The following is a 72,089-nucleotide window of genomic DNA, read 5'->3' as shown; positions in this document are numbered from 1 at the left end:
TATATAAGAAAATGAAAATTGAATAAGGAAATAGAAACCGAAAAAGGAATGAAAATCGAAAACGGAAAGAGAAACCGAATAAGGAAATGAAAATCGAATAAGGAAATGAAAATCGAATAAGGAAATAGAAACCGAATAAAGAAAAAGAAACAAAATAAGGAAATGAAAATCGAATAAGGAAAAAGAAACCGAATAAGGAAATGCAAATTGAATAAGGAAAAAGAAACCGAATAAGGAAATGAAAATCGAATAAGGAAAAAGAAACCGAATAAGGAAATGAAAATTGATTAAGGAAATAGAAAACAAATTAGGAAACGAAAAAAAATGAGGAAAAAAAAAATTTGAGGAAAAAAAATTTTTAAGGAAAAACAAATTTGTGAAAAAAAGAGAAATTTTTTTTTGAGGAAATTTTTTTTTGAGAAATTTTTTTTTGTTGAGGAAAACAAGTGTTGAGAAAAAACAAATTTTGTATATATACAAAAATTTGATGAACAAAAAAAATCAGTTTTGACTTTGAATATCGAAAAAGTAAAAAAGAAACAACTTGTGTCTGGTCATAAATGCATAATTCTTTATGTCCTTATAATGGTCTGTAGAGTCCCGGGTTTAATAGGATATTTTGTTGTCTGCTGTTTATGCATATAAAACTAAATTGAGATATATCAACTCAAATGTGCTCTAAACATTAAGCTGACACTCATTTAATTTATAGTTTCTGCATTAATACATTGAAGTGCAGTCCTTAATTCGACTTTTGATAATAGACATTTTTATCTATATCTATTTAATGGCATAATCAAGAGAGACTTAATTTATTGATGAGTGAGCGCATACTGCCTATATCACGAGAAATATTTTAAAAAGGACAATTTATAAGTAAATAAGGTATACCATTGTTCCAAAACAAATATTGATCTACATAAACATGACTGTAAAGCAAATTTACAGATCTAACATTGTTGGGTTGATGTTTAGACGAGTATATGTATTTATACTGCACTCGTTCTATTTGAGCAGTCAAAATGCGTTGACTGTATATTTCTATGCCATATACAGTCACTGACCTGATATCACTTTTCCTCATGAATATTTAAATAGAAATTGTCGAAATTATATTTAATTATTCATACGACCTCTTCAACCTGTTCTTGTTTCCAATGTAAACAACGATGCGTTTAACGACTCAAACTTGTTTCTTTTGCAATTTTTGGGAAAACATATTTCACTTATAATTACACCTCATGTAAGAATCTTAGGTTTTGATTGGTTGATAGCCGGTTTATTTTTCACCAATTTTCTGTTATCAAATGAATATCGTTCATTTTTAACGCCGCCGGGGTATTTGCCAAAAGGATATGCCTTTTTTACCCTCTCTACCGTGGTATTTGCCAAAAAATACTCTATCCGACTGGACGCTTGTAACGTCACGATCATCTATGCGTTTTTCAACGTTAACATTCGGTGTAATTAAACAGATATAGCATGTTCTTCAGGGGTATTTGCGAAAAATACCAGTCTTGAGAATGAATTTCCCTCGCCTTACGGCTCGTGAAATTTTACATTCTCTCGACTGGTATTTTGCGCAAATACCCCTCCTTAACATGATATATCTGTTTATTAATATTTTTTTGTTTGCAACCTATAAATCATTATGTTTTATGTTTATTGTTGATATTTTAGTCTGCAACGAATTCGTTCATCATTGATTGCGGTAATGATGTACATTTCATCGTGTTTTATATTTCTCCATCTGTGTGATATGAGGCCTTTTTAAAGGGGGATTTTCCCCAATATTTAAATCAAATAAATAACATTAACACAATAAACAACAATTGAAAATGTTTTTTTAGATTGCAGTATAAAGACAATAATAGTGCATTGACTTGACATATCAACGATATAAGGATTCGGCCCGAAACGGGGAAAATGCTCGGCACAGCCTCGCATTTCTCCGTTTCTAAGCCTCATCCTTATATCGTTGATATGTCAAGTCAATGCACTATTATTGTCTATATATATTTTACAGATCTAACATTGCTGGGTTGATGTTTATATATATACAACTCGTCTAAACATCAACCCATCTAACATTAGACGAGTTGTATATATATATATACAACTCGTCTAAACATCAACCCAACAATGTTAGATCTGTAAATTTGCTTTCGCAAATTTTTGGTTCTATACTCGTCTAAACATCAACCCAAAAATGTTAGATCTGTAAATTTGCTTTCGCAAATTTTTGGTTCTTCCCTCGCCGGGATTCGAACCCATGCGTACTTGAAGAATGAAGAAGGCCGAAACGTATGGGAATTTGTGTTATAGTTTTTATTATACAATCATTCAGAGACTTTACATATATATATATATATATATATATATATATATATATATATAACTACCCAACCATCACCAATAAAAGAATTAAAATATTGTTAACAAACATAAATGAAGCAAGCTTGAATTCTTTTAAACAAAGTTAAATATTATTTGCCCCGAGCCTTTAGAAAAAATTACCCAACATGTTATTCTCTTTTCCTGTATCGTCAATGCAAAGTCTAGACATTCTGATAAAATATTTCTAACTGTAGACTGTAAGGTATGAAATCAGGCTAAACATTTTATCAGTTGATTACGTCTTTGTCATTTTAGTATGACCTATGACACATCACGATATGGCACACTATCATTTGGACACTTTAATCCAATTTTAATAATGTAGCCGTGTCTGGTTGAATTAGATTATAAGTGTGTTTTTTTTTTTATCAAAGTCTGTTTGCCGTAAATTAAAAACATATCGTCTAATAAAGAACTGCTTTTACAAATTGTGACTTGGATAGATGTTGTCTCATTGGCACTCTTTTATCCAAAGCGAGCGTTGTCCTTAAAGAATTATCAGTAACACACAATTGGAAGTTCAAACCAAAAACGAACGTGAAGCCCATAGTAAGCCATAATTCGAAAAGTTGTCCTTTATACAATCTATGCCTTTATGGCAATGGGATAGAAACCCCTATTTGAGTCGAGTAGTACAAAATTCTATAAACCGACAAATAAATGGAAACATAACCATATCAATGAAATTTTATGTCGCACCTTATTGTTGACTGTTCGGCCGGTGATATCATCGCTGTCGAAACATGCACAATGTGACTTATCAATGGCGCTACAGTCAAATAGTCTTGAAGACTAAATAAAACACAAAGTTGGCGATTATTGCGAGACAAAATGTCAGAACGTTGTGTCAAATATGACCAAAGTATAAAATTAGGATAAGGTATATCAGATATTGTTATTTAGTCTCCGATAGCATTTGTCGCTTCCTTTTCAGTTGCTGTGTTCAAATAAATTCCCAAGCTATAAACCATACAGACAGAAATTATTTTTCTTATTTTTTATTTGTTTTAAGATGAATAATAAGTTAATATTTTAATTACAGGGTTAAAAGAATTTCTAATTTTAACACGTTCAGTTGGCGTTAAACAAGAAAATGAATCAGTACAATTCATAAATCTAGTTGTGATTGAATTTGAATTGAAATTGAAGTGCCATTACTATTGCCCTGCAGTAAATATTGAAGCTGAATAAAGCTAATTTAAGAGTTGATACGCTGTCTGCTAATACAGTAGCTAAGGCAACACAATTCTTATCATTAAACTTATCAACCTATCAATTGAAATCCGGTAAAAAGCTTTTATTTAAGAATTGAATGCTTCTTTTTGTAACTTCATTGGGGTGTAGAAGCGTTGAACGAAGTACATTTTGTATAAAGCGCGGTCAACGCTTTTACAACCCTATGAAGTTACAAAAAGAAGCATTCAATACTTATAATGATATTTTTTAGCTTTGATCATGAAAACACGAATTTCTTAAAAAAAATTATTTAATTCACCTGTGCACTTTATTGTGGGACCACGTGTTATCATGAATGATAAGTTTTATTGAGTGATGCAATTGTTTAAGGAATAACACGTGATATGCAGTTCGCCAATCAGAATTAAGTATTATAATGAAACATACACCTAATGTAATTATTGATGTTTACAATTCTTGATGAATAACCAATATGCGTGCCATAATTCAACACTGGTTATTGCTCTTCTAAATATTAGTCGTACTGACCATGAAAGTAATTTTATCTGGACCCTCCGAATCCGTATCCTACAAAGTATGTTTAACAAAAATAAACATGCAAATTCTTAAACCAAGTCAACCTTTTTTTCTACTTCAAACCATTGATTGATTATCCGTGTAATGTAACAGACTATGATATAAGTGTATTCACCAATAATAGTATGTGAATGATTCTCTACACCCTGTTAACAAATCATCACACGCGCCTGATACATATAACTTATATCCTTATCTGTTGAACATATTTCAACATGTATGACTGTATTGGTTTCAATGTCTTAAATAAAGTTACATGGGCGCAGCCATTTGTGAAGGGAACATGACATAGAGATGGGGGAAAAAAATGGCTATCTGTGATTGGTTGTTAAATTATTTATATATTTTTCTCCTGGAAAACGTTATGAATTAAATTTAATGCAAGCACTTTGTCCCCAAATGTATATGTTATTGGCCAGAATCTTTTTTTATTTTGTTCATAATTGCGGAAATTTTTCTGCTAAATCGTATGATATGGGAAAAAAACATGCATCAAGAAAAGCGATGGGACCATATATATTTAAGTGCGGTAAAATCATAAATAGATCTCACGCTCAAATTAGACAATTGCAGTTTTTCCATACATAGTTTATTAAAAACGTCATTTAAGGAGATAATTGAAAACAATAGCATTGCCGGCAAAGGCGCAAACATTAAGTCATTTATATTTTAAATGAATCATGCAAGGACCAAACCTCCATCAGCATGTACTTAGTTATCTTGAATAGTGTGGCCCAATGAGTCATGGTCCGTTAATCTTCAAATTCAGCTTACAGACTTTAAACGAATCGGACATCGTAAATCTCATAATTCTTCAAATTCAGGCCTTGTTTTGATATACTAGAATAACAAATAAACAAATGTTCTTGCAATCACAAGGTAGAATAAACACGAGGAGAATCATTTTTTAAGACTTATGTTCAATGTGATGTGTGTTGCAAACGTTTTCGGAAAACAATTTGGTAATGCATACACAACCCATTCACAGCGACACTAAATTGTCTAATGAAGGAAGTGCAAGATAACCTAACAGAAAAGAGTTCAACAGGGTGTACATCCAGATAAGAAGTTTGTTCTGAACTGCTGTTATGTTTTTTCTGGTCGTACTCGAATTAATGGTGTCACTGAATAGTTTAAAAAGATGGAACAACATTAATTTTGTCGCTCAGAATAATGGAAAAAATAATAAACAAACAACACTGGTTTTCGTATAAAAGTATGTGCATGAAATCTAACTGAACTCAGCAGTACTTTTGATACGTTATTCATTTTTTAAAATTGTCCGACTATCGTTAAGAAAAATTCATTCAATTGCATAATAACATCACACATTGATTTTGAAAGGCTTACTAACATCCCAAGTTGAAATATACATGTATCATGTTTACTCATATTCCGATGTGATTTTCTTTGCTAGTCGGATAAAATAACGGGGGTGGGGGGTACGGTACTTGTACATCTACTGTATCGTTCTAAATACTGCTAGGTTGAAATCCTGTGGCAGTAATAACAACAAAAAATTAAGTCTATCTATTTTTTTCAAATTATTTAGGAATATTTGAATAATGCATAAAAACATAACATTCTGTGAAATTTAGAGACTTGTCTGGAATAAGTAGGTATTTTGCCACATTGTGTGTCTTACTAGAGAATTTTATGTTTCAAACGAAACTTACGTACGTTAACGCAAGTAACTTAGGCTTACAATTATCTCGGGGGGGCCACTTGCTATATAATTAGTGGTAGGGATGAGCCGCTGGAATAGGTCACTTTTTCATGCTCTACGATATATGAAAAGGGTGAGAAATTCAGATGAAATATATCAATAGGTTGATATTATCACTTGCTTGATTATATCATAAGTATCTGAAACTAATCAGATGTCCGTATTTATTTTTGATGCGGTTAAACCACAGTCGTAAATGCATCAGTTATTTGTCAAACCAATTAAACTCTATTTATTCTGATGTGGTATTTCCACTGATGCCAGTGATAGATGCAATAAATCCAACTATTTTGACATTTGCACCTAATTAACATTCAAGGGTTTGTATACATAAAACATGATAACAATTATTTAAAGAAATTCCATTGTGACAGCGTCCTTTAAGAGGGAACGGCAATGAAACTTTTTATCAGTTTTAAATTAATATTTTAACATGTTAAAATCAGTGAAGGTGTTACACTCTGCATGCTCTGGGGTGATATTACATTTATCTGACCACAGATGTAATACCATCTATGATCTGACCAAACGTCTTTTATATGTATTGTAATTTGGAATTGAATATCTTTATCATGAAAGATGTAAAACGGCAATAAGAAAAAAGTGTTTAAGATGACACGATTGTGACGAATTTATTGGAAAAGAAGGTGATATTATTGCGACTATTTACAAGATGATGAGCGGGGAAAATATTGGAAAATATTGAAATATATCTATAGGTCTGTTTTTTGTTAATTAATATATGACAAGGTATATATTTTTGATTAACAAAATATATGAAAAGGGTGGGGTACTTGATGTCTCAGCTGCTCACCCCTACCAAAAAAAGTTTGAAGTGGCCCCCCCGAGACAATTATACGGCCTTATAAAATATAATATGAATTGTGGTTGTCTCCCTTCGCCGGTTTCAACACTTCAGATTTTAGCCGGATAGTTATAATAGAATTGTTTTAATTTTTTTTTTAAATTTCATCTATTAGATTTTCGGGGGTGGGAGAGGGGCTGTGAATTTTAAATGTAGATATTTCTGGCCTTGGTTGTGACTGAATGAAATTGATTTCACAGTTGTCCAGCAACTTCAGTTAAAAAAAAGATCTACATTACACCCACTTGAAAATTTTCAAAAGCAAAAATTCCGCATCAAAATCTCCCACTCCCCCCTCCCGAAAAGTAAATGATCGATGACTTATAGACAAATTAGACAAATGTGTGCGTTAAACATAATTCTTTATACAATCATAACTATTTAGTAGGGGCCTAGATAAAAATTTTGAATAAACAGGCAGACAGGTGAAACAAATTTTTTTACAAAATCAAAAAGGCAGAATGAAAAAATAACCGCAATACAAGATGATTGGAATATAGAAAAATCATGTTGGCAAGCTAGGACAAATTAGGCTCAATTAAATTTAGCCAAAAAAATTAGAAATAAAACAAATTTATCCATGCAACCCTCCCCTAAAAATAAAAGGGTTGCTTCCTTGTCAAAAACATACACTTCTTAGCTGAACGAAGGTAAAATGTGTAAAACAATTAGAAAATAACACATTTACAGATTATCATATTTACCACAAACGTTTTGGGTATAATTTGAAAGTTAATATTTTCCGCTCCTTTTTATCTGTCTTCCGTCTTCTTGACACTGAGGGAATTTATCGACCTCACTATACCAGAATACATGCAAATAGGTCTGCATGGTCGGCGTTCTATCGAACTGACAGAAAGGAGTTTAAATACCTGACTATACCTCATAAGGTGGGGTCAAGTAAGATAAACGGTACAGTAGTTCCATGGGAAAACGGAGGAGTAAATCGATTTAACGTAAGAAGTAAATCGGTTTATATGTATATAAGTTGGCAAAGTAACAGGTCGACAGTTTGACACTAGAAAGGTTGACAGGTTGACTTTAAAAAGGTCTACAAGTGTTAAGACCGACAGGTTGACAGGTCGACATGTTAAAAAGTCGATAAATGCATAGGTCGACAAGTGTAAAGGTTAACAGGTTGACAAGTCTACATGTTGAAAATTCGATTAAAGTAGGTCGACAGGTCGACAAGTGTAAAGGTTAACTCTCAAGTATAGTTGAGTTATATGCTGGACTTTCAAAGAGAAGGCTTGAATTTATAACTGATCTTGATTAAGAACAAGATGTTCCTCCGATTGCAGAATAAGGCCATGCAAGATTCGTTTTTTTTCTCTCGGTCTTATAAGATGAAATTGTCAAGATTTAAAAACCTTTTCAGTCCATTTTTCAAATTACAGTCCTTGCGGTAAATTAAAATTGGAGGAGTCCTTTTCATTTTCCCATACCAAGTCGTGTAGGTGAGTGAGATTTGAACAGATTCAACTGTGATCTAAAAATTGGACTGTAAAAACTGAAAAATCTAAACATTTTTTTTTCTCATTCATTTAACATGTTTAAAACTTTTCGGTTCGATTTGGCCATTTCAGTCTGAATATTGGTAATTAGTGACAAGTTTTACGTCGTCACTACGAAAAAATGTTTGTGCTTCAAGTTTAATTAAGAATAAACAAGTTTAAACTTAAACGTTTGTCTGATGATTATATGACTTGAAACACAATATTCAGAGGCGGATTTAGGGGAGCAGGGGGCCCGGGACCACATTTTCTGGGAAAACTTTGGTAGCTTATATAGGGAATTACTGAAGTATGACCGGAGCGGGCCCCCTCTTAGGCAGTCAATGGGCCCCCACTTATGAAAATTTCTAGATCCGGCACTGATTATTGTAACTTAAATACAACGAGGAAAAGAGATATACTGAAAAATAATGATATATTATCGATAATAAATTCAAAGAAAAAGTATGACTCAGAAAATAAAATAAATTAAATGTCAAATGTCAGGTTTATCACTTATGAAATTATGCGCATCAATTTCAGTTGATACCCAGAAATTCAAGTATCGTTGGTAATACTCGGTAGTTTCCTTGTAGACCATGCACACTTACAATGTAATACAGATAAAAAGTTACAAATAATTTACTTAGTTGCTGTACCAGGGATGGGGGTCTGTGATTGGATACTACCTTTTTTCGGTAAATTAGAAAATTACGTGAATATTACAGAAAAGAAGACAACAATGGTTTTTTTTCTTTCATTCTGGAACCCCCCTTTTTGAAACATCTGGATCCGCCCATGTTACTAATCTACTACTTTAGAACCACGGTTTTGCTATATATTCAAGTTTGTTGTAGTCTGGATTATCATGAATCAGATAAAGTCTGGATTTCTTTTGGTCGGCATGCCAACATTTTCTCTTCCAGCGACAGCATTTTTTCCAGAGTAATTATACCCCCCCCCCAAAAAAAAAAGCGATGCTGCGAAAGGTAATAATAACCTGGGAACAGTATGTTAATATATATGTTCCTGTAATAACACAATGGAACGGTCAACCCCTCTGCCTGTCCGTCGGTCCGTCCGTTCGTAACACCCCTGTTAACACTCTTGAATCTGCATCCTTCAAGAGATTATAAGCATGGCAAATTTATCACACCGCGATATGTTTTTTTTTTCAATTTGCCATTATGAACTTTCTAGGTAAAAATTCTCAAACTGCTTTTCTTAATAGATCATGGAACACACGACACAGATCATTCATTTAAAAAAAGCTGAGCTATCAATAAGACAACAAATTTTTTTTTTAATATTTTCACATATATTTACAAAAGTTCTTATTCATTTTAATGGCAATCAAATAAAATACCCCCAAATAATCCAGGTATTTTAATATGTTTAAATATTAGAAGAACATTACACTCTTCGTGTATATATTTACCTAAATTACTGAACTAGTATAAGTTCCTTAATTTTTTATCAATTTTATCCTTTTTAGAATAAATATATTCAAAAACTCATTATCCCGTATACTCTTTGAAGAACCTCTTTTGTATGAAAATAGGAAAAATGATAACTGTATATCATTCAAAATATGTCTGTGTCCCCTGGGAACAAAATTTGCCTTTTCGTATGTTCAGATATAAGACAAGTGTAAACTCTCGGTCGTGGAATACGCTATTTTAAAAAGATTTGAACTAAATGGAGAAAGGGAGACAAACACAATTTTACAACGACCAAGTTAAGGTGTAATTACGTACGTCAAAATATTTTTTTGTTTAATTTACAAGATAAATGGTCAAAGGGAGAGAACAATGAACATTTTTTTGTAATGTTAAGGTGTGTTACGTTTAAGTACGTCCAAAACCTAAAATTCTCTACTGATACTTGTCTATAACTTTAAAAATATAACCATGCTCGAGTACAATATAACTCTAATAAAACTAGTACCGTCCATCAGACCATCGCTGATATGTTATTTGGTTATTTTGAAGATGTGGACGTCCTTAAAGGAAATTCGTTCAGTACGGTCTCAACAATTAGTAAATCCACTATGACTTAGGTACTCTATATTGTAGTCTATAAAAAAACCCGAAATTACATGATGCAAAATAATTCAATTAAGATAAACCAGCTGCCGAATTTCTCAAAAACAAGTAAAATAAAAACAAGCATTCGGGACATTAACGACTTCTACTGAAAAAACATCCATTCGAATCAACAATCGGTCAAAATCAGGAGTGGAACACAATTGGTAAAATAACAGATAGGACGACTATTCATGAATCTAAAGATTTACGAATAAGTGATTTGAGACACATACATGTCTGTCACTATTCTAATACAACTTTTATGGTACAAATAATTCGACTGTATCTAATGCAACCTTTGCAATGGGATATTACATCCTTATTTTCAAGGTGCTATTAATTATAACGTACGTCAACTTTTGTACGATACATGCACACTAAATGATCATTTAAACAAATTGAATCTGAAATACTATTAAAATTGTCTTTACTGTTTCTAACGTCAATGGTACCAATGCTAGTGAATCAAACGCACAACAACACTTTGTACCCCTTGAAATCACATATGTGTTTCTTGTTGATATTTATGTTGTATTTCGTTTATTGAAGCAGATAAAAATAAGCACCTCAGGTATACAAAAAAAAAAGGTCAATGACTTGCTAAGTAAAGCCACAACAAATTAAAACACATATAAAACAAAATAAATTTGCATTATATATTGTATTTTCAGCAAATTTCAATGAATGCTTATCAAGTGTTGATCAGGAATTGTTGACATAAAATGTATACTTTCAAGGGAATGCAAATGTAAAAACCCTAATTAACTAACGAAATAGCTTTTTACATTGGGAAAAAAATAGAGAAAGTTTCATTAAATCTGATATCTAACTAGAGAGAAGCTAATTCATATTCATATTGTAGGTTCTGAATATGACATATTTCAGAGTTCATGCCAGGCTAAATTAAATCCAAAAAAAAAAATGATAAACTAGTGTAAAGTGTTAAAGTAGGTCCTGTGAAAATTTCATAAAAATCAATTCAGCTCAAACAAATAATACCTTAAATGATTGAATACAAAAATATATACCACCATGCTTAAGCAAATATAGGTAACTAAACAGCACATACCAGAATTTGAGTAATGCATCTTAACTTTGATTGCAAAACAGAAAGTGGGCGTTACCTCACAGAAAATTATCAATAATCAATGTAAACCACATCTGTTCGTTAATCTGTACTGAAAAAAGATTAACCTGACTTAACGTTTTTTTACCAGTCACAAAGTAGGGTTAGGAAAGTCTCCTACCGAAAATTGGGATTCATAAATTTTCCCCTGTCAAATTCTATATATATGAATAATACCTTCGGAAAGTCCATTAATTTCCAGCTAATCAGATTACTATTATATTATTTGGATAACCTTTTGTCTAGTGATATAATAATACAATGTAATTTCTTATCAAGGAGGGGGCGATCTTAATTCATTTGTTCCCTTGTTCCCACAACCTTTAGAAAGCTCTGCTGGAATATTTAGAATCTGACATATTGTTTAGAAAAGGGTAAAAATAACAAAACTACTGAATTCTGAGGAAACTTCATAACGAAAAATCCCTTATAAAAGTGAATAATCAAAAGTTCAGACACATTGAACGAAAGGATAACAACTGTCCTATTCCTGACTGGATAAAGGCATTTTAATGTAAAAAATGGTGGATTGAACTTGTCTGTATTGCTATCTAAACTATCACTTGTATGACAGTAGCATAAAATTCTTTTATGTTGACAACAATGTGTGAACATAACAAACATACACAAGAGACATGTATATCGAGAAAAATAGAGGACCGTGTGTTATAACCTGTATATTTCATTTGTGTCGTTAAGTTCTTATCTTATTCTAACAGTTTTTAGTTAATTTGTTAACTAATCTTTTTCGTGTTCAAACTACAATGCATACATGCATTGTTGCAAGACATAAGTGAATGCAATATATGACATTGTTATCATGCTAATGAACAATAGTAAGAATTTACAAGTCTTGGATATGAATAAAAAGTGTACTATCTTAAAATACTTTGGAGCTAATCAATTATATTATAACATTAAAAAATAATTGAAAAAAAAAATCAATTAGTTCGCGTCATCTGAAGACTAGTGTTTAATTTTTTCAAAGATATATCTTTTCAAAATCTTAAGGAAAGCTAGCACAAATATAAACAGTCTGTTTAAATAAGTGATCTTAACATAGTTAATGTAATACTAGTGTACAAGAATTAAAAATTTAGTTTACTATTAGAATTCAAAACGTGAAAAATTACACTGTCTTTATACAAATATATTCTTACTCAAAACATAACTTTACATTAAAACAAAATAGATTGACTTTGTATATTGTAAATTCTATGAGTTTCAATGAATGCTTACCAGGGTTTTATGAGAACTTATGGTCACAAAATGAATATTTCCAAAATAAAACAAAGGCAAACACATTGAGTAATTAACGAAATCACAAAATAATTCAGATAAAACGATTAGGAGCTGTACACTAGCTTTTCCTTGTAAACAAATATGAGCTAGTTATCAAAGGTACCAGGATTCTAGTTTAGTACGTCAGACGCACGGTTCGTCTTCATAAGACTCATCAGTGAGGGTGACACTTTCATTAATTTAAGTAAAAAAAGTAAAATCACAAAAATAATGAGCTCTGAATTGGATTTGAATGGATAACAACTGTCATCTTCCTGACTGAATAAATTCAATAATTTCGCGCAATTATCAAAATTAAATGAGGACTTATGTACACAAAATGTGTAGACAACTGTACAGTACTTTCAAGAATTTGAATTATAACATCAAGACTTTGATTGAAAACAAGAATGTGGGCGTTATCTTAAACTGATTATACATCTTTACAGACGATTATCAATTATCAATATAAACATATATGTATCTGTTAATCAATAATACAAAATACTAACCTGTCTTGACGTTATTTTACCAGTCACAAAGTAGGGTTAGGACAGTCTCCTACCGAAAATTGGGATTCTGAATTTCTGCGGTCAAATTCTCTCTCTCTCTATGTATATATATAAATTATCATCGGAAAGTCCAGTTTTACCCAGATAATCAGAAAATGTTTACTTACATGGATAACCTATTTGTCTACTGATAAAACAATACACTGTAATTTTTGATCCAGGAGTTGCCGATCTTAATTCATATTTTTTCTTCGCAACATCTTAAAAAGAAGTCTATGGGATACTTTGAGTATAATATATTGTTAAGAAAAAAGAAATAAAAAAAAAAATACTGATCTCCGAAGTAAATCCAAAACGGAGATTCATGAATAAAGTGGTAAGGTCAAAAGCTCTAATACATCAAACGAATAAATTTCAACTGTCATATTCCTGACTTCTTACAGGCATTTATCATGTAGAAAATGATGATGCCTTTGGATTTTTTCGTCCGGTTAACTTAGTATATATAACGGTGATGGCATGCATTCTGACATATGTCCGGGTCCTTGACGTTAATTCATGTGATTTAGACCGTAACCTGATTAGAACTGGCGGTAAGTTACCTTCCCGGTTCTTTTTCTCCTAAATTCATAGTTGCTTAAAGCGCCATCAAATCATTCGGTAATTCCATAATAATTGTTCACGAGGATGACTGTTATGATTACAACCCTCATGCAGAAAATGGTTGATTAAACCTGGTTTTATTGTTAAATCCCTTAACTTGTATAACAGTCGCATAAAATTGCATTATACTATAAACAATGTGTGAACAAAAAACAGACACAAGAGACATGTCTATATAGAAAAATAGAGGACTGTGTGTTAACCTGTATTTTTCTTTTTGATATTTTTGTTCTTATCTTACTGTCACCCTTTTTAGTTTATTTTGTTACTAATCCTTTTCGAAATCAAACACCACTGCATACATACAACGTCACACGTCACACGACAAAATTAAATAAAAAGTATAACATTATTATAATTAGGCGTGTCAGACATTTTTGAAATATTTAAGTTGACATGTCAAATGAAAGCTAAAACAAAATGTAGTCCAATGGTGTTAATTTCAACACCCTATGATACATAGTATAGGAGATATTCAATTTTTAAATTTCGAGAAAAAAAAAAATTCTGCCAAAATTGTAACATGTCTAGACTATGATAAAATGCTTTAAAAATGCATTAAATCTTATTAATTTACCTTCTGTTTTGTTTACAGTGATATTTCTAACACAAAAGTAAAAAAAAATAACCAAATTTTTTACTTAGCCTTTATCACAGAAATGTAAAATTTCTTTTGCTATTGCATCATTTTGCAGTGATCTCTTCAGGGTTGTCCGGTAACTACATGTGATTTTCATCAACTACATATATCTTTTAGACTTTTATTAACGGCATAAAAGGAATAAGCTACAATAATATAGCTCCTTTGACAAATTTGACATCAGTTGACCTTCAAAACAGCAGATTAATCCTGACTCCAGAAGCAGGCATGCACAGCCCCGAAACAGTAATATATACTAGTTGAAGGCCATACTTTAACCTATAATTGCTTATATTTAATACTTTTTTAAGTCTTGGTTTGGCAATCATACCACATCTTTTTTGTGTTTCTACAGATTGAGAAAATGGACTCTACATACTATGACATGACATGACTATTACTACGAAAACAGAGATCAACCAAAATAAAAAAAGATGCTAATCACTGAGAAAAACTAATTCCAAACATATTTGCTGGTTTCCATTGTTTGAAGACATATAGATGACCTCTGGATGAGTTCTGAGGCTTCAGATTTTGAGCAGGGGAATATGAATTTCCTGCATCACCACCATATCTTTATTCTCATTGAACCTTGCTGTTTGCAAATAAATGTGAAATCTCTAATTTTAATATGGTATATTGGGAGTATGTAATTCAAGTGTAACATTTAGAAATAAATAATGTTAATTTTTTTTATATTTAATTAAATCAATATGACGAGGTCAGCACGGCTTAAATCATCATCTAGATGGTGGTAGGTGTAGACCGCACTGTCCTCATCATAAACAATGTTGAACCATTCTGGGAATGCAGGAACCTGTAAAATAAATTAAAATGTATCAAACACTTATTTTACCTGAGATTTACATGGAATACATGTATATATAAGAACATAGAAAATACCACTGCAATGATAATATCTTAATTTAAGGAAACATATAATCAATATTTTGAATAGTAAATTCTCATCAGTGTTGCTTGAATTGAAAATTGGGGAAAATGTCATGCTCACAATAATAATCTGTTTATGTCAATGAAGTACACTTAGCCGAAATGAATATTTTTAGGTAATAATTGTAAGATTAATAGTTTTTGGTGTTTAATATTGGTATATTAGTTATCTTAGTTAGTGAATGTAAAAAAATGATATGGATCTTTCAGGTGCATCGACATCTGCTGCATCTGCTGCATCTACTACTAGACCTACTACACCAATGGCTGGTGACCAGGGGCCACAAATTCAAAATACCCCGGGTAGTATTTCTACATCAACTAAAACTAGTTCTGATCTTGAGGGAAGACTTCGGAAAATGGAAAACAGTTTTGACAATTTAAGAAATCAGCAAATTTCGGATAAAGTTACAGAAGCATTAAAAAGTGTTAGAGTTTTGGCCGAGAGGCCAAATTTGACGCCACCAAGCGTTCTTATAGCTGCATTAGGGTTTTTGGTTGAGTGTGCTAATAAAGCAAGTCACACAGAGGCTGATTTCTTTAGTAAGGCCTTGCAGGCTTGTAGACAATTTGAAAATCATGATGACATTTCTAATTTGTGTTTAAAATTGCTTGGGTCTTCAGAAGATAAAAAGATTTCAGCTACTATTGCTGAATGGCAAAGGAATGCTAGGAAAAATGAGAAAACTGATGAGAAGGTTGATAGCAAGGGTTGTAACCAAATGGCTATTCAAAGTGTGTCGGGTCCGTCAGTTTTTCCATATCCTTGCCCAGCGTTCCCTTATAATCCGTTCCCTGTAGGTTATGGTAATCTTGTAGGTTATGGTAATGGTTTCCCGGTAAATGGTCCCGCTGCTTCACCTTTCGGTGATTCAAGTATGATGAGAAACCCAGGTTTTCGCCCTAGATTCAAAAGGAGAACTAGGGGCGTTTGTTTCTTCTGTAAGTAGAATGGCCATCACGTTAACCCGTTGTCCGAAGTTGAACAAGAAGTAGTTTTGTTTTTCCGTAAAAATTTCGTAAGGTTTCAAAGTTTTCTGACATTCATTCCATGGGAATCTAATCCTTAGTGGCTTATTGTTAGTCACGCGGAATGGAGGTCGGGGAATTTTTTCTCTGTAATTTTTTCATTTTAGGATTATAGTCCAAAGAGAATGAAATTTGATTTATCTGAATGGGAAATGAAGTTATTATTTGACCCTAGCAGTATTGATTTTAAAGAAAACGAAGAAGTTTGGGTGGATTACAGAGGAAGAGTTCTCCTACCTCCATTTTCCGTTCCCCGCGCAGAAGAAGTAGCAGAAAATAGTATTTTTGATGTAGAAAATCTACCTTTTAGACAGCCAGAATCCTTTATCACAGGAAATCTGCTCAAACATTTAGAAGCTTGTCGGGAGCTTAATCCTTCTGCAGAAGTTTTAGAATGGTTAGAAAATGGGGTTACTATTAAAATCATTTCAGGCATTTCAAAGGCAATTTTAAAGGGAAAATGTATGACTCGGCTCCGCCACCTTGTATGTATTTTGACATTGCACTTAACTGTAAGAACCATGTTGAATTTATTAAGTCGACTCTTTTAGATCGTGTCAGAAATGGATCTATATGTATGGGGTAGAGTTGGTTGTTGTGACCCGTCTCATTTGGTAATGCCCATTACTGAAGAGGTAACCAAACCTAGGCTCTGTCATGATGAGCGTTTTTTGAACCTGTGGGTCATAGATAAGCCTTTTGTATTAGCCAAAACAGTTATGATAGATACTCTAGGATAAACAATTTTGTAGACAACTCTGTAGGTTCCCTTTTTAAGGAAATTGCTCGTTCACCTCAAACAACTGAGAGAGCATTTGACGAAGTGGGTGACACAACCAAATTGCTTTCAGCATTTCTCTAACTTCTCATTTTTCAAGAGTGTGTTATTTGTATTAAAATAGTTTTCAGTGTATTGTATTTAACGTTTGCTGAATATTTGTATATATATGAATAAATTTGAATTTGTTAATTTTGTATTTATTTACTTACTGATAATAATAAATGTGGAGTAATCGGCAATGAGACAATTATCAGACAATACGGCATATAATGATTACTAGATTAGGCGTTACAGTTTACGAAGGAAACGACTATAAATATCATGGTTTTGTCTTTCACATATATTAAAGAATTAGTTTTGGTTAGTTTTGGGTTTTGTTTTTTGTGAGTTTTGGGATTAATAGTTCACAAGGTATGATGGACGGATAGGGATTTGCTCCAATGGTAACAATCTTGAGAGTATGAATATGCGAACTGAAATTTCACGGTCCAATACTAAAAGCATCTAGTTACTTGGAGTGTGGTGTCACTTAGGATAGCCCTAAATCCTAAGCGACATCTCACGAGAAGTCACGAGACCTTTAGATTTAAATCATAATTCGAGATGCAGTTGATCTAAGGATGGAGGTTGAATCTTTCTTTCTCTCTGAGATAGCATTCGTTTGTTGGCCCAGCTTGTTGGTTTGGTGAAGTTCTTGTTCGTTAGAGTACGAACTATCGACTAATATTTTGCCTCCCGCCCTCTCAGAGTACGAACTATCGACTAATATTTTGCCTCCCGCCCTCTCAGAGTACGAACTATCGACTAATATTTTGCCTCCCGCCCTCTCAGAGTACGAACTATCGACTACTATTTTGTTTCCCACCCTCCCGCCCTCTCTCGTTGTCTGTTTTTGATAACACTCCAAGAATTGGATGCTCTCTAAAATTTCACGCTCCAATACTAAAAGCATCTAGTTACTTGGAGTGTGGTGTCACTTAGGATAGCCCTAAAATGTAAACATTGAGTTTTATCAATGGGAACGTAATTATGTTTAGTTTATGTGTGAGTTACACTCCACCGAGTTTAGGTCAATGGGAACACGGCCTTACTTATAGGTTAGACAATACTTGGTCATATTTTATGAAAATTTAAGCCTAAGGCGAAACCGAGGGCTTAAATCTTCATAAAACATGACCCAAGTATTGTCTGACCAATTTAGAACATATTCACACTTTCGAGTGACCTTACAAAACTATCCTTTCCCATTGTAATATTCAAACCTAAATAAGAGTTCACTTTTTATAATGAACTAAATATAAAACAACGTTTTTAGGAAATGATCATTTCAATGGATGAAATGAAATAGTACTGACATAGTTTGTGAAGGATAAATTGTTTTTCTTCTGCTTCAGGTAAATTTTAATACCTATATATCTTCACATTTTTTTTAAATTTTAAATATAAAACTCTCTCTGTGAATATTTGAATTCAGACCATTCATTCAACAATACTTTTTATTGATACATTTAAATGTATTGTGTTTCTCCGAAAACAATCCTTTGCTTTATATATCAGCAGTCTGGCATTGTGTTTTTTTTTTAAAGAAAAAGAGAAAATAATTCCCCCCAATGTAAGGTATATACATATGTAAATTAAATAAATATCATTTTATTTTTCCTTCCCAATTTTTTGTGTGTTTTCTATATATGTGTACCATTAGAAAATGAATGAAATTTTGCAAAATTCAAAATGTTTTTATTTTAACCTTTGCTCTTTCATCTTTAATCAGTAGGCTATTTTTCCAAGGAAAATGCCTTTATAGGGGATTCACTCACTCAGTACACTTCGTTAGTGCAGCTATTAAGAGTTCACTTTATAAGTAAGTAAGTAAGTAAGTAAATTGTTTATTATAGTGACATGTGTAAATCAGCATAAATATATAAATTTGTACAAAATATAATTACATATATAATACACCCGGCCCAATGGACCAATAAGTCACCTTTTACTTTTAGTTTTCCCCAAGGGTGACTGGGGTATAGAAATATGGTCACTTGGTCTTCTCCCGACCGGCAGTAAAACGCTGTCCGAAGTGGGGCGTCCGTTTGGCTGTGTGGGATGTATCAAGTTCATAGTCCGGTCAGAAGGGGGACGTTAATTCCGATGCCTCGTGTAAAGAGAGTGCCTCGCTCTTTGCACGTTAAGAACCCTTGCAACAACTCTTTGGGGGGTCCGTAGGTGGCCTGTTGCAAGGCAAAATTTCTGTCTCTATCCAATATACCCTCATTTTCCAGTGGCAGTCCAAATTTCCCAGACCATCATCCCAGATGACCTCTATTGTATCAACCTACCTATTGTATTTATTGTGAACTTGTTCTCGTCCTGAAACTTCCTATTTCCCCATATTCCAGATGCGTAGTCGAGGATTGGAGTAACACACGAATTAAAAAGTTTTTCACAAGACTGAAAACCAAAATCCTTTAAACTATGGATTTTCGAAATAATTTTACCTAAGGCTCTTCCTGCACCTTTAGCCAAAGTCTCAGCATGTAAATTAAAGTTACCTTTACAGTTAAAAGTTACACCTAAGTATTTGTAATCGTCCACTGTTTTTAACGCATTATTGCCGATTGAAAAGTTAAATTCACTCTGCTTTTTACGTCCTTTACGAAAGTGCACGCACTTAGATTTGTCCGTATTGATCAGAATAATTAACTGACAATGAAAAGTCATTCATGTATAGCATTTCATAGTGCATGGAAAACTATGACCTATGAAAATTAGAGGGCAAAAACTGACTTTTCATTGGACGAGAAGGAGTGAGTATGTTCTAAACATATATACCAAGAGTATGGCTAATAGCTAATACCTGGAACGTAGTACCGGGATATCAATACGTAAAAATGTTTTCCTCAAAAATATTCGTTAAGATTAAACACAATAGTGATTAATTTGTCAACAAAACCATCAATCTATCAATTAAACTAATTAATATTTTCAATTACATTGTTTTCACTGGGTTTTACATATCAACAAACTTATAACTTCTTTTAACAGGTTGAATATGACACAGAGATTTGCACCTCCGCCAAATAACATTTTTGGGTTTGATGAAGTGGAAAATGATGTGTCTGATGACGAATTTTCACAAACTCATGATGAAGTTGGTATTCATGAAATCGCCGCTGAGATCAGACGACGCAATGGTATATTTGGGCAAGACGACACATCCTCACCACGCGCACTTACAACAATTGCAGAGGACAATGTATTTTCAGCCTTCGATGATGCCTTTTGCATTTTAAAACATGAAGACACAAAGGGTTGTGCCAATTGTTCCAAAAAAAATAAGAGTGACAAATGTTTTGCGGATTCAAAAGGGTCAACATATCGTGATGCCAGGGAAAAAAATAAAAAAATATGTAAAAAGGTTTCGAAAATCGATAAAGTTTTATAACCACCATGCAATTGTTAAAGAAGTAAAAAAAATGCGAAGGTTCATGTATAAAGATGGTTCTTATACATTTTACAAAAATTGAAGGAAAGTATAAAGTGTATGAGGAAACCAATGATTATAATTTAAATGAAACAGAATTATACATTAAAGAATACGTTTTTCCCAAATACAATCCAGACGAAATTATTGCTAGGGCCAGTTCACAGAATGATGAATTCAAAACCTATTGTTTTTTAACTAACAACTGCGAACATTTTGCTACTTGGTGTATTGTTGGAAAAAGCCAAAGTTTCCAGTTTCAAAATTTGAAACAAAAAATTTCCAATATTGTTACTGGACTATTTGGTGCTGAAAGTAGAATAACACGTGGCATACTTCGATTGTTATTCTCCTCTTCGGATGAAATTGCTATAGGTCTTAGCTGTGCAGTACCGGGATTGGTTCTAGGTGGGGGAACAGTTCTCTATTTGATATACTGCATTTTTATGACATTGCAGCGTATTAGAGATTACAGAAATGGAGAAATATGTCGGTCTTGTTTAAAAGGAGAGTTAATGGACCTATGGCTGACATTTGGACTGGCATCAATCATTTCTTTTCTCATTTACACTTTCCTTATTCCTTTATTAGCACCTGCAGTCGGAATACCATTAATGATTTTAGTTGTTATACTTGCGATTGCTTTTCAGATGACTGTGCCAAAAATACGAAAGGCCTTGTGCTCACCATTTTCAGTAGACCGGTTAAAAGTGAATGACTTAGATCAGATAAATATTGGTGATGTGGTATCAAAGATACAATATGGCGTTCATCATACAATGATTGTGACGACGACTCAGGGGTTTACAAATAATAAACAGACTCAGGGGTTTACAAAAAATAAACAGACTGAGGGGTTCCCAAATAATGAACAGACTAAGGTGTTTACAAATCATAAACAGACTAAGGGGTGGATTCGAGTGGTTCATTATGGATCTTCATTTTTGTTTGGATCTAGAAAGATTGTTGAGCAGTGGTTTGAAGTTGTTTTAGAAAAGTCAAGTATATATTTATTTGTCTGCGACACTTTACCTACGTATCCGGCTGATGTTGTAATTAGTCGAGCGAGAAGCCGAATCGGAGAGAGCAAGTGGGCTGCGTTTTCAAATCGTTCAGCTCATCTTGCATATTGGTCGAAAGTTATACAGTTTGATGATTGTGACTTTAATGACTATAATTCTCATGATTTACCGAACGCCGAAGAAATACCATTGTCATGCTCAGAAGCATCACTTTTTATAAAAGAAAGAGAGATATATTCCATAACAGACCTCAGGATAGGTCATGTTGTTAAAAGTGATATAATCGGAAGATTTGATGATACTGGTATACTTACATCACTACGAAGTTTAGATGACAAAGGTCGCACAATTGAAATACAAGTTTGCACATATTCTTTCTCATTGAGAGTTTCTCTGAAACATTATGTCGTTGATCTGGACAAAAACAGGTTGTTCGTGAAAATATATAATCCTACACAATGCCAGTCAACGGAAAAACGTGCACAAAATGCCCTGGATGTAGTCGGGGCGAAAGGATTGTGGTGGACCACAGAAGGATTTATCATACATTGTATTGAACGAAAATCGCAATGAATTCGATATTCTCATGTAATTTGATATCAATATCTGTCTATCGTCTGTATTGTTTTTGTCGAGCCTGGCAGAAAGCTCGACATAGGGATATTGATCCGCCGACGGCGGCGGCGTTAGCTCACTTCTTAAAAGCTTTATATTTTAGAAGGTGGAAGACCTGGATGCTTCATACTTTGTACTTTGATGCTTCATGTTACGAAGTTTCCGTCAGTCATATGTCCAATGTCTTTGATCTCATTTTCATGGTTCAATGACTACTTGAAAAAATAGTTAAGATTTTTTGTAATGTTTATTTCTCTCTTATTATAAGTAATTGGATAACTATATTTGGTATGTGCGTACCTTGCAAGGTCCTCATGGCTGTCAGACAGTTTTCATTTGACCTCGACCTCATTTCATGGATCAGTGAACAAGGTTAAGTTTTGGTGGTCAAGTCCATATCTCTGATACTATCAGCAATAGGTCTAGTATATTCGGTGTATGGAAGGACTGTAAGGTGTACATGTCCAACTGGCAGGTGTCATCTGACCTTGACCTCAATTTCATGGTTCAGTGGTTATCGTTAAGTTTGTGTGTTTTGGTCTGTTTTTCTCATTGTGCTTGCAATAGGTCTACTATATTTGGTGTATGAAATGATTGTAATGTGTACATGTCTAGCTGGTAGGTGTCATCTGACCTTGACCTCGTTTTCATAGTTCAGTGGTCAAAGTTAAGTTTTGAGTTTTGGTCTTTTTTTCTAATACTATAAGCAATAGGTCAACTACAGTTGGTGTATGGAAATATTTTATGATCTTTACGTAGTAGCGCAGGTTTTATTTGAACTTGAACTCATTTTCACGGTTCATTGCTCAGTGTTAAGTTTTTGTGTGTTTGTCTGTTTTTCTTAAACTATAAGCAAAAGTCAACTATATTTGCTATATGGAAGAATTGTTAGCTGTATATGTCTGCCTGGCATGGTTCATCTTACCTTGAGCTCATTTTTATGGTGCATTGGTCAACATTTAGTTTTCTTGGTTAATGTTAAGTTTATGTGACAGTTGTATCAAAGCTTTATATTTAGGACTATCAACATAATATCAATGATTAGTAAAGAAGGCGAGACATTTCAGCGTGTGCACTCTTGTTAAAAGATTTGTTCTACCTTTGAATAGGTTAATTTCATGCTCATTGGGCCATTAGATCAGATATGTTATAGAGCTACATTAATTGATTTAAATGCATGCTAAATCAGTAAATAATTTAGCTGACCTTTTTGTTTAGTTCAAAGAGATAGCGATTGAAGTGACAAAATACGATTGAAGTGACAAAATATAGAGACAGGAATATAAACATAATTCCAATGCATTAAGGTGGTATGGGTGTCTTCCTCCATCTTGGATTGTAAAAAACAGAGAACCAAAGGTCAAGATTTTCTATCAAGTTAGCAAAATTTGATGTAGGAATGCAGATATTTAATGTAAATTTTCATTCAAAAGAACCAATTTATAAGAATATAACTTATAAATATTCAAAATGTTTGAAAATATTGATTATTTTTGTATTCTTGAAAGAAAAAAAAATTGGCTTTTTAAGGGGAGGTTACTCTAAAACAGTGCATTTTCTGGAGGATTCTACATGGAATTTTCCTATTTTGTATTTTTGCCGGAAAAAACGTACGGTGACCCTATTTTTTCTTTTGATATTCTCAAAGCATTGTCCGAAAGCTATCTTTTCCTTAAGTATTTAACAATTCTATCATTTTGTTTAGTTTCTAATCACAAAATGGTGTTTTTTCCTGTATAATCCATGCAAAATGTGTCATTTTGTCACGCCCTGTAGCTTGAGAAAATGCGCGGTGACCTATCATTTTTATTATATTTTTCAACATTTATCAATAGATACTACGTTTTGACAAAGTATGAACAAATTCTATCATTTTTATTTTAGACTCCCATACCACCTTAAGTATGTATTTTTACATTTGTAATAGGCAACAATAAACAGATTCCGCGAAGGAATCAAAATTTTCACTGATCTCCAATATCCTATTTGATTTGGGTTTCCAATTTTTGTTACGTCACTTATGATACACTTGGATAGCGTGTATATTATACCAGTGTATATAAGGTGCGAATCTAGCTAGTTCATTTTCACTATCATATGCGAGTATGTCTATTGTAGAATAAGGGATCATGGGAAAACTGTATTTGTTTACGTTTTGAAATTACCAAAATAATTGATTTGAAGGTAATTTTCAACATATTTTCATTGTGATATGTCTTTTAAATGTACAAAAACAGCATTTAACTTCAAATAAGTGTTATAAAAGCAACATAATATAGCCTATCGATTATTGAAAGCGATCCATTTTAACTATAGATGCGGTGAATTATCACTATTCTAATGTGGAATTTTCGAAGATGCGAGGAATTTTTGTTGTAGATTTATGTCAACCTTATTGATGACTTTAGTATTTATGATATTTTCAAATTGAAATAACTCCTCATTCATTCTTCATCAAATATATAGCTATTCAAGCTTGTAACAAAAACGCTTCTCAAAATGTCATATTGTATTCTTAAAACTACATCTTTTTTCTTTTTCTTGCAGTTTAAGATTGATATGGCGGAGTTTAAGTGCAGTTCCGGAACGAACAAAAATCAGCTATGATTTTTTTTCCAATTAATATTAAAAGTTTTAAAAAAGTTAAATCAGTTCCTGTGATATTTGTTTTAAACGAATATGCACATATTTCATAGAAATCAATGAATAAGTTCACACAAAAGAAAAATATTTTCTTGTTACACTTAAATTATAATGCTTCTTGTTACACTTGAACCATAATGCAATGCTGTACTGAGTGTGCTTGCATGGGATACGTTTGCAATTGAAGGCATGACTGTAAAAACTACATTTTTGTGAATGAAAGTAGTCTAGTATACTTCAAATTTCAATATTCTATATGTTTCTTATTATTTAGTTTAAATGGTCAGAATTTCATAAATCTATCTCTCAACTCTTGAGGAGGAACTATTTTATCATATTTTAAGTACCGGTCTTTGTAAAAATCATGCAGAAGGTGATTCATGGCATGTCACAGAAGTAATTTTTTTTGCCCTATATCATAAGAACTTTGGTAGATGGTCAAAATTCTGTCTTTTTTTTCCCTGTATTATGCCCGTTGCCATGGTAACCATCAAATCAACATTTTGCCTTAATATGTGAAAAAAGACCCTTTTTGAAAATATAAAATAAGGGAATTTAAAGTCCCATAGAAATAAAGTTAATCAATACAAAGGATATGTATATTTACAGTATTGACAAACAAAACCCCAAACTATATAAAAACGTTAAAATTGTGAATTTACTAAATAGTTTGTTTCCATAGCAACCATTTAAAAATGTGTTAAAATTCGAAAATGAAAAATTTCAAAAACTTTAAAATTTTAAATCTGTTTATCTCCCAAGACCAACAATACCATGACATGTCATTGACAAATTTTGAAAGACCACATTCTATATATTCAGAAAATAAAAAGAAAGTCGTGTGTTTTTTTTTCTTTAAAAAAAAAAAATTTAGTCAAAAATTGTCAATTTTCACCAAAATTCAGATTAACAATCAGATGAATAATCAAAAATTTTGAACTTAAAAAGCTAAAACATTCCATTTATATGTGCAATTCTGACACACATTTGTTAATTTTAAAGGAGAATATATGATAAATGAAGATATACTTGTACAAAATGAAAAATCATCACTCTGGGTATGGTGCACCCCCCTTTTTTTTCGATTTTTTTTTTTTTTTTTTCAAAATTATAAAATTTGTTGAAAGAAATGTGGTATCTCATTGTGTTTACTTGTGAACTAAGTATTTTAAGAATTTAAGCATAACACAACTTCTAAAGTTGAGGGCAGCATATGTACCCCCTCCCTTCAATCTTATATGTAAGATTTCTCAGAAGTTTAAAAAAAAATGGTAATACGCATAACCCGTTGTCGTGTCTAAGACTGATGCTGTCAGTGAAAAAGAATAAAGTTGAATCCAAAACTTAATTACTAGTAAGTCTATGTATAAAGATAAGAGGATGTGTTGTAATTGTCAATGAGACAATTAACTCTCAACCAGAGAGAGCAAAGACATAGAAATAAACAACCACAGATCACCGTATATCCTTCAACAATGAGCATAACATGATTATCTATAAAACAAATCTTAATGAACATTTAAAAAAAAATAGCTCAGGATTCTTTCTTTTTCAAAATGGCTATAAAGAAGTTACAGTAACAATTTAATGCAACTCATTGTTGGTTTTTGAAACAGATTGATGCTTTAAAAACTTTCACCCTAGACTAAGATCTGCTAAACAAGAACACTCTCCCTGAAATGTCTGGTTGGTTTTATTTATAATTGAATTACTTTTGAAACTCTGTAAGTGTTATGTAAAGATTTTAATACAAGTATCATATTAACTTAACATTATCAATGTTCTAAGAAAATGAGGTCAGGGTAAGATGAACTAATCAACTATGTCAGACAGACGAAAAAAAGAGAACGGAAACGGAAAATTCAGCATTTTTTCCATTTTTAAAGCAGCATAACTTATTGACAGTACCTGTTACACCAATAACATTCTAACTGTTCTGAATTTTATGGAAATAAGCATTGTGCATAAGTTTCAAAACATTTGGTTGTGGCAAACTTAAGTTAGAGAACGGAAACAAAAAAGTCAGAATTTTTTTTCCATTTGTATAAGGGTATAACTCTGGAACGGACGTACTTACAGACAAGGGTACAACTTAATGCCCCCTTTGCTACAGTGGGGGCATACAAATTCTACATGTTCTATCTGAGGAAATATATACCAACGATCTACATTAATTGTGCAAGAATTTGTCAATGTTTCTATTGTATATGGTGGAAAAGGACAGCTTGTCTATTATTTTTTTTAAAACCTAACTGAATTATTATTTGTATACCGCAGAACAATCGCGTTTTTTTTATGGTTCTCAAAAATATTATCCTTGTGGCCCTGAGGAAAATTTGCTGGTCCGAACTATTGTATACTGTTTTGATTCTCAAACATGAATAATGTAAACAATTCAAATTAGAAAATTAACGGTTTTATTTACCAAAAAAAAAATATCCTAAAAACAAATATGACAGACATAAACCATCGACAACCAGGCCATAGAGAATATGTCAGGGTAAAACATATGTGTGAGCAGTTGTGTAACATAAAACATACTGCGCATGTATGGTATATGAGAACAGTTGTTTAACAACACAATATAAAAAATTATACCAAGTTCTTTCGTATATGTTTCACTTCATGTGTAAAACTCAAAAAATTGTTGAAAAATGTCCGAATTGTAATACATGTAATGCTAAAAAGTCAATTGGCTGTACTTCTTTATTTTGTCTATTGTTGAAGATTGAATAATGCCCTCTAGATGTCGTTTGGTTTTCTTTGTCGTTAGGTTGCTTTCTCCTTGACATAGACCTACATGCATGTCATCTATTAACATGAATAGGAATGACACACTACTTTGTAGATCGATTCTATTAACTTTTTATCAAGATAAACTTTAATATGCATGATACCTATTTCGGGTTAAAAAAAATCTATGTGGAAAGTATGTATAGATGTTTGAACCCTACAAAACATGTACAGGAATCTGATGTTCAATGGTTGTCGTCAGTTCATAAGTGTTTCTCGTTTCCCGTTTTTATATAGATTAGACCGTTGGTTTTCCCGTGTGAATGGTTTTACACTTTTAATTTTTGGGACCCTTTATAGCTTGCTGTTCGGTGTGAGCCATTGCTCGTTGTTGAAGGCCGTACTTTGACCTATAATGGTTTACTTTTATAAATTGTTACTTGGACGGAGAATTGTCTCAATGGCACTAATACCACATATTCCTATATCTACATTTATTAAGATATCATTTTGGTCATAGATACTCGGTACAATGTACTACCGAGCAATACTCGGGTACTCGAGTACTCGTTGACATCCTTAATATATATATTATAATGATATATTTAAAATCGGCAATGTTCATACTCATATTTTACTCCATCATGATGCTCACTGGACTAGCCAGCCGGCGTGTTTGAAACGCTGCTAATTTTACTTCTTATTCAAGTTATTGTGAAACTGCCTATTCAAGAAGTGGCGTGAATCAGATGTGGATACTAAAAATTCTAAAGATCTTTAAGAGTATATACAATCTTAGACTCTCTCATCTTGTACAGTAGTGTTAAAACATTTGACTTTTCTACATTTCACACCAGTATTCCCCATTAGTCGACTTTCATATTATATTTGATGTAAGCGGTTATGCGTAACGTAAGCGGCCTACGTCACGTGATACCCGACAAGTTTTTTTCCGCGAAAATATAAACAAAGTAAAAAAGAATGGTAAAACGTTGTGTTTGGGGAACCTGCAACAGCGATGACAGATATAAGCATAAACCTCATATGTCAGGAGTGGAATTCTTTCCTATACCTAAGCCTAAAACAAGATTGGAAGAAACTTTACAGTGGGTAAAAGCTTGTGGCAGGAAAGATTACGCCGTATCCAATGTAAACAAACATGCCTATGTGTGCAGCAAGCAATTTGTTGATGGAAGACCTACCACCCAACATCCATACCCAATCATGGCTTCCCCTTTAAAGCAAACTGTGCACAAATCCCGGAAACTTCCGTTTGACAGAGCCACTGTACATATCAAAGCCAGCATAACCACGCCCACTACCAGTAAAATTGTCGATCAAGTATGGAGGAATGTTGGGGCGTATGTAACTTTAAATGGATCCAACACATCAAAAGACCAACCTCTTCAGGCAACACCACATTTCTGTGAAGAACTTAAAGGTAATGACTGGTATAATATATATATGAAATGACAAGGCATTGACCGATAATAAGTAATCAAACTCCGAAAAAGGGGGGGGGGTGAATTCCAAGTATCATGCGCCTCTAAATTGATGTATGTGTATGCTGTCCACTTGCTCTGTTTCTTAATAATGTCTGATGACTTATTATGTCTGTGAATCATTTAATCAATGTTGTATACCTGCTGTGCCTTACAGATGCTGCATTGGACTACCCTATCAGTAATCATCTAATGTTTTATGTGCATATATCCACCTATATAGTATATGTCCATATTTTTCTACAAAATATATGTCATCAGTACATTCTAAGTCTTTTGCTCAATATTAGTTGGTTTACAAATAATTTTGAAAATTGAAAATCAACCAAGTCATGCAATATATATTGAATCTTGATGTTTCAGTGGATGCAGACCATACTTACTATGCTGTAAAGAGGGGATTTAATGTACAAACTACAAGTATATCTACACAAACAGACATTACCATGGCAGAAATGGATTCTCTGACCGATAATATGATGGACACTGGTAGCATGAAGAGAAAGAATCTCATGAATGACATTATGAAAGACAACAAATCCTGCAAATTCTATACAGGTACATGTAACTTAATTTTTTAAAGATTTAAAAATGTATGGAAGCTTGATGGTATTTTATGCACATTTATAAATGGGTAATAAATTACAAATGACATTTATTCTGTATATTAACCATGAAAATAAATTATCACCCGACCGCAAAAGGCTGAATTCATTTTGCCTATGGGTCAAATTGTCTAGACTAAGTGTGCTTGACACAGTACATGCAGGTGGTATTGTTTCAATTTCTTTAAAGTTTGAGATTAAATCCTATCTGGAGACAAAAAATATAATTTGATTGCTCAAATTTGCCTTTTTTAAATTGTTGTGTCAATATTTAGACGCTTTACCATGAGAAATAAGTATATACATTTTGTTTTCTTCATTCAAGGTGTATCACTGGCAGTATTTTGTTTCATCCTAAATTTCCTGAGGAAAAAGGCTTCATCCATGGTGTACTGGAACAGTGCAGATACATCCGAAAGGGAAAATTCTGAGGTAAAAGATATATTAAGAGGTTTATACTTTTTATTGTGTCCTTTAGCATGTTTAGTATACCAGAAAAAGCAGACGACAAAATTTTTGTACACTTGTGTACATGTACATGTATTTATAATGTAATGTCAGTACCTGAAATCTGTTATCCAAATACATAAAACAAAATTAATATAAGAACAGTGTAAATGGTGAAAGTATTAGGACAGTTTCTGCTTGATATTCTGGAGCATCTAGCTACATTTGTTGTAATGTCATTTGAGTTTTTAAATTTTCACCATGGAAAAACTTCTAAGTCAATGAACCAATTTTTGCATGACTCGAGGTGCAGGTACAATGTGTAATGTTTTTCAGTCTGTGCGTATGTTTGTTCAATATTGAATTGTTTGCCAAATTGATGTTTTGACCCGGATTTCGTGTTCCACCTATTTAACATTGAAAAATGACAGCACAAGTCTCAATAACAATTGATGGTAACTGAAAACATGACTCTAGAATCAATATAGGTTTCAGATTATATGAAGAATATGCATCATCATTTATTTATTTCAGACACCTCGCAAAGGACCGAGAAGAATATTAGACATAAAGGAGGAATTAGCACTCACTTTGTTAAGACTAAGAAGAGGATTCGATACCAAAACTCTTGGGGACATGTTTGCTATATCAGAAAGCTCTGTGTGTAGAATATTTACTACTTGGCTAAATCTAATGTATCATGATTTGAAGTTTTTGGTCAGATGGCCTTCAAGGGAAGTTCTTAAAAAATGCCAAAATGTTTCAAACACTTTAAGAAAACAAAATGTATTATTGATTGCACAGAATTTTTTGTACAAAAACCTAGTCTGCCATCAGCTCAGCGAATTACATATTCTTTTTTTTTTTTTATCTTTTATTTGTTTTTCAATAGTCAGGATTTTACACACCCCATTACACTACCACCTGACAATGGTATCAAGGGGTAAATACAGAATATATAAGAAAAAAATATAGCAATATACAAAAAGAATCTCTGACTAATTAATCTTTAACAATAAAAATATTTTAGGTTACATATAAATTGTATTTGATTTATCTCTCCTCTCTCTCTCTCTGACTTACTCACATACAACACTTATACTTTCACTCATCTGTTTTGCTACAATATGTATCATGACTTACTTTTTAATACAATTTTTTTAAAGAAATAAATTTGCTCATAATTTATAAATTATTTCTTTTCTCTAAACTAAACATAGATATAAATATGAAAACAACACTTAGTTAAATATTACATGTAAAGGAGACCAAAATTTTTCACAAACTTGGACTTTATCATTTTTCTTTGCAATATGATTTTCAAGAAATTGGTATTTCTTTATTTTATTCTTTAACTCGATCATATTTGGTTTTGTTTCATTTAATTTACATTTGTATATATAATTTTTTGTAATTATGATTAGCAAATTCAATAATAAACTTTCATGTTTGCAACCAAGAAACACATTCTCTTTGTTGAGATCAAAATTTACAAAAAAAAGTTTCACAATATTGGAAAAAGACTGCCACAATTGAAAAGTTATTGGGCATTCAAAAAACAGGTGTTCAATGGTTTCTTCTCCAAGTTTACAAAAAGTACATAACTTGGTATCTTTTAATTTGATTTTGTACAAAAAGGTATTAGTTGCTATAATTCTATGCAAAAATTTATATTGAAAGGTTCTTAAATAAGCATCTCTACAAGACTTTTTTGTTATCATGAAATACTCTGACCATTCTGTAGTATCAATAACTAACAGCTCCGCCCATTTCAAAAATTTAATTGTTGGTAGTTGAATAACTTCATCTACTAAGTTTTTATATACAAATTTGGCTTTCACATTACACCTGATTTTTTTAAGAAAGTATCACCAGTGTTAGATTTATCTAAATCTTGATTTAGACAGTTATCTTTAAGGCATTTTTTCATAGTGTTAGGGATTTTTGATATCAAACCATAATATTTAATAAAATTGTTGGTTTGCACTTTTTCTTGAAATTGCTCAAATTTATAAAAAATCATATTTTCATGATTAATAAGGTCACTTACTGACTGCACACCCCCCTTTTCCCATCGAATGTAATATGGGAAATCATCCAAAGAAGAAAAGTTCAAAATATCTAAGGATAAAATGTCACTGACAGAAATCTCAGCAATAGGTTTTGCAGCGGAAAAGCATAGTAAAACATCCTTCCAGAAAGAATTTTTACATCTTTTAGCAATCTCAATCAGCTTTTCTTTCTGAAGATTTAAAACCCTTTCACCCCCATACTGCATAAGGTCTGCCAGTAACAACTGCTGCCAGCCACCGCTAGGGTTTGCCAGCAGTCTTTTTATCCAACTAATTTTCAAATAGATATTAAATGAATGAAGATGTACCATATTAAGTCCACCTTGTGAAATATTACCAACAAGTGTGTTTCGCTTAATTCTGTCTGGTTTTCCATTCCATATGAAATCATAAAATAATGAAGTGAGCTCTGTTAACCTGGAGTGTGATAGGTTTGGTAATGCAGTCAATAAATGGACCAACTTTGAAAGAGCAAGTGATTTAATTACTGTAATTTTTCCTAATAATGTAAGTTTTCGATGTTGCCAGCTCTTCAGAATTGCAGAGACCTCTTTAATTTTCTTAGCAAAATTAATTTTTGTGATACAGCTTAAATCTAAAGAAAATTCAATCTCCAAAAGTTTAAAATTTGAATGTGACCAATGAAGTTTTAAGTCGGGACATAAAATAATATCAGAGAATTTTTTACTTCCAACCCATAGTGCTTTTGTCTTTGAAGCATTTATTTTCAAACCTGAAATTTTATAAAAAGATTCAAAACATGAAAGTGTTTCCCTCAACGATATTTCCCTTCCATCTAACATAAGGAATGTGTCATCTGCGTACATGCTTAAAAGTGATTCATCATCATTGATAGTAATTCCCCTTATGTAAGGATTACCTTTTAATTTCAAAGATAATAATTCAACCCCAATTATAAATAAATAGGGAGAAAGAGGATCTCCTTGTCTGCAACCTCTTTCTAAATGAAAAAACTTAGACATGTGTCCATTATTTATAACACAACTTGATGCCCCTGAGTATAAAGTTTCAAACCATCTACATAAAGAAGGCCCAAAATTAAAGCTTTTCAAAGTATTTTTTTAAAATAACCATTCCAAGGAATTACATATTCTAGTTACAAACATCACAACACTTTTAAGTGTCTTGTTGGAATCACACCCAGAGGTTCATTTAGTTTTATATCCGACTTATTTACTGGTAGCATATCTGATCGTAAAATTGTACAAGATTCTGGCTTCCTACAGAAAGTTGAGTATGGTGATGATATAATGGCAGATAGAGGCTTCCTTATTCGAGGTGACTTAGCGCTTAAAGGGGCAACTTTAAATATCCCCCCTTTCACAATGGGAAAGCAGATGTGTGCAAATGCAACTACAAAGACACGCAGAATTGCACGTGCAAGAACTCATGTGGAAAGGGCAATAGGAAGACTGAAGAACTTTACACTTTTACAGAGAACTATTCCACTGAGAATGAAACATACATTTAATCAAGTTGTAAAAGTGTGTGCCATTTTGTGCAATCTGAACAGTCAGTTGGTTAAATAATATATAACTTATTGTTGACTTTTTATTCCATTTCTTTAAATTACATGTATAAACAAATACATGTACATACATAGACATGATAAATAAGATGTTGACCAAAAAAAAAAATTTAGGTCAAGTTTAAAAACAAAGATGATATGGTATGATGAATACCAATGAACTCTCCACAAGAAACCAAAATGACACAGAAAATAACAACTATATGTCACATAACAGACTTTAACATTGAGCAAAGTCTAAACCGCATAGTCGGCTAAAAAAGATTCTGAAATGACAATGTAAAAAATCAAATGAGAAAACTAAAACCCTATTTATGTTAAAGTTAAGTCCATTCAAAATTGAATATAAAATAGAAGATGTGGTATGACTGCCATTGAATCACAACATTCAGACAAGTATCCATACAAGAGACATTTTATTGTAGTTAAAGTACTAAGCAATTGTAGGAGACAGTACAACCTTCAACACAGAGCTTAGGCTCACCTTTATTAACAATCTATAAAGGGCCCAAAAGATAACCAGTGTAAAACAAATAATAAACTGGAATACAAAATGAAAGAGACACACTGTAAAACCTGTTTAAAAAAGATTTACTCATCAAATTGATATGATGTTAATTATTAATAAGTAACATGTACATTGTATGACAAAATTCATTGACAAGATATAATTGCATTAGCCAAATGATTTCGGAAGAAAAGCTGAAACTTTTTACACATTCTTTCAAAAAACAAAGGATCAAATGTAGCACTAGCAACAGCAATTCCTTTCTTTGTGAATACAACCAAGTCTGATTTGTGGATTCCATATATACCCATTTGTCCTTGAATTTGATGGTAATATTCGCATTTGTCAGTTACTTGAAGTTCACCACTTGAATCTAGCACACATCCCTTTTTAATGGCAACTTCCTTAGGATTCAAGTTCTTGTCAGCAAACGGACATTTAACTTCCACTAGATTCTCACCATGACACTTACATGAGAACAGACCATCGACTGAACATCCAACATAAGGCAACCTTGTGTAGATACGAAGTCCCTTTTTCTCTAACATACAGCCTTTGTGTTTATGTCTGTTTACACGTATGTAAAGGTCTAATGCAGCTTTCTCTTTCCTCTTTCCCCATTCAAGAGATGGTACTTCAGAATGAGATAAATCATATTCCCCTAGTAGACTTTTCATTAACGAAGGAGGGCATTTCAAATTGTCAACAGCTCTACAGACTTTAAAAAAATTTGACGCAGTTATTCTACCTTTCCTCAACTTAAACCAAGTATCGTTATCTGACTGATCAACAGTACAACGTTCAATGTGCAACACTTCATCTCGTTCTATCAGAATAGTTGACAGGGTTTCTGGAGTAGCATTAACAGCTGCTGACATCATCGACCAACTTTCACATCTATCACATGCTACGAAATCCACCTCTTCATCCAATTCTGATGGGTCCTGTAACAAATCTAATGCCTGCAGTTCTGGTGATATCTTGAAAAAGAAAAGATGAAAATATTAATTATGCAACTGCAAATGCACCATGGCAATTCACTATATATACATATATACTAAGTTTAGTTGGTGTAGACTTACCTATTTTAAAAATTGCATGGTCATAAAAGTATTGTCTGTAACACAGATACTGTTGATATAACTTTTCCAGCTTTATAGAAATTATTGCAATATTTAAAAAAAAAATTATACTGAAATATGTTTGTGCCTGTCCAAATCAGGATCCTCTGCCCTTTACTCTTCTTGTATTGTTTTTTAATAAATTTTGGAGATAAGTATGGCATCCAATATCACTAAACTAGTATATATTATTGTTTAGGGGCCTGCTGAAGGACGTCTGTGAGTACAGCATTTTCTCAATGCATTGAAGACTCATTGGTGTCCTTTGGTTGTTATTTGCTTTTTGATCAGATTGTTTTCTTTTTGACACATTCCCCATTTCCATTCTCACTTTTATACTCTCTAACTTATTACAGGAGACATCTCATTAGGGTCTAGGTAATCTATTATTTACATTAAGATAAAATCTTGTGACACACAAATTCTGTTGTGTGCCTATTCCAAGCCATCAGTTGTTTCTAATGATGTCAAAGTAAACTAATTTTTTTTTTTATTTCTCAATTTCAGTTTAATATGAATATATATTCTTGTAAGGTTGTATAAGAGTTTCTCAATGCAAGTGGTGTTGCTTTCACTCAAATGAAATTGATCGTTATTTTGTCATCAATCAGGCAATTTTCTGGGCCTGTGATAGCTGACTGTTAGGAATTAGCTTTGCTCATTGTTGAAGGTGGTTCAGTGACCTATAGTTGTCAATAATACTTTATTCCGAAAGCAACACAGCTTATAGGATACATATACATAATTTTACACCAATATAAGAATTTCACAAGAGATATATAATATATATAAATATAAGGTGTGCATGAAAGAACATATAATACATAATACAAAATACGAGCGGAGAAGGATATAATACTCAAATAAAGTGAGAACAAAAATATTATTTACTCCAATTAAATTCTAAGTTTTTCTGCAGATTTTAGAAATATACCCAAGTTATTCAATTCTTTAATATTTCTGACAGATAACAACTGGCTCAGTTTGAATGTAGAAGGATTTCTACAATAATACTTTTTTATATACTTTTCTCGAATCTGACTTTACCTCCAAATACTTTTCTCGAATCTGACTATATTTTGTAAATGTCTGTGTTAGTTGGTTGCTTGTGCCACAGTGGAGATATGTCTCAATGGCTATTATACCACATCTTCTTTATTATAATTACATGTAATAAAACATTTACTGTTGTAATGAACAAAATCTTTTTTTAAAATATGAAATGTTAATACATTTATACTGTTAATTATATTTACATGTAGCTAGTATATCTTGCTTTCATAATTTTCAACTTTTTTATTGGAACTGGACAATCATGCTGCCTTGCTCTTTTCAACCATAAATTGTCACCATCAGTAACTGATTTTGCCTCAAATCCTTCAATTTCATACAGTGTTGCACCTATGTGTCGACAACCACCATCAGCACTGAAAAACACAAATACAAAATTAGTTAGACTACACATGAAAGAAGGAAAATATATTTCATACAAAATGTACATGTAGGATTCATGCAATACATTTCTACATGTATATAGAAATTTTTGTTAGTCTGCAACTTAAACATGACTGGTTGATTTTGTTGTAAATTTTCTCAAAATTATAAGAAACTGTTTCAATCAACACGCACACACATTAATCATACATGTATATTGGTGTATTGCTACAACGCTACATGAAGTACGGGTGATCTAGTATTCTACATGTATGTATCTCTAAACAACTAACATAAATAACTTTCACATAAGCTATTTAATAGAAGCTGATATTATGTAATTAAAAGAAAATAGAACTTTATAATACATGTAATTATATTTTCAGCAGTGTTTTTATTTTATTTTTGATGCATGGACAGCCTTGAAAATCATCATAAAGATGGACTATGGTGTACATGTACATACATGTATTTAAAAAGTACAAACAGTTGTATTAAAGCCAATATTGGTATGGACCACATATTCAAACAGATACAATGCAGTCTAAATTTTCATTCAATGTAACACTTCTTAAGCTATTTTCCTCAAGTGATTTAATATATGTGTATCCGTGACAAAATTGATTTATAACGGCTATCAAGAAAAGTTAATGCACCTTTTTAATTCAGTGATTTATAGGTGAAAAAATTGGATGCTTGTTACATGTACTTACCCTCCTATGCATGTACAATATGCTGCCTTCACATAACCAGCATTGTCCATTACGATCCAGGCATCATATGTGGAGGTATTAAGATATGTTTTGTCTTTCTGTGTAGGTTTGATGGCAGCCAAAAATATAAATTAACTGTTCAACTCGGCCATTTCAAGACTCTCTACATAACCATCGAAATACAAACGGTAATCTTCAGAAGATTTGTAGGCCTTCAACTTTCTACGATCATAGTTTGAAGTGTTATACAGTAGATAGTTAAAAACATCATACAGTGACACATTCGGAATATTGGAAAGGTCCTTGGTGAATCCTTGTAGAGAAGACATGTTGTCAATCCCGTTGCTTTTCAGCAATTCTGCTACAGTGTTTGTGACCCGGTCCGTACACATATCTGGGTCAAGTGGTTGATTTAGCCCTTCAACAGCAGTGCACAACCTCACTAATTCATTCCTTTTCATGTTGGTTACACCTATCCCCCTTAATCTCAAATATTCTTTCAAATCGGTAACTTTCATTGACGCGCAATCCATATTGTTTACTTAGTTGTCTTGGTGCTGATGTCGGGTATCACGTGACTTAAGATAATAAAAGACGGAACCGACTACGGAAAGGGAAATGTATATGAAAATGGACTATTTGTTTTGAATTTTCCGACTGTTTCCGGTTTGTGTATTGATTTTCATGCTCAAATGGTTTGTGCATAAACCCAAAAGAAAGAGCCAAGAACCAAAAATGAAAAGACAATTGAAAGAGTTGGTATTGCTTTGTTTCATAAACAAAGAATGGCCAACGTAGATACAAGTATCTTGTAATGGGGAGTGATAAATCCCACTTTGTAAAGAATCAAGCTGATTCAAACCAAAAAGTCTCTAAAACTGACATGATCAAGATGCTTGATTTCTTGATTGACAACATATTTGTTATGTCTGGAGGACATGTCTTTAAAACAAACTGTCGGCATTCCAATCAGAACAATTTGTGCCCCTCTTCATGGCAACCTGTTTCTTTATTATTATGAGGCTGACTTCAAACAGGAACCTCTAATGAAGAAAGATAAGAGTTAGCAATATCATTTACTTTATTTTCCGTTATATAGATGATGTTCTCTCACTAAATAATTAAAAAGTTGGTGACTTTGTTGAACGCATCCGTCCCATTAAAAAAGAGATAAAAGATACATCAGATACAGTTAAGTCCGCCTCATATCTTGACTTACATCTAGAAATTGACAATGATGGTCGGTTAAAAACAAAAGAGATGATTTCAGCTTCCCAATTGTGAACTTTCTATTTCTTTGTAGCAAAATTTCAGTAGTGCTGGCATACGGAGTATTTATCTGCCAATTGATACGATATTCCCGGGCTTGTATATCCTATCATGATTTCGCTGAAAGAGGGTTGCTACTCACAAGGAAGCTATTAAACCAAGAGTTCCAAATGGTGAAGTTGAAATCCTCCCTTCGTAAATTTTACGGACGCCATCACGAGTTGGATGACAGTAATGGAATAACAAATGATTTCGGATATGTTCCTTATGTCGTAACTACACTTCCCTTTTCACCACGAATGTGACCTATCGAATAAGTCTATTTGCTGAGTTTGTGATAATATTAGCATCACGACGGTTGCCATATGTGGAGCAGGATCTACTTACCCTTCCGGAGCACCTGAGATCACCCCAATCTTTGGTGGGGGTCGTGTTGCTTGGTCTTTAGTTTTCTATGTTGTGTCTTTTGTACATGTACTATTATTTGTCTGTTTGTCTTTAGCCATGGGGTTGTCACTAGATTATCTTAGGATAATCATGCCCAAGTTTGGTTTAATTTGTCTGTAGTTTAAGAGGAGAAGATTTTTGAAGATATGTCTGTGAATCATTTAATCAATGTTGTATACCTGCTGTGCCTTACAGATGCTGCATTGGACTACCCTATCAGTAATCATCTAATGTTTTATGTGCATATATCGACCTATATAGTATATGTCCATATTTTTCTACAAAATATATGTCATCAGTACATTCTAAGTCTTTTGCTCAATATTAGTTGGTTTACAAATAATTTTGAAAATTGAAAATCAACCAAGTCATGCAATATATATTGAATCTTGATGTTTCAGTGGATGCAGACCATACTTACTATGCTGTAAAGAGGGGATTTAATGTACAAACTACAAGTATATCTACACAAACAGACATTACCATGGCAGAAATGGATTCTCTGACCGATAATATGATGGACACTGGTAGCATGAAGAGAAAGAATCTCATGAATGACATTATGAAAGACAACAAATCCTGCAAATTCTATACAGGTACATGTAACTTAAATTTTTAAAGATTTAAAAATGTATGGAAGCTTGATGGTATTTTATGCACATTTATAAATGGGTAATAAATTACAAATGACATTTATTCTGTATATTAACCATGAAAATAAATTATCACCCGACCGCAAAAGGCTGAATTCATTTTGCCTATGGGTCAAATTGTCTAGACTAAGTGTGCTTGACACAGTACATGCAGGTGGTATTGTTTCAATTTCTTTAAAGTTTGAGATTAAATCCTATCTGGAGACAAAAAATATAATTTGATTGCTCAAATTTGCCTTTTTTAAATTGTTGTGTCAATATTTAGACGCTTTACCATGAGAAATAAGTATATACATTTTGTTTTCTTCATTCAAGGTGTATCACTGGCAGTATTTTGTTTCATCCTAAATTTCCTGAGGAAAAAGGCTTCATCCATGGTGTACTGGAACAGTGCAGATACATCCGAAAGGGAAAATTCTGAGGTAAAAGATATATTAAGAGGTTTATACTTTTTATTGTATCCTTTAGCATGTTTAGTATACCAGAAAAAGCAGACGACAAAATTTTTGTACACTTGTGTACATGTACATGTATTTATAATGTAATGTCAGTACCTTAAATCTGTTATCCAAATACATAAAACAAAATTAATATAAGAACAGTGTAAATGGTGAAAGTATTAGGACAGTTTCTGCTTGATATTCTGGAGCATCTAGCTACATTTGTTGTAATGTCATTTGAGTTTTTAAATTTTCACCATGGAAAAACTTCTAAGTCAATGAACCAATTTTTGCATGACTCGAGGTGCAGGTACAATGTGTAATGTTTTTCAGTCTGTGCGTATGTTTGTTCAATATTGAATTGTTTGCCAAATTGATGTTTTGACCCGGATTTCGTGTTCCACCTATTTAACATTGAAAAATGACAGCACAAGTCTCAATAACAATTGATGGTAACTGAAAACATGACTCTAGAATCAATATAGGTTTCAGATTATATGAAGAATATGCATCATCATTTATTTATTTCAGACACCTCGCAAAGGACCGAGAAGAATATTAGACATAAAGGAGGAATTAGCACTCACTTTGTTAAGACTAAGAAGAGGATTCGACACCAAAACTCTTGGGGACATGTTTGCTATATCAGAAAGCTCTGTGTGTAGAATATTTACTACTTGGCTAAATCTAATGTATCATGATTTGAAGTTTTTGGTCAGATGGCCTTCAAGAGAAGTTCTTAAAAAAATGCCAAAATGTTTCAAACACTTTAAGAAAACAAAATGTATTATTGATTGCACAGAATTTTTTGTACAAAAACCTAGTCTGCCATCAGCTCAGCGAATTACATATTCTTTTTTTTTAATTTTTTATTTGTTTTTCAATAGTCAGGATTTTACACACCCCATTACACTACCACCTGACAATGGTATCAAGGGGTAAATACAGAATATATAAGAAAAAAAATATAGCAATATACAAAAAGAATCTCTGACTAATTAATCTTTAACAATAAAAATATTTTAGGTTACATATAAATTGTATTTGATTTATCTCTCCTCTCTCTCTCTCTGACTTACTAACATACAACACTTATACTTTCACTCATCTGTTTTGCTACAATATGTATCATGACTTACTTTTTAATACAATTTTTTTAAAGAAATAAATTTGCTCATAATTTATAAATTTTTTTTTTCTCTAAACTAAACATAGATATAAATATGAAAACAACACTTAGTTAAATATTACATGTAAAGGAGACCAAAATTTTTCACAAACTTGGACTTTATCATTTTTCTTTGCAATATGATTTTCAAGAAATTGGTATTTCTTTATTTTATTCTTTAACTCGATCATATTTGGTTTTGTTTCATTTAATTTACATTTGTATATATAATTTTTTGTAATTATGATTAGCAGATTCAATAATAAACTTTCATGTTTGCAACCAAGAAACACATTCTCTTTGTTGAGATCAAAATTTACAAAAAAAAGTTTCACAATATTGGAAAAAGACTGCCACAATTGAAAAGTTATTGGGCATTCAAAAAACAGGTGTTCAATGGTTTCTTCTCCAAGTTTACAAAAAGTACATAACTTGGTATCTTTTAATTTGATTTTGTACAAAAAGGTATTAGTTGCTATAATTCTATGCAAAAATTTATATTGAAAGGTTCTTAAATAAGCATCTCTACAAGACTTTTTTTGTTATCATGAAATACTCTGACCATTCTGTAGTATCAATAACTAACAGCTCCGCCCATTTCAAAAATTTAATTGTTGGTAGTTGAATAACTTCATCTACTAAGTTTTTATATACAAATTTGGCTTTCACATTACACCTGATTTTTTTTAAGAAAGTATCACCAGTGTTAGATTTATCTAAATCTTGATTTAGACAGTTATCTTTAAGGCATTTTTTCATAGTGTTAGGGATTTTTGATATCAAACCATAATATTTAATAAAATTGTTGGTTTGCACTTTTTCTTGAAATTGCTCAAATTTATAAAAAATCATATTTTCATGATTAATAAGGTCACTTACTGACTGCACACCCCCCTTTTCCCATTGAATGTAATATGGGAAATCATCCAAAGAAGAAAAGATCAAAATATCTAAGGATAAAATGTCACTGACAGAAATCTCAGCAATAGGTTTTGCAGCGGAAAAGCATAGTAAAACATCCTTCCAGAAAGAATTTTTACATCTTTTAGCAATCTCAATCAGCTTTTCTTTCTGAAGATTTAAAACCCTTTCACCCCCATACTGCATAAGGTCTGCCAGTAACAACTGCTGCCAGCCACCGCTAGGGTTTGCCAGCAGTCTTTTTATCCAACTAATTTTCAAATAGATATTAAATGAATGAAGATGTACCATATTAAGTCCACCTTGTGAAATATTATCAACAACTGTGTTTCGCTTAATTCTGTCTGGTTTTCCATTCCATATGAAATCATAAAATAATGAAGTGAGCTCTGTTAACCTGGAGTGTGATAGGTTTGGTAATGCAGTCAATAAATGGACCAACTTTGCAAGAGCAAGTGATTTAATTACTGTAATTTTTCCTAATAATGTAAGTTTTCGATGTTGCCAGCTCTTCAGAATTGCAGAGACCTCTTTAATTTTCTTAGCAAAATTAATTTCTGTGATACAGCTTAAATCTAAAGAAAATTCAATCCCCAAAAGTTTAAAATTTGAATGTGACCAATGAAGTTTTAAGTCGGGACATAAAATAATATCAGAATATTTTTTACTTCCAACCCATAGTGCTTTTGTCTTTGAAGCCTTTATTTTCAAACCTGAAATTTTATAAAAAGATTCAAAACATGAAAGTGTTTCCCTCAACGATATTTCCCTTCCATCTAACATAAGGAATGTGTCATCTGCGTACATGCTTAAAAGTGATTCATCATCATTGATAGTAATTCCCCTTATGTAAGGATTACCTTTTAATTTCAAAGATAATAATTCAACCCCAATTATAAATAAATAGGGAGAAAGAGGATCTCCTTGTCTGCAACCTCTTTCTAAATGAAAAAACTTAGACATGTGTCCATTATTTATAACACAACTTGATGCCCCTGAGTATAAAGTTTCAAACCATCTACATAAAGAAGGCCCAAAATTAAAGCTTTTCAAAGTATTTTTTAAAAATAACCATTCCAAGGAATTACATATTCTAGTTACAAACATCACAACACTTTTAAGTGTCTTGTTGGAATCACACCCAGAGGTTCATTTAGTTTTATATCCGACTTATTTACTGGTAGCATATCTGATCGTAAAATTGTACAAGATTCTGGCTTCCTACAGAAAGTTGAGTATGGTGATGATATAATGGCAGATAGAGGCTTCCTTATTCGAGGTGACTTAGCGCTTAAAGGGGCAACTTTAAATATCCCCCCTTTCACAATGGGAAAGCAGATGTGTGCAAATGCAACTACAAAGACACGCAGAATTGCACGTGCAAGAACTCATGTGGAAAGGGCAATAGGAAGACTGAAGAACTTTACACTTTTACAGAGAACTATTCCACTGAGAATGAAACATACATTTAATCAAGTTGTAAAAGTGTGTGCCATTTTGTGCAATCTGAACAGTCAGTTGGTTAAATAATATATAACTTATTGTTGACTTTTTATTCCATTTCTTTAAATTACATGTATAAACAAATACATGTACATACATAGACATGATAAATAAGATGTTGACCAAAAAAAAAATTTAGGTCAAGTTTAAAAACAAAGATGATATGGTATGATGAATACCAATGAACTCTCCACAAGAGACCAAAATGACACAGAAAATAACAACTATATGTCACATAACAGACTTTAACATTGAGCAAAGTCTAAACCGCATAGTCGGCTAAAAAAGATTCTGAAATGACAATGTAAAAAATCAAATGAGAAAACTAAAACCCTATTTATGTTAAAGTTAAGTCCATTCAAAAGTGAATATAAAATAGAAGATGTGGTATGACTGCCATTGAATCACAACATTCAGACAAGTATCCATACAAGAGACATTTTATTGTAGTTAAAGTACTAAGCAATTATAGGAGACAGTACAACCTTCAACACAGAGCTTAGGCTCACCTTTATTAACAATCTATAAAGGGCCCAAAAGATAACCAGTGTAAAACAAATAATAAACTGGAATACAAAATGAAAGAGACACACTGTAAAACCTGTTTAAAAAAGATTTACTCATCAAATTGATATGATGTTAATTATTAATAAGTAACATGTACATTTTATGACAAAATTCATTGACAAGATATAATTGCATTAGCCAAATGATTTCGGAAGAAAAGCTGAAACTTTTTACACATTCTTTCAAAAAACAAAAGATCAAATGTAGCACTAGCAACAGCAATTCCTTTCTTTGTGAATACAACCAAGTCTGATTTGTGGATTCCATATATACCCATTTGTCCTTGAATTTGATGGTAATATTCGCATTTGTCAGTTACTTGAAGTTCACCACTTGAATCTAGCACACATCCCTTATTAATGGCAACTTCCTTAGGATTCAAGTTCTTGTCAGCAAACGGACATTTAACTTCCACTAGATTCTCACCATGACACTTACATGAGAACAGACCATCGACTGAACATCCAACATAAGGCAACCTTGTGTAGATACGAAGTTCCTTTTTCTCTAACATACAGCCTTTGTGTTTATGTCTGTTTACACGTATGTAAAGGTCTAATGCAGCTTTCTCTTTCCTCTTTCCCCATTCAAGAGATGGTACTTCAGAATGAGATAAATCATATTCCCCTAGTAGACTTTTCATTAACGAAGGAGGGCATTTCAAATTGTCAACAGCTCTACAGACTTTAAAAAAATTTGACGCAGTTATTTTACCTTTCCTCAACTTAAACCAAGTATCGTTATCTGACTGATCAACAGTACAACGTTCAACGTGCAACACTTCATCTCGTTCTATCAGAATAGTTGACAGGGTTTCTGGAGTAGCATTAACAGCTGCTGACATCATCGACCAACCTTCACATCTATCACATGCTACGAAATCCACCTCTTCATCCAATTCTGATGGGTCCTGTAACAAATCTAATGCCTGCAGTTCTGGTGATATCTTGAAAAAGAAAAGATGAAAATATTAATTATGCAACTGCAAATGCACCATGGCAATTCACTATATATACATATATACTAAGTTTAGTTGGTGTAGACTTACCTATTTTAAAAATTGCATGGTCATAAAAGTATTGTCTGTAACACAGATACTGTTGATATAACTTTTCCAGCTTTATAGAAATTATTGCAATATTTAAAAAAAAAATTATACTGAAATATGTTTGTGCCTGTCCAAATCAGGATCCTCTGCACTTTACTCTTCTTGTATTGTTTTTTAATAAATTTTGGAGATAAGTATGGCATCCAATATCACTAAACTAGTATATATTATTGTTTAGGGGCCTGCTGAAGGACGTCTGTGAGTACAGCATTTTCTCAATGCATTGAAGACTCATTGGTGTCCTTTGGTTGTTATTTGCTTTTTGATCAGGTTGTTTTCTTTTTGACACATTCCCCATTTCCATTCTCACTTTTATACTCTCTAACTTATTACAGGAGACATCTCATTAGGGTCTAGGTAATCTATTATTTACATTATGAAAATGTTTATGTAAATTTAATCACATACATGTAGTATTATAATAATTACTGAAATAAATTGGGTAATCAATTATTAATCAGAAAAATATTCTAAGATAATTAAACATCTATGAAATATGTGTTATGTTTGAATTAAAGTAATCAAATAATCACTGAAAAATTGTAAAGTTATCAAATATTATATAAATGAAATTGTTTGTTTCTATCTTATGAGCAGTTAAATTAAGATGCTCCCAATACCATGTGAAATATGGTAAATATATTACAGTTTAGAAAATCTAAATCAAATTTACTGCTTTTAACTGTCTAGCAATGTTTAACATTTGTTCAGCTCCATAATTATCTCTGTTGTCTGAAGACCGCGGGTCAAAATCATGGGCACCATCTTGCATTCCATTGTCAGCTTGATCAGCAGTTGAATACCTGAAAAAAAGACAATACTTAAAATGCTTTGTTTTTATTTCATGCTTTTAGCTCAAATTTACAGAAAGATAAAATCTTGTGACACACAAATTCTGTTGTGTGCCTATTCCAAGCCATCAGTTGTTTCTAATGATGTCAAAGTAAACTATTTTTTTTTTATTTCTCAATTTCAGTTTAATATGAATATATATTCTTGTAAGGTTGTATAAGAGTTTCTCAATGCAAGTGGTGTTGCTTTCACTCAAATGAAATTGATCGTTATTTTGTCATCAATCAGGCAATTTTCTGGGCCTGTGATAGCTGACTGTTAGGAATTAGCTTTGCTCATTGTTGAAGGTGGTTCAGTGACCTATAGTTGTCAATAATACTTTATTCCGAAAGCAACACAGCTTATAGGATACATATACATAATTTTACACCAATATAAGAATTTCACAAGAGATATATAATATATATAAATATAAGGTGTGCATGAAAGAACAATAATACATAATACAAAATACGAGCGGAGAAGGATATAATACTCAAATAAAGTGAGAACAAAAATATTATTTACTCCAATTAAATTCTAAGTTTTTCTGCAGATTTTAGAAATATACCCAAGTTATTCAATTCTTTAATATTTCTGACAGATAACAACTGGCTCACTTTTAATGTAGAAGGATTTCTACAATAATACTTTTTTATATACTTTTCTCGAATCTGACTATATTTTGTAAATGTCTGTGTTAGTTGGTTGCTTGTGCCACAGTGGAGATATGTCTCAATGGCTATTATACCACATCTTCTTTATTATAATTACATGTAATAAAACATTTACTGTTGTAATGAACAAAATCTTTTTAAAAAATATGAAATGTTAATACATTTATACTGTTAATTATATTTACATGTAGCTAGTAAATCTTGCTTTCATAATTTTCAACTTTTTTATTGGAACTGGACAATCATGCTGCCTTGCTCTTTTCAACCATAAATTGTCACCATCAGTAACTGATTTTGCCTCAAATCCTTCAATTTCATACAGTGTTGCACCTATGTGTCGACAACCACCATCAGCACTGAAAAACACAAATACAAAATTAGTTAGACTACACATGAAAGAAGGAAAATATATTTCATACAAAATGTACATGTAGGATTCATGCAATACATTTCTACATGTATATAGAAATTTTTGTTAGTCTGCAACTTAAACATGACTGGTTGATTTTGTTGTAAATTTTCTCAAAATTATAAGAAACTGTTTCAATCAACACGCACACACATTAATCATACATGTATATTGGTGTATTGCTACAACGCTACATGAAGTACGGGTGATCTAGTATTCTACATGTATGTATCTCTAAACAACTAACATAAATAACTTTCACATAAGCTATTTAATAGAAGCTGATATTATGTAATTAAAAGAAAATAGAACTTTATAATACATGTAATTATATTTTCAGCAGTGTTTTTATTTTATTTTTGATGCATGGACAGCCTTGAAAATCATCATAAAGATGGACTATGGTGTACATGTACATACATGTATTTAAAAAGTACAAACAGTTGTATTAAAGCCAATATTGGTATGGACCACATATTCAAACAGATACAATGCAGTCTAAATTTTCATTCAATGTAACACTTCTTAAGCTATTTTCCTCAAGTGATTTAATATATGTGTATCCGTGACAAAATTGATTTATAACGGCTATCAAGAAAGTTTAATGCACCTTTTTAATTCAGTGATTTATAGTGAAAAAATTGGATGCTTGTTACATGTACTTACCTTCCTATGCATGTACAATATGCTGCCTTCACATAACCAGCATTGTCCATTACGATCCAGGCATCATATGTGGAGGTATTTAGATATGTTTTGTCTTTCTGTGTAGGTTTGATGGCAGCCAAAAATATAAATTAACTGTTCAACTCGGTCATTTCAAGACTCTCTACATAACCATCGAAATACAAACGGTAATCTTCAGAAGATTTGTAGGCCTTCAACTTTCTACGATCATAGTTTGAAGTGTTATACAGCAGATAGTTAAAAAGATCATACAGTGACACATTCGGAATATTGGAAAGGTCCTTGGTGAATCCTTGTAGAGAAGACATGTTGTCAATCCCGTTGCTTTTCAGCAATTCTGCTACAGTGTTTGTGACCCGGTCCGTACACATATCTGGGTCAAGTGGTTGATTTAGCCCTTCAACAGCAGTGCACAACCTCACTAATTCATTCCTTTTCATGTTGGTTACACCTATCCCCCTTAATCTCAAATATTCTTTCAAATCGGTAACTTTCATTGACGCGCAATCCATATTGTTTACTTAGTTGTCTTGGTGCTGATGACGGGTATCACGTGACTTAAGATAATAAACGACGGAACCGACTACGGAAAGGGAAATGTATATGAAAATGGACTATTTGTTTTGAATTTTCCGACTGTTTCCGGTTTGTGTATTGATTTTCATGCTCAAATGGTTTGTGCATAAACCCAAAAGAAAGAGCCAAGAACCAAAAATGAAAAGACAATTGAAAGAGTTGGTATTGCTTTGTTTCATAAACAAAGAATGGCCAACGTAGATACAAGTATCTTGTAATGGGGAGTGATAAATCCCACTTTGTAAAGAATCAAGCTGATTCAAACCAAAAAGTCTCTAAAACTGACATGATCAAGATGCTTGATTTCTTGATTGACAACATATTTGTTATGTCTGGAGGACATGTCTTTAAAACAAACTGTCGGCATTCCAATCAGAACAATTTGTGCCCCTCTTCATGGCAACCTGTTTCTTTATTATTATGAGGCTGACTTCAAACAGGAACCTCTAATGAAGAAAGATAAGAGTTAGCAATATCATTTACTTTATTTTCCGTTATATAGATGATGTTCTCTCACTAAATAATTAAAAAGTTGGTGACTTTGTTGAACGTCCCATTAAAAAAGAGATAAAAGATACATCAGATACAGTTAAGTCCGCCTCATATCTTGACTTACATCTAGAAATTGACAATGATGGTCGGTTAAAAACAAAAGAGATGATTTCAGCTTCCCAATTGTGAACTTTCTAATTCTTTGTAGCAACATTTCAGTAGTGCTGGCATACGGAGTATTTATCTGCCAATTGATACGATATTCCCGGGCTTGTATATCCTATCATGATTTCGTTGAAAGAGGGTTGCTACTCACAAGGAAGCTATTAAACCAAGAGTTCCAAATGGTGAAGTTGAAATCCTCCCTTCGTAAATTTTACGGACGCCATCACGAGTTGGATGACAGTAATGGAATAACAAATGATTTCGGATATGTTCCTTATGTCGTAACTACACTTCCCTTTTCACCACGAATGTGACCTATCGAATAAGTCTATTTGCTGAGTTTGTGATAATATTAGCATCACGACGGTTGCCATATGTGGAGCAGGATCTACTTACCCTTCCGGAGCACCTGAGATCACCCCAATCTTTGGTGGGGGTCGTGTTGCTTGGTCTTTAGTTTTCTATGTTGTGTCTTTTGTACATGTACTATTATTTGTCTGTTTGTCTTTAGCCATGGGGTTGTCACTAGATTATCTTAGGATAATCATGCCCAAGTTTGGTTTAATTTGTCTGTAGTTTAAGAGGAGAAGATTTTTGTAAAAGATTACGAAAATTATGAAAAATGTTAAAAATTGACTATAAAGGGCAATAACTCCGTAAGGGGTCAATTGACAATTTTGGTATTGTTAACTTATTTGTAGATCTTACTTCGAGAACATTATTCCTGTTTACAGTTTCTATCTTTAATAATATTCAAGATAATAATATTAAAACTGCAAAACTTCCTTAAAATTACTACACCCAACGTCTCCTCATCAGTTGCAAAGCAACTTGTCGAAATCAATTTTACTTTGAATCAATAGGCCACAGCTTCCATAATAAAGTACATTTTCTTTTGATGTTGATGTAACTGTGACCTAAAACTATGAAAATATCATTATATGAATTACATTGTTTCGACTACCATTGCACGTCAATCTTTATCATAAAAGGCAATTGATAGGATAAAAGTGATGGATAGCCACGCCTATATCAAACTGAAGTGATAAAAAAAATATCTTTATATCTCGTATTGTTTCAGTATTGAAAGTGTTGAGTAACGTAGTTAATTTTAGATTAAGTTTGGGAAGTCATGTACATCCCCCTTTTTCTTAGTTAATCGAAGAAATACAAAAAAAAAAAAAAAAAACCCGGCTGGTTTTGTGTTATTTTTTAAGAATTGCAAATATTTAACAAATTCAAATTATCATATTGAATTGTTTTTCTCATTTTTTCCCCCTCAACATTGTCCGCTGAAGAGAGAAAGAAAGGGGTCAACCGTAGAAGGGATATCATCCCGAATTTCAGGAAGAAGAAAAACAACGGTATATACTGAAATGCCGAAAAAAAAGCATTTGTTTCACCGAATCCCGAAAAGTTAATATCATAATATATTTCTGAGTTCCAATTCGTGTAAATCCCGAATTCCAACCAAAATAAATGTCCAACCCTACGTTCGGAAAAGGTCTGTTCTAGAGTGCAGTTTAATTTTAATAAATTAAAATCATATAAAAATGTTTCACACACATATTCGTCATCAGACACGTAAATTGATATAAAAAGTAAAATCACAAAAATACTGAACTCAGAGGAAAATCCAATCGGAAAGTGCATAATCTCATGGCAAAATAAAATAACAAAACACATCAAAAACGAATGGACAAGAACTGTCATATTCCTGACTTGGTAGAGGCATTTTCAAATATAAAAACTTGATGGATAAAACCTGGTTTTGGGAATTTTGGATCCTCAATGCTCTTCAACTTTGTACTTGTTTGGCTTTATAAATATTTTGATATGAGCGTCACTGATGAGTCTTATGTAGACGAAACGCGCGTCTGGCGTACTAAATTATAATCCTGGTACCTTTGATAACTATTTACACCACTTGGTCGATGCCACTGCTGGTGGACGTTTCGTCCCCGAGGGTATCACCAGCCCAGTAGTCAACACTTCGGTGTTGACATGAACATCAATAATGTGGTCATTTTTTTTTTATAAATTTCCCGTTTACAAAAGTTTGAATTTTTCGAAAAACTAAGGATTTCTTATCCCAGGCATAGATTACCTTAGCCGTATTTGGCACAACTTTTGGGAATTTTGGATCCTCAATGCTCTTCAACTTTGTACTTGTTTGGCTTTATAAATATTTTGATATGAGCGTCACTGATGAGTCTTATGTAGACGAAACGCGCGTCTGGCGTACTAAATTATAATCCTGGTACCTTTGATAACTATTTACACCACTTGGTCGATGCCACTGCTGGTGGACGTTTCGTCCTCGAGGGTATCACCAGCCCAGTAGTCAACACTTCGGTGTTGACATGAACATCAATAATGTGGTCATTTTTTTTTTTTTATAAATTTCCCGTTTACAAAAGTTTGAATTTTTCGAAAAACTAAGGATTTCTTATCCCAGGCATAGATTACCTTAGCCGTATTTGGCACAACTTTTGGGAATTTTGGATCCTCAATGCTCTTCAACTTTGTACTTGTTTGGCTTTATAAATATTGTGATATGAGCGTCACTGATGAGTCTTATGTAGACGAAACGCGCGTCTGGCGTACTAAATTATAATCCTGGTATCTTTGATAACTATTTACACCACTGTGTCGATGCCACTGCTGGTGGATGTTTAGTCCCCGAATGTATCACCAGCCCAGAAGTCAACACTTCGGTGTTGACATGAATATCAATAATGTGGTCATTTCTATAAATTTCCCGTTTACAAAAGTTTGAATTTTTCGAAAAACTAAGGATTTTCTTATCCCAGGCATAGATTACCTTAGTTGTATTTGGCACAACTTTTGGGAATTTTGGATCCTCAATGCTCTTCAACTTTGTACTTTTTGGCTTTATAAATATTTTGATATGAGAATCACTGACGAGTCTTATGTAGACGAAACGCGCGTCTGGCGTACTAAATTATAATCCTGGTACCTTTGATAACTTTTTATAGCGCTAACCCTCTCACTGTGATGACAATCTCATCAAATTCCGTTATATTTACAATGATGCGTGAACTAAACAGACATAATCAATAAAATAGTAAAAAAATATTGGTACAACAGTCATCATCGTGTAACAATTTTAAAAGAAACAATTTAACAGAACACAAAAACATCTATCTACAAACACATTCATTGATTCGCGTGTCTGACGTCAGAAAATTTTATACTTCACATATATTTGTCGTTCAATGTATAAACAAACAATTTTAAAATATTACATAGGCAATGTTAGCATACAGGGTTAAGTTACTGACTTGATTGTGATAGAAAATACATAATGCAATGCATAAAATAACTAATATCATGGGTCACGGATGGACTGTCTTACCTTATAACGATGCTTATGCGACACATTGAAGATAAGATTAATTTACCCATTGTACTTTAGAATTACCACAAAACTTAAATTCACTTGAATACATTCATCTAATTAAATGGGCATTCAAAAAATCAGAATGTGAATATATATGTTCAAACTCTTTTAGGTCATTTTTTAGTAGCAATAAACAAAAAAACTATGTTAATTGGACATGCTTTGATACTATATATGCCCTTGAATTTTTACTAGATAACATTTTTGTTCGCCTTGGAGATTCCGTATATCGTCAGATTATCGGAATTCCAATGGGGACTAACTGTGCACCACTTATTGCGGACCTGTGTTTGTATTGTTATGAGTTACAATTTATGACAAAAATAAGCAAAGACCCATCGAAACAACATCTGATAAACAAATTTAATAATACTTTTAGATATTTGGATGATATTTTGGCTCTCAATAATGACGACTTCAGTATGTATATTAATGAAATTTATCCTGTTGAACTTACTTTAAATAAAGCTAATACTAACAATGACCACTGCCCTTTTCTCGATCTTGATATCTATATCACTAATGGAAAGCTGAATACTAAAATTTATGATAAAAGGGATGATTTTTCATTTCCTATCGTTAATTATCCGTTTTTAGATGGTGACGTTCCCTTGTCACCATCTTACGGTGTTTATATATCTCAACTTGTACGATTCGCTCGTGTATGTAACAATGTTTTCGATTTTAACGAGAGAAATTTATGTATTACTGAAAAATTATTACACCAGGGTTTTCGATATCACAAACTAGTCAAAACATTTACTAAATTTTATCATCGGTATAAAGTCATCATTCGTAAATATAGCTCAACATGCAGACTTCTAATACGTTCAGGTATTTCACATCCAATTTTTTATGGTAATATTCTTTATAAAGCACAAAGGTGTCAGTATTCACCTCAGAAACTTACAAAACCTTTGAATAGACTTATTAAGAAGGGATATAATTACGATACTGTTGTCAAGTCATTAAAGATTGCATATTTTGGCGTTAATATTGAGTCACTGATAAGGTCTTTGCATCGGAACTAAACACATTTATTCTAAAAACAGTTGTTGGCATGACACGGGTTATGTTCTTCTCATATATGTTATGATGGTATGATACTAAACCCCTAACGGGAAGGATTGTGCCTGATGTTCATATGATGAAATCATAATCTTTCAGTCAGTTTAATTGAAGTCTGGAGCTGGCATGTCAGTTAACTGCTAGTAGTCTGTTGTTATTTATGTATTATTGTCATTTTGTTTATTTTCTTTGGTTACATCTTCTGACATCAGACTCGGATTTCTCTTGAACTGAATTTTAATGTGCGTATTGTTATGCGTTTACTTTACTACATTGGTTAGAGGTATAGGGAGAGGGTTGAGATCTCACAAACATGTTTAACCCCGCCGCATTTTTGCGCCTGTCCCAAGTCAGGAGCCTCTGGCCTTTGTTAGTCTTGTATTATTTTCATTTTAGTTTCTTGTGTACAATTTGGAAATTAGTATGGCGTTCATTATCACTGGACTAGTATATATTTGTTTAGGGGCCAGCTGAAGGACGCCTCCGGGTGCGGGAATTTCTCGATACATTGAAGACCTGTTGGTGACCCTCTGCTGTTGTTTTTTATTTGGTCGGGTTGTTGTCTCTTTGACACATTCCCCATTTCCATTCTCAATTTTATCTGTTATCTTGTCGACTTAAAAACCCGCCAAGACAGATGGCTTATATTCTGAGAAGAGACTTTGATGAAATTTGAAATAGGTTTCACGGGAACAAAGATTTTGTAAAAGTGATATTATAATAGTGATTAGATCATCAACGACGTAATTTAAAAAAAAGTAAGACGCCAAGGACGAAGATAGATCTAGCTCACAATGAAGAAAAAAACAACCATCTTATATTTTTGTCCATCTGATGAGTTAAGCCGTTTTCAACTGATTTTTATAGTTCGTTCTTATGTTGTACCACTGTCCTAAAGGTAAGGGGGAGTGTTGGAATCCCGCTAACATGTTTAACCCCGCCACACTCTGTATTTATGTGCCTGTCCCAAGTCAGGAGCCTGTAATTTATTCAGTGGTTGTCGTTTGATTATGCGTTACATATAAATTTGGCCCAGATGTTTCAAAGAAGAAAATTTGTGTACAAGTTAACGACGACGGACGACCGACACCAAGTGATGAGAAAAGCTCATTTGAGAGCTGATAAAAACAATTATATTAGCATAATGTCTTATTTGGTAATACAAAAATTTAATCAGAAAATTAACAGATAACACGTTATCACCAGCCCAGTAGTCAGCACTTCGGTGTTGACATGAATATCAATTATGTGGTCATTTTTATAAATTTCCTGTATACAAAACTTTGAATTTATCGTAAAACTAAGGATTTTCTTATCCCAGGAATAGATTACCTTAGCCGTATTTGGCACAACTTTTGGGAATTTTGGATCCTCAATGCTCTTCAACTTTGTACCTGTTTGGCTTTATAACTATTTTGATATGAGCGTCACTGATGAGTCTTATGTAGACGAAACGCGCGTCTGGCGTACTAAATTATAATCCTGGTACCTTTGATAACTATTTACTGCCTATATGATGTAAAAAGGAAATTGGTTTATTCATAACGATCGAGAACATAAACATTAACATGCAATCGGATGCTTCCGGAAGCCTTCGCAAATATCTGATTTACTATATAAATATATACAATATAAACGAATAACAGGAATTACCAGAAAATCTGATAGTTAAATGCATCCTACTAACACCCGACTTCTCAAAAAAAAAAAAAAAAAAAAAAAAAAAAACCAACCAGATTAACAATTAAAAGTAGTATCTCTATTGTTTGTAAAACAATTGAAATGTCTTTTCTGTAAGAGTGATGTTTTCGTTATGTACTCTGCACGACCTTTCGATTGATATACGACAAGCATACCTTCAGAAACTTTTCATCTTTTGCACTTAATGACCCCATCCGCTTACATTTTGGGGATTTGAAATACTGAGTATGATATATGTAATATAGAATTGATGATCTTTCATTTGATATGCGACAACACCATGTTCTAGAAAGTCTTATTTTTTCACTAAATAACCACATCCAACTCATGTTTGGAGGACAGAAGTTTGATATTTGAAATGTAAACGATAATATCTTTCATGTGATATATAACTACCTTATTTTAAATGAAAATGTATTTTTTCCACTCAATGGACCCACCCAACCCATTTTTTGGGGACGTCAATTTGATATTTGAAATGTACGCTTTATGGACTTTCATTTGATATGCGACAACCCAACCATCTGAGAAGTTTGATTTTTTGCACTAAATAACCTCACTCTGCCCACTGGGAAGAAAAAGGGGGTTTAAAATTTCCTTTTTGAGTAGAGCTCATTAAGACCTTCAATTTGATATATCAAACGACCCTAAAATGATGCAATATCAATTATAGAAACAGAACTTATGAAACTTACAAAGTCAATGCAAAACATGAACATTTCAAATTAAGTTTTTGGGTATATTTTTCATTGAATTTTTTTGGTATTTTGTCAAACATATAAGCATGTTAAACTCTTTAATTTCATAAACTTTTAGCTGGTAAGCTGTTGTTGATTAAAAAATACATGCCTTCGCTCGCAAAATTTCAAACTGAATTATCTTTGAAATTTGGGACAATTCCAAGGTTCATCAAGGTCACAATGAATCATCACATATATGATGTAATTCAAAACTTGAGAACCGGAAGTCGTAGAGACATAAGACTACCACCATTCACCTCAAGACCACTTGACCTTTCAAATGTCACATGGTCAAGGTCACAGTACACTTTGAAGGTCAAGGTTAAATTTCATCATTTATGACATTGACCTCAAATTGAAGGTCTTGTATAACTGATCATCTTTGCAGTTTATAGTAGGTTGATATCTGTTACCTTTAAAAGATATACACATGTTACTATACTTTTAAGACTTGTGTTGATGTAACTTTTGAACAGACGGTCGGACATTTTTGAGCTAAATGTATAAAATGTAGAGATTGTCGAGAGGAACATTTTATACACAGTATTTGTGAAGCACAAACTCTTATCGTTTTCTTAATATGCAAGTTTGAAATTGCAGCGTAATTTTTTTTTGCTCTCGTTGACCTTTGACATTGGGTGCAAATTGAAGGTCACATGAACTTAATTATGATTACTGGTGTAGGTGTCCGGTTCTCGAAATACAATTTAAAAAAAATTGTGTATATTTTTTCAAGGGAAATAACTCCTTATAAGGGTTAATAACAAAATGATTTGTTATATGTTCATTAACATTGCCATCTGTTCCTGTACATTTTTCCGTTTTCAATTCGATTCTATCTCTTATAATTTTTAAGAAACATGCAAATAAAAGAAATTGCTTCAAGGGGATATAACTTTTATAGAGGATGATAAAATCCTATGCAGCCTCATATGGTAAAACATCATGATGAGATCTACCTTCTCTCTAAATAAAGTCATGATATCTTAAAAAAACAATGAGGGGAAGCCATGTTGAAAAAAATAATTAAAAGGGAGATAATTTCTAAAGGAGATAATTAAATCCTAAAAAAATTCATTTGGTAAAAGTTCATGATGAGGTCCCATAGAAGCGATAGGAGGTTGTGCCAAAAAAATGCTGAAAAAAAAGAAAAAAAAACATTAGGAAAACAATAAGAGGAAAGACCTTAAAAAAACCAGTTAACATTACATTCTCGAGAAAGCTGGACATGGTAGAGGCGCACACTATAGCATACTTAAACCAACGTCCTGTACTTACACACTCTTTATTTTGCATGATAAGATCATTAAAACCTGAGCCTTATTATACTGAAGTTTTTTGGAGTAATGGATTTATTCAACATTTTTGATAAACTCTGTAATATCAGTAATAAGTACTTCGCCAAGGCATCAATATTATTGTTGAAATGTCGAATGACTTTTCAGATTAAAAGTTTGCCTTAAGTTTCTGGATTTTTCCAGGAAACAAAGACAGTTATAATAATATTATAAGTTAATAATATAACATATTGTCTTCATGAGCGACACATTTTTGTCAAGTTGAAGAAATTAGAGCATAGTAATGTTTTGCGCAGGTCCTAGAACGATAGCAATTATGTTAAATAAATTGAAAAACTTTTTTACAGACTTATCACCAAAATGCATACGCAGTTCAAAAGGATTTAGCTAATCTGATATCATCTTGGATGAAATGAATGTCATTGTATATGATTCTAATAATCATATTTTCCAAATTTTTATAAAAATATATTAAAAACATAATGAATACCACCAAATTAAGAAGATATGTTATGATTGGCAAAGGTGCAATTATCCATCCCTTTTCAAATAAAGTTATTGAGCAATCGTAGGCAACCGTTCTGCATTCAACAATGAGACAACCCTATATGGTATAATCTGGTTTAAAAAGTCACAATATGAAAAATGTAAACCAATTTCAAATAGAACTCTTACGGCATGATTTATGAGAAAACAATTTACGAATAGCCAAAATAACAGACATGAATAAAGGAACCCATTGAACTAAAGGCTCCTGTCTTGGGACAGGTAGATTTAGAAACATGTATGTGAGCGTGGTCCCAGTTCCTACACTGGGGCAGTGGTGTTACAGCACGAAATAAAAGAAAATGTTAAAAAAATTCGATACGAGACACAAAAACAACCATAATAAACAAAAACGTCGTGGACGTTAGGTTAACAAAAAATATTTTTTATTTGCAGTATAATGTGCAAAGAATCTTATATCTTTGATGTACAAATGTATTGACCAGTTTCTAAAATAATGAATCATACCAATTGATCATTATTCGTAATTGACAAATAAATGTTTACGTAGAAGATTTGGGTAAGAAAGAATGCTCAAAGTTATATATTTTTTCACTGTGCAAACACAGTTTAGTTTTTATTCTATTATAAGTTTTTGAAATTTTCCGTTGAAAGTCCTTTTGATTATTGTTTTTATTGTAAACGACTGTTGTTTCAAATGCTGCCGCTTAGATATTTTGCAATCAATACTAGTATTGAACAGTTTATTCGTTTTTGAATCTGATCATTTTTAGTCGAACACGTGTTTATGTTAAAAAACAAAGGTCAGAAAGCTAAATGTGTCGTATAAGTTTTTAGGCTTTCCTATAAATTCATATTTATACATACTAAACATACTTATTTTAAAAAACCATAGAGTCTTTCAAATACAATTAATAGACATATAATCTTAACACAATTAGCTAGAAATGACTTTGTTTCTACCGGAAGTGGCTGATAAATTCACAACTTTGGTTAAATTAAAAAATCGAATGTCCTTCCACTCAAATTAACTTGAAATAAAAATAAAAAAACAGTATGTCCAAGCGTCTCGCTAACTGATTTTAAAGAATGTTTGGCGCACATTTGTCATCAATGAAATGAGACAATAAGCGACTTCCGGTTAAACTATAATCAGTTCCGGTGTCATATGATACCTTACTTTATTCTGATTCTAAAAAAAACATGTAGTTTCCATATGCTTTTTATTTGAATAAGTGAGATACATTGGTAATTCCGGTTAAATAAATATCACAGCTGATTGCATTTTTTAAGATCATATGTCTACTTACATAATGCTAAAGGTCAGATGATTCCAACATACATAGAAACAAACTGCCATATTCCGGAATTGGTACAGGACATTTAAAAGTATGATTTTTTTTAATGCACAATTCATGCAGTTTTAGCGTTACCGAAAACTAGCAAACATAAAGGGATTGCCTTAATTGGAAGGGAGGTATGCAATTTCTAATGCAAAAGATCAGAGGATTCATCATGTGTAGATAGGAATCTACTGCAAAGGTAAAAAACTAGAACGTCAATTTTATTTTTGACCTTGAATTTAAATTTGAAGGTTACAAAGAAAGGACCTCAAATAAAATTACCCACAGACTCTGCTATGTCAGGGAAATCAGTTCTATCCCAAAACAACTTATTTTTTAGTTTTAAAGTGGAGGCGATCGTGATTGAATATCTGTGTCATAGATGGCCACGGATATGTTCCAATTGTCGTACCGTCTTTTCCCAAATAGTGACCCCACCCTAATGAGACTAAAACATAATGTGCATTTTAAGCCAGTTTAAGCAGAATTCGTGTCTTTACATTTTTCTGAAGTGTTTTGAAAACTGTTGTCTGTCTTTTTGTCATTTTTTGTAGCTAAAGTTTCGACGGTCTCTTTTTGACTTACTTGTTAAGATTCTACCTTTGGTATATGCTGCCTCTTTTAAAAGGGAATAACAGTCAACAAATAATTTTGAAATCATCGATTCTTAGGTTTAGGTTGTTGTTTTTAATCTATATCACCGTCTACCAAAACAGAAACTATCATAGTCTGCCAATCTACCTAAATTATCATTAGTTTTTTTTTAGGAAGGAAAATCGAAGACACACATGTCTTGTCTAAACATGGTGCCTATAAAGGTTTTTTTTTTATACATTCCCTACATTATACCAAAATAGATTTTTAAGGTAAAGTTGTGGAAAAGATAGATACATCACATGTATTTATTTATGGCTATTACACTGATAATTCAAAGTTTAAGTGAAAACTTCAATTCAGAAGAAATTGCATACCTCACTTTAAATCAAGGCAGTTCCTTTTGCTAGTTTTCAACTGCATGAACTGTGCATGATAAAATAATACTTTTAAAATGTCCTGTAGCAAGTCAGGAATATGGCAGTTTGTTTCTATGTACATCGGCGTTTATTATTCTATTTATTTCCTCTCAATCGATTATGACTTTAAACACGGGTATAAAGCTGTTGTCTTTATATTTATATAAGTTTTGGTTACGTTGTACAATATTTTCCTAATGACAACGTATTGGCCAGATGAAAATTCGTTAAAATGCGGGTTTTGGATTGGTCACGCCGTCGACATTGGGCACTACATTATTGAGCTGATAACTCGTCGGTATCGACAAAATCTCTGACTTGTCAAACTGACATTGAACCTTACGATTGCTTTATTTATCACTAGTTACGTACCTGACGGATGACGAAGAGCATATGAAAATTTAAAGGGCGTGACAAGTCTGTTTTGATTAATAGAAAATTTAACATAAAGATTTGTTTTAAAAACATGATGCATTAAACAATTTGTCCATAAAAATAACTCCAGGTAAAACATCACATTATAGTTTGTTATGATATTCCTAAATCATATAAGAGAGCAATTTGTGCATTCTATAATTGTGATCTTGATATGGCTAAAAAAAAAAATTAAGAAAACTCTTTTAATTTTTAGCCATATCAAGATCACAAATATAGAATGCACAAATTGCACACTTCATTTCATCCTGGGTCCTCCATTTCTTTATAATAGTTTTGTTTAAATTAGTTCTAATGATAACTCACGTGATGTGAACATATTTGTATATTTACCAACACAAATTTGATTAGCATACACTTCGAACATACGATTTGTCGCTTTGCCAATGAAAGACTGGTTTTAAACCAGACAAGATCGTGGTTAAACACGAAAAGTTAAAAGCGTTGTTCATACGTTCTTAGCAACTTTAGTACAAAATAAAAAAAAAAATATAACTAAAGTTTTAAGATTAGCAAAGAATTAAAAACTGAAATATTTACTTATAAGAAAAAATAACACACAGGTTTATTTTTTTTTAAGATAAATTCATTTGAGTAAAACTCTTACACATATATATATATATATTGCAGTCAGCAGGGTTAAAGCACATCCGTTGTTCGACCTGTTAGTCAAATGCGTTTTGTTTAAATATACTTTTTCACATTTTTGGCCTTTGGAAAATGTTGTTTGTGCTGTATTTAGACCCTTCTACGACGAAATTTGTTTTACATGCACACGTATAAAAATTGCGGTTTTTATTCAACGCAATCGTAGGTTTGAACGTAGTTTTCAATTTAAACCTTTTTATATATAAAAGGACCAACCAGCAAATTTACTACGTACCGGATCGTCTAGAATAGACGATACTATGCAGATAAGGAAAAAATTATATCAGTCTAAAAATTTCCACAACGGTACTGATATAAGATGTTATTATACGAAAATGTTGTTATTAAATCGTGTTGACAAATATTTCGGCTCAACAAATGGCCTTCTTCAGTGTCAAAAGTTTAAACAATACTGATATAAAGTGTAAAAAAAGATCAGTAACAATACAGGTAATTTTTGGTTTATTGATTTTAATCCAAAATTCTGAATCTCATAATATAAACAAAACACTATGATTCAATATACATGACTGTGAATATTAATGTTAAAAATGAGTGGAAAAAAAAACCTGTTATTATTTCTTATTGATGCCGTTTGGATGATGTACATTTAGTTCCTTTATCCAAAAGCTTTCCTGATCCTGTCGCCTGGCATCACTGCATTGCTCTGTTCAATCACTAGAATTTACATGCGGTTAAAGTCATCAAGTTTGTGACCCGACTGTTTGAAATGCTGAGAAACTGGGAGCAGTGGCTTCTTAAAGATATAACTCATATGGTCATTGAGGCGTTTGTGGAAGGGCTGCTTTGACTCACCAACATATTGGAGGCCTCAAACCGAACATTCTAGTATGTAAATAGCATGCATACTTTTGCAGGTAACATTGCAAAACATCTTATAGTTATTTTCGGATGCCTTACTATGAAATGTTGATAAATGCTCGATCATCAACATTTAAATGTTAACCATTAATTAGTTTGTTATCGGGGACGTTAAATCCGATGCCTCGTGTAAAGAGAGTGCCACGCTCTTTGCCCGTTAAGAACCCTTGCAACAACTCAAAATTGTATGTCCCTATCCAATATACCCTCTTTTTCCAGCGGCAGTCCAAATTTCCCCGACCATCATCCCATATGGCCCCTTTATGACAAGACCTACCTATTGTATTTATTGTTAATTTGTTCTCGTCCTGAACATGCATGAAATATTTGCCACTGGACGTTAAGCAACCAACAATCTATCAATCGAATCGCAATAATTCTTTCATGCTATATGATCTATCTCATTATTACTCATCACTGTCAATATATCAAAGTACAAACAATCGGAAACTCAAATGTATTTTAAAATAATAAATGAAATCTGTTTTAAAACAATAAATTAGATTTATTTTAAAATAATAAATCAAATCTGATATACAAAGGCTAAAAATAGATATTCAAACACTATAAAAATTAAAGTACAGAAGGATAAAAAAATACAGGCAGAAATATCAGATAATTAGAGACAACCCGATCAAACGTTATATCGCTATTTTGTGCATTTTTCCTTTGACCTTTCTTGTGATAATTTTTCATATCATGCTACTCCATTGAGATGGGAAATAATTGCTAGAAACTAAGCAGGCACGTAGGGTTGCTAACGAAATTGACATGAAATTGACAACGTCGTCATTGGTAAAATATCGAATAACAGATTATCATTGGTCATATCAACTCGATTGCCTTTCTCGCTTTCGCCGTCCCGGCTCAAGCGAGAAAATCAATCTCGTTGAGATGATCAACGTTAATCTATAAGTATATATATATATCTATGTATGTCATCTTATTCACAATATTCCTTGTATATTGTTAAACCACAGTACAGTTTTTCAATTTCAATTTGATCAATTTTTAAATATCCTTTTGATAGACATGTATTATAACCGTTCTTAATATATCTTGAAGCAAACATTGTATTTAGGGACCAGTTGAGGACCACCTCCGAGTGCGGACTATTTTCGCTGCGGTAAAGACCCATTGTTGGCCTTCGACTGTTGTCTGCTCTTTGGTAGAATTGATGTCTTTTTGACATTTTTCCCATTTCCCTTCTCAATTCTATTTCTCCTGGTTTTACGAAAAATTGTGATGCTAAAAATTAAGTAAATCAAATGAAAACTACTTGAATTGTATCAAATTCAGCATGAACAATACACATCCACTATATCACTATATAAACACGAATTCAAATTTATGAAAAGAAGAAACTTATCCTAAAAATATTATTAAAATACAATAACTTTTCAAACGAATATTAAATTGATTGCCGTTATGCATATTTACAGTGTCATATTCCTGTATAAGAGGGCACAGGTTGAAACCCTATGCATACGATTTTCAACTTTAGAGAACGCATTCATGTATAATACTGATTGTATTTTAAATCATGAAAAAAAATTATTTTAATAGATGGAGTCATACAACGAGTTCGAATATAAACATATAACACATAATATAACTTCTTAACAATATAATTACTTTGAAATCATAAAAGAAAAAAAAAATACAAGGTAGTCAATCACATTCTACAACTTTATCATAATTTACAAGCTAATCAATGACTTTCAAGTAAATCACATTTTACAGGTTAATAATTTTTACAGATAAATAAATAAATATCACAAGTTCTCACATTTCACAAATTTGTCATAGCTTACAAATCAATCACTTTTTACAAATTAAAGTGAAAAACCGTAGACATAACATATTTTTTACAGGCAACCACATTTCCCAAGTTAATCACATATTACCAATTATTCATATTACAAAAGTAACTTTTCACCATTTTATTTCAAAGATTTCAACTTTAAAAGATTTCACCTGTCATATTTTTAATATCCATACACATGATGCACACACATTTTCAAATTCAGGGTGCATTATGTTCGATGATTGTCTTAAAAATGTACATAGAGGGTAACAAAGGAATTGATTGATTATAATACGTCAAATATCTGCTTGGTTCACAAGAAAATGAGTTTGTTAAAATCACACGTTTTGTTTCTTGATTTCTTGATTAAAATGTGTTTTAAAATTTTGAATATGTGTCACTGCGTGTAATTTTACGAATTCACGATGGGTTTATGTTTTCCATCATTTCAGTTATTTTTATATGTCCGTTTTCTCTAGCAATTGATATCGGTGATTTTCCGTCTTTTCTTTCCAAGGTAATGTTTGCTCCGTTTTCAAACAATATGTTTACGATTTCCTCATGACCTAGTTCACAAGCTAGTAATAATGGTGTACAACCAGTCTCATTTAAACAATTGATATCGGAAGTCGCATTAACCAGTAACTTTACAATTTCGATGTGGCCCATCGCACTTCCAATATGCAATGGTGATGAGCCGAAAAATAAATTAGATAAGTAATCTTTCTGTAATTCATTTAGGTACATGTTCACTTTCTCAGAAACATTGTCTTTGATTAGCAATTTAAAACACTTCAAGAGTTCTTTTAATTTCGGTATTTGTTGTTTAAAGCCCAATATCTTTACATATGGTAACATGTTCCTCCTTCTGTAGTGTTTGAACTCATACTCAACAGTTGCCTTATTCTTAAAACATATATTAGCGTCACTGTTACTGCTTAATAACAATTCAAGAATCTGTGTATGACCTAGTAATGAAGCTATGAACAAAGGTGACATACCAGTAAACATGCATTCATCTATGCGTATGCCTTTTTGATTCAGTAAAACAGTTACAACTTCGGCATGACCTTTTTGACAAGCCACAAAAAGCGAGGTAGTCCCATCACTTCTTGCTTTATTTATCCCTTGTGAGTCATGTATAAGGAGCCGTGAAACGATATCTGTGTATCCCCTTTCACTAGCTGCATATAATGGTGTTTCAAAGTTATGTGTATGCATGTTGACATCTATTCCAGGACTTGTAAGTAGAAGAGAAACAATTTCTAGGTGACCTCCTTTACACGCGATATACAGTGGCGTCTTTGTCATATTATAAAACATGCTATGTCTTTTACCTTCATTAATATCTATTTCGTCCGCTTTCTGATCCAGAAGTATAGATACAATTTGCACGTGACCATGCTTACATGCTATAAACAAAGGTGTTGCAGGGCACCGATATGAACCATTGAAATCTATCGTTTCCTTTAGTAAGCGTGAAACGATCTCTTTGAAACCACATTCACAAGCCTTATAAAATGTTTTGTAAACAACATGATCATTAATATCTGTCTTGCTTTCTTGGTCGTCCAATAGTCTACACACAATGTGATGACGATTATGGATGCATGCTGTATATAACGCATGTTCCTTGTAATAGTTGCAACTGTAAGTGTTTGCATTATTATCCAGACACCATTCTGTGAGTTGTGAAATACCAACATAGGAACTTACTGTCAATGGAGAATCTCCAGTACATGTATCATCCATCTTTGCTAGCTTTGCCTGCATTGCATTACCAGTGTTCCGCAAATAGTTAAGGAATTCACATTCAAAATGTTTTTTGCTTAAGTTTATGTTCCCAAAGACTTCATGAACTTTGCCTCCCATCCAATCGCCGAGCAGTCTTTGGATGTATTTGCTTTTAAGATCGTCGGTTAATCTAACACAACATCTGATTGTTTTGCTTCTAAATAAAGGGTCAATATATTTGACGAGATGCTGTTCTAAATTTCCGATTGTTTCACTTGTTCTGCTTATTGTTATCAAAACATTGTCGCATTTTGTATCTTCATAAAAATTTATTATAAATGAAACTGATTCTTTTTCAATTGCAAAAGTTGCAGTTTTGTATCTGTATTCAAATGGGCTTTCTATAAAGGTAGGCAACCTCTTTCTAAATATTCGAGCATACTTTTTCGGAACAAACATATATTCATTTTCAAAAACCGCTGGATTTGCGTTTTCGAAGATCTCTTCTTTTGACAGGTGCATTCGACTTATACATGTGCTACTAGCTGTTTGTATTAATGATGCAAGTTTTTCCTCATCAAGTGCATTGATGTACGAATTTAAGTTTTCCCCAAATGTGTTGTTTGCACTGTTCCTGTTTACGAGAACATACTCAGATTGAGTCATGTCACTGAAAACTCTATGTATGTACATCTGTAAAAGTTCATTAGGTACAATGATACCATATCGTTCATATTCCCAACAGCTTTCATTCTTAATATCTACTGCTGACATCACAAATATTCTGTTTATAAAATCACTGCTTGCTTGGTTAATAAGCTTTTTTACAGCATTTATATTAGTTCCTTGCATAAAGTTTGATAATTGAGAGTGAAACGTTTCGCTTTTTTTATTTCTATTTTGTTGTAAGCATGCTTCCACACAGTCACTATTTGACATATAATCAAAAATCCGTTTGATATACTTATCTAAAGAACCTCTGGGAACTTCAATAAATATTGCAGATTCCTCTGCAATATCGTATTTTGTTTCTTTTGCTTGAATAACAAACATTTTGTTAATGAAATCAATACATGCATTTTTTATATATGTGTTTATCTCCATTTCGTTCAATTTCATAATGTAGTGAGTAAATAAAGTTACCTTGATATTTCCCCACCTACCCAATATGTGTCTGACAAGGTTCTTTGAATTAATCATTAACGTGAATATCCTTTTCACACATGATTGTAACTGTTTTTCAGGAAGTTGAATTAAGAATTTGTTTTTGTTGGAGTCAGACTTTGCAACCAAAAACCTTTCGTATAGAACTTTTTTATCAGCATACTTTACTAGAAGTGTAGACATTTGACAGATCGATGCGAAATAAAACACAAGGAAATCAAAGACTTCTATATTGACAGCCTGATAAACACCTCTTTTCTTGAAAATAATCCAGTTCATCGAACCATCAATTTCTTCTTTTACTTCTGTGACTGATAAATCTTCTTGAATATCGTACATCTCTTTAAAACACATTATCACATTACATGCATCGGTCAGCCTGTCATGTAGGAGGTCTTCCGCTAGTTCATTGTTAAATACAACCAATAATAACAAAGCACATAGCTGGTGTTGTCTTTGTTTTGGATGAACGTGCAAACGTTTTTCTAGACACCATTTTGCGATGTTAACCTTGCCAAATTTACAACTTAACGTCAAAGCTGTGTCTTGACTGCGATATTCCGTCATTTGCAGAAGTTCTGATATTTTGGATGGTTCAAGTAAATTCAAATGACATAGAAACTTGTCTACGAAGGCCTCGTTTTCCAAATTTTTGTTTTCGATAACTGCACGTATTTCACCGTTATCCCAGTCTAAGGTCATTCTGTATAAGTACTGTTTTATTAGACTATTTGGACATATAATTATTCCCTCTCTCTTTTCAAATATATTTCGAATAGCACAATCGAGTGATTGACTGTCTGAAGAAGTTTCCTCATATCTTGATACATTTTCAATATCTACTTTAATCATGTTATGAAAGACGTCATCATTTGCTGTGTTAATTATGTCTGTAATCGTTGATACGGGAAATTCACGTATGTGTTTCAGTATACTCGTGGTATTTCTGTTACTCTTCATTTCATCAATAAAATTGTTATGCCTTGTCGTAAACGTTAAAATCCTCTCAATATACATCTGTAAGTTCCTGCCTTGTAAAATGATACCATATTGTTCATACTCTTTTATACTATTTTCATTTATATCTTCACTTGATGTTACAAACCATTTATGTAAAAAGTCACTACTAGCTGTTTGTATCAGTTTTCCAATTTCGTCCTCTTGTAGTTGCTCCATATAAGTGCGTAATGAACTTTTGAATAATTGTGTCTGTTTATTTCTGCTATATCTTACATAAAATTCGGTGTCATACGATTTTGTCAATCTATCAAAACATCTAGCTACGTACAACTGTATGCAATCCTCAGATATAGTAATCCCATATCGTTCATATTCGCAAAAGGAATTAACCTTAGTTTTGTCACTCGGGATTACACAAAGATGATCTATAAAATCCTCACTTGAACTTTTAATCAAATATTCGATCTTTGTTCTGTCAAGCTGTCTTATGAAGACTTGAAATTTATTTTGAAATATTTTACTTTTTATATTTATGTTACGTTTTAAGTATTGTTTGACGTCATCAGACTGTGAAAGGTCATCCAACACCCTTTTCATATACACATGCATGACGCTATAAGATATGTTGATTCCGTAACATTGATTGGTCTGCTTTCCTTTATCATCTACCATCACATTCATTATTTGTACACAACTAGAGCTCGCATTTTTGATGAATTCTGTAATGTTAGTTATGGACATTTTGTAAACAAAGCTTTGAAATGCTGTTTTAAATTGTTTGTTTCTATAACATCTAAGGGAACGTATGTAAGGAACAACGTTATCACAGTGTTTTATTTCATCAAATAGTATTTCAATATAGATGGGCATTTGATCTTTGTGTATTTTTATACCATAACGTTCGTAGACCAAAAAACTACTTTGCTTAATATCTTCTTCTTTCACCACAAACATTCTCTGAAGAAAACTAGTTCGAGCTATTTTCATGAGTTTTGTCATTTGGTTAAATGAAAGTTCGTTCATGAATTTTTGGAATACCGTATTGAATTCTTTATTTCTACTACATCTACAAAGGTCAAAGTATTCCTTTACGTCCATACATCTGATTATTTCTTTAAAATTTCTTTCACTGTATGACTGTATGAGATCCCCATATATTTTTATACCATAACGTTTGTAGATAGATGAACTTTTTAGGTTGATATCTTCTTCCGCCATCACAAATATTAACTGCACAAAACTTGTACTTGCAACTTCGATAAGATTTGCAATTTCGGGAGGGCTTATATTTGACATATATGCAAGTAAAGCAGAACGAAATGATTCGTTCCTGCAACATCTAGATCTCGTCATGTAATTATCTACATGATCAGACTTCGTGATGTCACCAAACATTCTGACAATGTATTGCTTCAAGTTATCATTGTGTAATATGATACTATAACGTTCATATCCACCCAATGTGTTTTTGCAGATTGACGATCTATTATTTACAAACATTTCGCATATAAATTCCTCGCTTGCTGTTTCAATCAATTGGGATAGCTTGTCTTTGTTTAGATGTTCAATCAAATTACATAATTCAGTTTGGAATGTTATATTTTTCTCATTTCTGTTATTTTTAAGAAAATTATAAATGTCATTAGAGTTTTTCATATCAGTGAAGACTCTTTCAATATATGAAGGTATATAATCTTTTTGAATATTAATCACATATTTTGTATACGTTCTGTCATCCAATTGACCTGGATATATAATTTCACATCGTTCACCTATGAATCTTTTTCCCGCATGTTTTATCAATAGTCCGATATATTCTGTATTAGTGACTTCGTTTTTTGTGCCAAAATAGTAAGCCAAAAAATCAAACAACTTGTCATGGATCGCGTGATAGACATCGTTTTCAATCGACACAAATGTTCCCGTTAATGCATTCAGTTCTCCTATCACCCTCTTGCCTGTTAACCGTTCCATTATATCACATACCTCAAGTATATCGTCTAATATTTCTTGGACTCTGTCATCCTTACCTGCTAACCATTTCTTCTCGAGGTGATTGTCGCAAATAACAAGAAAAAGAAGAGCAACGGTCTTGTGTTTACCTTCTTTACAGTCCACAAAAAGATCATTTAGTTCTGTTTCATACCATTCAAAAGGATCTTTCAAAAAATTCATTAGGCTAAAGTTTGGCTTGTCTTTAGTTTTGACATACAGTTTGCATAAGAGAGGAAAACATTCGTATTGATATAAAACTGTTAATTTGCTTCTAAGTGTGTCTTCGAAGTACTTTTCAGATATTTTGTATTTTTCATCAAGTGTTAACGCTAGTTTTTTGTCAGCTAAGTTGCATACACACGTTTGAAAAAGCTGTAATTTTGAATGTTTGAAGCCTTCATCACGAAATACTTGAATTCTGCATGTTAATATCAACTTATTGGAATCGTGGTCTAGAATTGCAGTTATATCTGTCATTGCCTTTTTCCATTCGTCCAGTCTTTCTGTATTTGCAGTGAAATTTCCACACATATCATCAACGACAAACAATGTTTTTCTGCTTAACTTATAGTTGTCTTTAATATTATTTGGTTCATTCACACTTATAATTGTATATCCATTTTGTTCCATTTCTAATGCAACATGTTGAACCAAACTGGTCTTTCCAACTCCAGACGACCCAACTACAGCAACACACTTATTTGATCGTATACAGTCCATGACATGGTTACTTGCCCTTGTTTCGACAAAAGATTCTTCGTCTGTTTTCCACCGTTGGAGTTTTATAGTCATCCAGTCTGAAGATATTTCTACAATACAAAATAAATCATTATTTTTAATCAGTATCGATGTTTTATAACCAAAAACTGCTAAATTCATTTGACCAAATATCGAAGACGTACGCGTACGCCTATCTGCATTTAAAGTAGAACATTGTATGACATTTTTCTTTCCTGGAAATAAAAAAAAAAGCTATATCAACATTTTATGTTGAATCATGCTACGGTCTAAATTAACAATCATAGTAAAGATATAAATGACACTGACTATTACAACTATAGGTCACCGTACGGCCTTCAACAATGAGCAAAGCCCATATCGAATAGTCAGCTATAAAGGCCCGATATGACAATGTACATGTAAAACTAATCAAGCATGTATCCACTCGATTGCTAAAAGCCGCAACCACATTTTGCAGATCAACACACAACAGATGAATAAAAGGGATCCACACAGTATCCAGTATTCATGAACAATGAAGTGTCAACACCAACAAGTCAAAACATGCCACAAGAGCAGTGGAGGATTGTATATGTAATCATGCACCTATTTCTGAATAATAAAAAATTATGCACGTTATACTGGAATGCAAACCAATAACCAAAAATGTAACGAAAGGTAGGCTCTGTCCCTGATTTTGTCAAGCTCAAAAAAGAAATTGATTAAAAAGAACCTCGATCAAAGAAAATATGGAGACAGGGAGATTAAAACTATGTATTCAGGGACTGCTGAAATGTTGCATAATAGAAAAGCAACGTACAAAATTGGGTTGGTGAAAACATACATGACGACCTATTTTTTAAACTCTCCTAATAAAGGTTAACACAGAAAAGCTTTTTAGACGCACACATCTAACAAGGTGACTTCTTTTTTTCTTAATTTAATTCCGCTGCTGGTTGACAATTAGTTAC

At 32.5% G+C, this 72,089-nt stretch overlaps 2 protein-coding genes and 1 pseudogene across 2 annotated transcripts; 2 read left to right on the top strand and 1 right to left on the bottom strand.

The window, feature by feature from the left end:
• The first annotated feature begins 29,082 nt into the window (after positions 1–29,082).
• Positions 29,083–31,316, top strand: LOC143074077 (uncharacterized; annotated as a pseudogene).
• An 8,518-nt stretch (positions 31,317–39,834) lies between these two features.
• On the top strand, positions 39,835–41,517 carry LOC143074076 (uncharacterized). Its single transcript, XM_076249624.1, has 3 exons — positions 39,835–40,078; positions 40,451–40,557; positions 41,107–41,517. Exons 1-3 carry the CDS (start codon positions 39,853–39,855, stop codon positions 41,515–41,517), a joined length of 744 nt encoding a protein of 247 aa, XP_076105739.1. The 5' UTR covers positions 39,835–39,852.
• Positions 41,518–41,653: 136 nt separating this feature from the next.
• LOC143074075 (uncharacterized) lies at positions 41,654–46,650 on the bottom strand. Its single transcript, XM_076249623.1, has 3 exons — positions 46,516–46,650; positions 45,008–45,680; positions 41,654–41,691 (listed from the first exon to the last, which is right to left on the bottom strand). The coding sequence occupies exons 1-3, from the start codon at positions 46,612–46,614 to the stop codon at positions 41,654–41,656; spliced, it is 810 nt and encodes a 269-aa protein (XP_076105738.1). The 5' UTR covers positions 46,615–46,650.
• Positions 46,651–72,089: the final 25,439 nt, after the last annotated feature.

Source organism: Mytilus galloprovincialis, chromosome 5 (assembly GCF_965363235.1).
Source record: "Mytilus galloprovincialis chromosome 5, xbMytGall1.hap1.1, whole genome shotgun sequence".
In the NCBI taxonomy this organism is placed as follows: Eukaryota; Metazoa; Mollusca; class Bivalvia; order Mytilida; family Mytilidae; genus Mytilus; species Mytilus galloprovincialis.
Note: the sequence above shows the minus strand (reverse complement) of the source record. Positions and strands in the feature narration are given on the sequence as shown.

What these genes read in the sequence shown, in the direction of transcription:
- LOC143074076 (XM_076249624.1), top strand. Translation starts at nt 39,853, where the DNA reads ATGCAATATATATTGAATCTTGATGTTTCAGTGGATGCAGACCATACT. An exon ending in ATCCTGCAAATTCTATACAG is followed by an intron (nt 40,079 to 40,450) that starts GTACATGTAACT and finishes TCTTCATTCAAG; the next exon opens with GTGTATCACTGGCAGTATTT. An exon ending in CCGAAAGGGAAAATTCTGAG is followed by an intron (nt 40,558 to 41,106) that starts GTAAAAGATATA and finishes TATTTATTTCAG; the next exon opens with ACACCTCGCAAAGGACCGAG.
- LOC143074075 (XM_076249623.1), bottom strand. Translation starts at nt 46,614, where the DNA reads ATGCAAGATGGTGCCCATGATTTTGACCCGCGGTCTTCAGACAACAGA. An exon ending in TTGCTAGACAGTTAAAAGCA is followed by an intron (nt 45,681 to 46,515) that starts GTAAATTTGATT and finishes TTCTTTTTCAAG; the next exon opens with ATATCACCAGAACTGCAGGC. An exon ending in TCAAATTCAAGGACAAATGG is followed by an intron (nt 41,692 to 45,007) that starts GTATATATGGAA and finishes TACATATTGTAG; the next exon opens with CAAAACAGATGAGTGAAAGT.